Source organism: Lathyrus oleraceus, chromosome 6, assembly GCF_024323335.1.
Source record: "Lathyrus oleraceus cultivar Zhongwan6 chromosome 6, CAAS_Psat_ZW6_1.0, whole genome shotgun sequence".
Lineage (NCBI taxonomy): Eukaryota > Viridiplantae > Streptophyta > Magnoliopsida > Fabales > Fabaceae > Lathyrus > Lathyrus oleraceus.
This window is the reverse complement of record NC_066584.1, coordinates 285,764,035-285,836,123: the sequence shown is the minus strand read 5'-3', so window position 1 is coordinate 285,836,123 and position 72,089 is coordinate 285,764,035. Positions and strand designations below refer to the sequence as shown.

The window sequence follows — 72,089 nt, the reverse complement described above, 5'->3', positions numbered from 1 at the left end:
TTATAAGTTGTTTGAGGGAAGTCATGTCAATGATGTCATGACATCTTCCAGAAGGGAGCCTACATCTCAAGGGAGCTTGGTTGATCAACTAAAAGAAACCTGCAAGGAATTGGATAATGGGATAAGGGTGGCCAAGGCTAGAAAAGAAGCTTTAGAAGTTCTTATCTGTAGCCTGGAAAAGGAAGAAGTAGAGAAGGCTGGTAAGGATTCAAATGCAAGATCAAAATCCCAATCCAGTGGCAGCTCTGGAAGCTCTGAAGACTCTGAAGGTGAAGGTGAAGATACAAGTGAAGGTGAAGGTGATACTTCTTCTTCTGATTAATGGTTTCTGTCTGTGTTGAAGACTGGTAAGGTGAAGTCTGGGAGGTGTGGAAGTTGTTCTGCTGTTGCTGTATGGATGCTGAAGGTTTATTGTTTTTTTGAAAAATATGTATTTTGTGGCAGTCCTCATTGATGCCTGTTATGTAATATTTAGGGCTCTTAAAGAGCTCCTTGGATTTGTTCATTATCTCAGCTATCAGCTGTGTATAATGATGGTTTGTACTTCCTGAATATTATGTTTTAACATGCTTAATGTTATAACATTTGATCTAAAACTCTCTGCTAGGCTAATAGACATTTATTTTGTCTGATTGGTCACCTTGGTCAATTTTGACTAAAAAGGGGGAGAAGTGGATATATGGAAGTTGTTGTGGAAGTTGTGATATGTATGTGGCTGGACAGAAGGACAACTATTATTAGTGCACAGGAGGTGTTAAAACAGAATGCTATTATGTTTACAGATGTCAAAGAGGATGTCTGATATGGTGCACAGGTGTTGTTGTTGAAGCAGATGTCAGAATGACATTCTGGCTGGTACAGGTGCTGGAGTTACAGTAGCTGTTATGTTCATGAAGACTGTTTGGTATGTGCACATATTTAGGGGGAGAAGGAGTACCCTTGTGCATTTGTGTGTCTTACTAGTTGCATCCATAACTAGTAATTCTGTTTGTTGCACAGATTTAGGGGGAGGAGAAGTACCCTTGTGCATGTGTGTATTACTAGTAGCCATAACTAGTAATTGTTTTGCTTCTGCTGCTGTTTAAACTACTATTAAGTTGTTTAACTGCTGATAGTTTACCTTGTGAACAAAAATGACAGATATATGTTTTAGCCAAAATTTGCCAAAGGGGGAGTTTGTTGATTCTAAGTGTTGGCAGCAATTTTGGTAAAACAAAGAGTGTTCACAAGATGTTATGTGTGATGTCTTAACATGAGATATCCTATGTACCTGCTGGAGTTCAAGAACATGTGCATGCAGGATTGTTTCAGAATGCCACATACAATGCCATGGCTTCTGATATTGGATGTACCTGTTGGAGCTTAAATGAAAGACATGTTCATGCAGGATTGTTTCAGATGACATACACAAGGCCATGACATCTGATATGGCCGTACCTGCTGGAAGTTATAAAAGGAATTATTGGATTATGCAGGATTTTTCCAGGATGTCAGACCCGATGTCATGACATCCTGTACACAGAACATTCAGTATGAATGTTTGATGTTTTGTGATTGCACAATTAATGGAAATCTTTGTATGATTGAAGATATGATTAGCTGGCGCATTCAATCATGGATTACAACCAGATTTACTTATTTTCCAAGGAGATCTAACCAGCTGTTATAAAAAGATTTGATTGGAAAATAGATTTAGGGTTTTTAAGATGTCCAAGCCCAGCTGGATGCTTCTATAAAAAAGGACTTAGAAAACCTGTTTGTACACACAACCAATACTGAGCGAAATATAGAGAGAGAGCTAGGGTTTGTGTCTGTTTAGTCGTGAGATTTGTAGGTCATTCAAGTCATCCATTGATGATTGAATTGGACTGATTTGTGGTTGTAATTTGTCACTCTAAAGCTGTTAAGCAAGAGTGTGTGTCTTCTTGATCAAAGCTGTAAAGCAAGATCAAGAGTGTGTCTTCTTGATTGAAACTGTGAAGTAAAATCAAGAGTGTGTAATTGAAAAGTATTTTCTTTTCACAAGGGATTGTTGTTTAAAATCACTGGTGTGTGATTGCAGGGAAGTGAGTGGGTTCTCATATCTAAGAGTGTTTAGGTAGAAATTGCACGGGTAGAGATTAGGTGAGAAAGACTGTAACTTGTTGAAGTGTACGGAGAGTCTTTGAACTAATTCTATTTTAGTGAATTTCCTTCCTAGCTTGGTAGCCCCCATACGTAGGTGAGTTGCACCGAACTGGGTTAACAATTGCTTGTGTTATTTACTTTACCATTTTGTATTTTTTATCCATTGTATGTTAACAGATATTAGTGTCGTGACATTACCTTCAACATCTTATATCTAATACCAGAATTTCATGAGCATTTTGTAACACCCTTCTAAAATACCCCAATAATTTAAATTAAATATCAAAATACAATATCAGAGTAATTATGCCATTTAAGGGTGTCACACAATATTCCACACCATTCTACAATATAACGGTCATGCTCTTTTATTAATTCAAAACATAGACATTTGCATAAAACACAGCGGATATAAATTTCATCAATCATGTAAAACATTACATGTAAAATGGTTCTCAACCAACAATAAAACATTTAAAACAAGTTAAGACAACCCATCCCGATGTTACATCTATCAGAGCACGACCCACTAAGGAGACTACACTAGACTCCAAGCATTCGCTTCTACTCAACTCATTTCTCGTTACCTGTAAAATAGTTGTAAGGGTGAGTTCCTCAATCAATATAATAAGCATTATAGAATATAATGTCATGTTAAGCAATTCAACACATTAATCACCCTAATCGCAACATACAATCAGTAACAGCACATCAGCTCAATCTCATGCTCAACACCAACATAAAACACAAGTATAATCTCAAATCATACTCCATAACAACACAAACACACGTATAATATTGGAATACATCCATTCATATTATACGCCATACATATATTATGCAATGAGACTCCATGCATGCGGTACCGACTATTTGTGAACATATAGTTCAACCTCACCGTCCAAATCCAGGCACGGCTACCAAGCTCACTAGTCCCACTCATTTGAGACATAGTGACTCACTCACTAATTCCTCACCATGGGAATTAGCTACCACCCCAAATGGGCCATGCTATGCACGCTAATCACCTAGCATGCAAACATCAACAACAATCAAAATGATTTACTCACTAATTCCTCACCATGGGAATTAGCTACCACCCCAAATGGGCCACAATATGCATGCTAATCATCTAGCAATGCAACAATAACAACAACTCAGGAATAGACATATGCTCACACTCTAAGCCATAAAACAGTCTATTCACAATGCATACATAACTGATACATTCACAGCATCATGCATACCATCACACATCATCAACACATTTTATCACAAAAGCATATCATATCATGCCGCATAATCAAACACAGTATTAGCACACTCTACTAATACCTATACCACTCAAAACAACGGGAAATAATCCCCACTACGTCATACATCAGCTAAGTTACAGCACTCAGCCTAAACAACCAAAAACTGCACCACAACAGTTCAGGGAAACCACAAGTCTGCCCATACGCGTATTGCCTATGCCCATACGCGTATTGCCCATTCCTGACCAAATCCATACGCGTATTGCCCACGCCCATACGCGTATGCTACGCGTACCACATTCTCATACGCGTACCAACAGAGACAATTTCACGTTCAAAACCTCATCTCTTTCACTCATACGCGTAAGGCCTCATCCATACGCGTACCAGCCATATCATACGCGTATTGCCTAGTGCCATACGCGTATGGCCAGAAACCAGAATTTCCAGATCTGCAATGGCTTCTCCTGCTACGAGATCTATCCAATTCAACCTTCCACAGTCCAAATTTTACACACAATTCATTCATCTCGTCTAACACGAATCATACACTTTCGATTTCACAAATTTCTAACCTTTCTACCTCTAATTCCTACGAATTTCTTCAATTTTAATCCCAATTTCGTTCATCCCAAAAGTTCACAAATTCATCATACATCATTCAATCAGAGGCAAATCAATGGTTTCTCACTACCCATCACATATTATCCCATAATACCCATTAATCGATGATAAACCCCCTTACCTGAGTAAATCCGGCAATCTCTGAGCTCCAAGCTTTTCCTTCCTTCAACCTTCGTCCTCTGGCTCTTTGCCCTTTTTCCCTTTTCTGCCTCTTTTCCCTTTTCACGTGAAAATAACTCTTTTTACCAAATGGAACCTTTTTACTGATTTCTACTTTTATTCCAATAATAACAATAAAATAATCCAATAATAATAATCCCAATAATATTCCAATAATTATTATTCCAATAATAATAATAATTCCAATTATTTAATTAAATTAATAAATATATTATTAACTCAATTTAAATAATTATCTTATTTTATCGGGGTGTTACAACTCTCCCCCACTAAAAGAGTTTTCGTCCTCTAAAACATACCTCAAGTGAATAACTCAGGATAAGACTCCTTCATCTGGCTCTCAAGTTCCCAAGTCACATTGCCACCTGCTGGTCCTCCCCAAGCTACCTTCACCAAGGCAATCTCTTTACCCCGCAACTGCTTCAACTCTCGATCCTCGACCCTCATAGGTGATGTTTCAACAGTCAGGTTATCTCTCACCTGGACATCATCTACTTGGACTACATGCGACGGATCATGAATGTACCTCCTCAACTGAGATACATGAAAAACCTCATGCAAATTCGCAAGTGACGGCGGTAAAGCGATACGATAGGCTACCTCCCCTATCCTCTCCAAAATCTGATAAGGACCAATAAATCGAGGTGTCAACTTCTTCGACTTCAAGGCTCGACCAACTCCAGTTATCGGAGTAACACGAAGAAACACATGATCTCCCTCTTGGAACTCAAGTGACTTCCTCCTCTTGTCATGATAACTCTTCTGACGACTCTGAGCAATTCTCATCTTCTCCTAAATCATCTTAATCTTTTCCGTAGTTTGTTGAACAATTTCAGGTCCAACCACAACACTCTCACCGGACTCATACCAACATAAAGGTGTCCGACATCTCCTACCATACAAAGCTTCAAACGGTGCCATACCAATGCTCGAATGAAAACTATTGTTGTAGGTAAACTCAATCAAAGGCAAATAACAATCCCAAGCACCTCCCTTTTCCAAAACACAAGCCCTCAAAAGATCCTCTAGCGACTGAATCGTCCTCTCAGTCTGACCATCAGTCTGCGGATGATATGCAGAACTCAATCTCAACTTAGTTCCCAAAGCCCTCTGCAAACCTTCCCAGAACTTCGATGTAAATCTAGGATCTCTGTCCGAAACAATACTAGACGGAATGCCATGCAAACTTACAATCTTCTCAATATACAACTCGGCCAATCTCTCTAACGGATAATCCATTCTGATCGGAATGAAATGAGCCGATTTCGTCAATCTGTCAACAATCACCCAAATAGCTTCAAAATTCTTATTTGTCCTCGGCAAACCAGACACAAAATCCATACTGATACTATCCCACTTCCACTCTGGAATAGCCAACGGTTGCATTAGCCCAGACGGCTTCTGATGCTCAATCTTTGACTTCTGACAAGTCAAACAAGAATAAACAAAACTAGCAATTTCTCTTTTCATTCCCGGCCACCAAAATAACTTTTTCAAATCATGATACATCTTCGTAGCTCCAGGATGAATACTCAGGCCACTACGATGTCCTTCCTCCAGGATACTCTTCTTAAGTTCGGTAACATCCGGAATACATACCCGATTGCCAAATTTCAAAACACCACTCTCATCAACTCTGAATTCACCACCTTGACCTTGATTCACTAAAGTCAACTTATCAACCAAAAGCATATCGGATTTCTGACCCTCTCTAATCTCATCCAAAATATTACTCGTTAACTTCAACATTCCCAATTTAACACTATTGTGAGTACTCTCACACACCAAACTCAAGTCTCTAAACTGCTCAATCAAATCTAATTCCTTAACCATTAACATAGACATATGCAATGATTTCCGACTCAATGCATCCGCCACTACGTTTGCTTTACCCGGATGGTAATTCAAACCAAAATCATAATCCTTCAGAAACTCTAACCATCTCCTCTGTCTCATATTCAGCTCTTTCTGATCAAACAAATACTTTAAACTTTTATGGTCACTGAAAACCTCAAATCTTGACCCGTACAAGTAATGCCTCCACAACTTCAGAACAAAAACCACAGCTGCCAACTCTAAATCGTGTGTCGGATAGTTCCTCTCATGAACCCTCAGCTGTCTCGAAGCATAGGCTATAACCTGCTTATTCTGCATCAACACACCACCCAAACCCAACAATGAAGCATCACAGTAAACCTCAAATGCTTCCGACGAACTCGGTAATATCAGAATAGGAGCAGTAGTCAACCTTCTCTTTAGCTCTTGGAAACCTTCCTCACACTTTGAGTCCCAAACAAACGCTTGCCCCTTTCTAGTCAACATCGTCAACGGTAACGCCAACTTAGAAAATCCCTCAATGAACTTCCTATAATAACCTGCAAGTCCAAGAAAACTCCTTATCTCAGAAACTGACTTCGGAGCTTCCCACTTAGATACCGCTTCTATCTTAGAAGGATCAACAGCAACACCACCTCTTGAAATTACATGACCAAGAAAACTAACCTCCTCTAACCAAAATTCACACTTAGACAGTTTAGCAAATAACTTCTTTTCTCGTAGAACTCTTAAAACCATTCTCAAATGCTCAGCATGCTCTTCTTCAGATTTCGAATACACTAAAATATCGTCAATAAACACCACAAAAAACTGGTCTAGATACGGATGGAAAATCCTATTCATGTATTCCATAAATACTCCAGGCGCATTAGTCACGCCAAAAGGCATTACAGAATACTCATAATGTCCATACCTTGTTCTGAAAGCAGTCTTCTGAATATCCTCAGTTTTCACACGTATCTGATGATACCCAGATCTCAAATCTATCTTGCTGAACACACTCGCACCAACCAATTGATCCATCAAATCATCAATCCTCGGCAAAGGATACCGATTCTTGATAGTCACTTTATTCAATTGCCTGTAGTCCACACACAACCTCATAGTACCTTCTTTCTTCTTAACCAATAACACTGGTGCACCCCACGGTGACACACTCGGACGAATAAATTTCTTATCCAACAGATCTTCCAACTGACTCTTCAATTCAGTTAACTCAACAGCAGACATACGGTACAGAGCCATCGATATCGGCCTAGTACCAGGTACCAAATCGATCGAGAACTCAACTTCACGCTCTGGCGGTAATTCATTCACTTCTTCAGGAAACACATCAGGAAAGTCACACACCACGGCTAGATTACCAATCACCAGTTTATCTTTAGCTTCCAAAGTCGCTAACAGCATAAACAACTCTGCCCCATCTGCTACTTCCTCATTCACCTGCCTTGCAGATAGAAACAAACTCTTTCCTTCCTCAATCTCAGGAAAGATCACAGTCTTATCAAAACAGTTGATAGAAACTCGGTTACACACCAACCAGTTCATACCCAGAATAACATCAATCTGTACTAGTGGAAGACACACAAGGTCCATTCCAAAGTCTCTACCAAAAATACTCAAAGGACAATTCAAACAAACTGAAGTAGTAGTCACTGAACCCTTCGCAGGAGTATCAATCACCATACTACCCAGCATCTCAGATATCTCTAACTTAAGTTTCACAGCACAATCCAAAGATATAAAGGAATGAGTAGCACCTGTGTCAATAATAGCTACAAGAGGAAAGCCATTAATATAACACGTACCTCGGATCAAACGATCATCTGCAGAAGTCTCAGAACCCGATAAAGCAAAGACCTTGCCTCCCGACTGATTCTCCTTCTTCGGCTTAGGACACTGTGGGCTAATATGACCCAACTCTCCGCAGTTGAAACAAGTCACAGTCTTCAACCGGCAGTCTGCAGCCAAGTGACCACCTTTTCCACACTTGAAACACTTCTTCTCATTACTGGTACACTCATGGATACGATGTCCAGCCTGACCACATCTGCAACACTTAGCAGGGGCACTAGAGTCTCCCCCACTAGGCCTCTTCATCCCACTCTGCTTCTGAAAACCTTTGCCAGCTGCATACGGTTTTCCACGATCATTCTGATTCTTGCCTTTCCTATCAACCCTTTGCTGATAGCTCTCTGCTCTAGCCTTGGAATCCTGTTCAAAAATCCTGCAACAGTCAACCAAATCAGAAAACACTCTGATCCGCTGATATCCAATAGCCTGCTTGATTTCGGGACGTAACCCATTCTCAAACTTCACACACTTTGAAAATTCTCCAGTGGCCTCGTTATAGGGAGTATAATACTTTGACAGCTCTGTGAACTTAGCAGCATACTCAGTAACAGACCTGTTACCCTGTTTCAATTCCAAGAACTCTATCTCTTTCTTTCCTCTAACATCCTCTGGAAAGTACTTCCTCAGAAATCTCTCTCTGAACACAGCCCAAGTGATCTCAGCATTTCCAGCAGATTCCAACTCAGTGCGGGTAGCAACCCACCAATCATCAGCTTCCTCTGACAACATATGCGTACCGAACCTGACCTTCTGGTTGTCGGCACACTCCGTCACTCGGAAGATCCTCTCGATTTCCTTCAACCACTTCTGAGCGCCATCTGGATCGTATGCTCCCTTGAACATTGGAGGATTGTTCTTCTGGAACTCACTCAGTTGACGAGCAGTTCCCATTCCCACAACATTCGGATTTCCTCCAAGTACTCCAGCTAGCATACCCAGAGCCTCAGCAATTGCAGCATCATCTCTACCTCTTCCAGCCATCTCTATTCTGAAAACCCAACAACTAAAACAATAAGTACTGATAGGGTTACACAACACCTATCCCGTACAGGGGAAACAGAATAATTACGACCCGACTCGACCGACTATGCTCTGATACCACTAATGTAACACCCTTCTAAAATACCCCAATAATTTAAATTAAATATCAAAATACAATATCAGAGTAATTATGCCATTTAAGGGTGTCACACAATATTCCACACCATTCTACAATATAACGGTCATGCTCTTTTATTAATTCAAAACATAGACATTTGCATAAAACACAGCGGATATAAATTTCATCAATCATGTAAAACATTACATGTAAAATGGTTCTCAACCAACAATAAAACATTTAAAACAAGTTAAGACAACCCATCCCGATGTTACATCTATCAGAGCACGACCCACTAAGGAGACTACACTAGACTCCAAGCATTCGCTTCTACTCAACTCATTTCTCGTTACCTGTAAAATAGTTGTAAGGGTGAGTTCCTCAATCAATATAATAAGCATTATAGAATATAATGTCATGTTAAGCAATTCAACACATTAATCACCCTAATCGCAACATACAATCAGTAACAGCACATCAGCTCAATCTCATGCTCAACACCAACATAAAACACAAGTATAATCTCAAATCATACTCCATAACAACACAAACACACGTATAATATTGGAATACATCCATTCATATTATACGCCATACATATATTATGCAATGAGACTCCATGCATGCGGTACCGACTATTTGTGAACATATAATTCAACCTCACCGTCCAAATCCAGGCACGGCTACCAAGCTCACTAGTCCCACTCATTTGAGACATAGTGACTCACTCACTAATTCCTCACCATGGGAATTAGCTACCACCCCAAATGGGCCATGCTATGCACGCTAATCACCTAGCATGCAAACATCAACAACAATCAAAATGATTTACTCACTAATTCCTCACCATGGGAATTAGCTACCACCCCAAATGGGCCACAATATGCATGCTAATCATCTAGCAATGCAACAATAACAACAACTCAGGAATAGACATATGCTCACACTCTAAGCCATAAAACAGTCTATTCACAATGCATACATAACTGATACATTCACAGCATCATGCATACCATCAACATCATCAACACATTTTATCACAAAAGCATATCATATCATGCCGCATAATCAAACACAGTATTAGCACACTCTACTAATACCTATACCACTCAAAACAACGGGAAATAATCCCCACTACGTCATACATCAGCTAAGTTACAGCACTCAGCCTAAACAACCAAAAACTGCACCACAACAGTTCAGGGAAACCACAAGTCTGCCCATACGCGTATTGCCTATGCCCATACGCGTATTGCCCATTCCTGACCAAATCCATACGCGTATTGCCCACGCCCATACGCGTATGCTACGCGTACCACATTCTCATACGCGTACCAACAGAGACAATTTCACGTTCAAAACCTCATCTCTTTCACTCATACGCGTAAGGCCTCATCCATACGCGTACCAGCCATATCATACGCGTATTGCCTAGTGCCATACGCGTATGGCCAGAAACCAGAATTTCCAGATCTGCAATGGCTTCTCCTGCTACGAGATCTATCCAATTCAACCTTCCACAGTCCAAATTTTACACACAATTCATTCATCTCGTCTAACACGAATCATACACTTTGGATTTCACAAATTTCTAACCTTTCTACCTCTAATTCCTACGAATTTCTTCAATTTTAATCCCAATTTCGTTCATCCCAAAAGTTCACAAATTCATCATACATCATTCAATCAGAGGCAAATCAATGGTTTCTCACTACCCATCACATATTATCCCATAATACCCATTAATCGATGATAAACCCCCCTTACCTGAGTAAATCCGGCAATCTCTGAGCTCCAAGCTTTTCCTTCCTTCAACCTTCGTCCTCTGGCTCTTTGCCCTTTTTCCCTTTTCTGCCTCTTTTCCCTTTTCACGTGAAAATAACTCTTTTTACCAAATGGAACCTTTTTACTGATTTCTACTTTTATTCCAATAATAACAATAAAAATAATCCAATAATAATAATCCCAATAATATTCCAATAATTATTATTCCAATAATAATAATAATTCCAATTATTTAATTAAATTAATAAATATATTATTAACTCAATTTAAATAATTATCTTATTTTATCGGGGTGTTACACATTCCACACTAACAGAATTTTGCATTTAATAACTAACATTTGCATTTCATTTCGAATTTCATTTCAATTTGACTCTAATAGCTTTCTAATTTCTAACTAACTAAATGACATTTCAGCTATATTTGCATTTCATTTCCTAACTGAATATGAGATCCCAACTCTATAAGTCTCGATCACTCCTCAATCTCAGATTCATAAATCAATTTTTCATCACTCTCATATTTTCAAGCTTGATTCTCTCTCACGTTCCCTCATCGATCCCTCACCTAGAACTCCTTCGACATACTCATTAAAGCTTCACCTTGAAGCTTCATAAGAGTAGAGATAAACCTCATCCACTATTATCTTTTTCTCTCTCGAATCCACGATTCAGACACGCAAATTAGGAAGTTGTCAAAAGAAATGACGAAGAAGAAGATTCAATGGTTGAAACAGAAAGATTCAGAGGACCTACCTAGAATTCCGGTGACTTTTGCGTTTGCTCCACCGGTGAGTTCTTGTGTTCTTTCACCGACTTCTTTAATTCTTGTTACGGTGATGTAGAACTAGGAGATGAGGTTGAAATCCCTAACCCCCGAGGCTTTGAATCCTCGTGGATAGGGTTTAACTGATGAATTGAATGTTAGGGTTCTTGGAGATTTGGTTGTGGTTTTTGATTTAGACTCGGAATCTAGAGAAATGGTTAGCATATTCATAATGAGGAAAGGGAGACGAATCCGATTAGGGGTTCAATTTGCATTTTGGTGGCCACCGTCGCCGGAAGCGATTTCTGGCACGGTGGTCTTATGTTGAACGTCCTTGAGATGACGAATGTGTAAACTGGCGCGCTCATTTTAATTGAAATTTTAAATTCAATCTTGTCATGTCAATTTCCCTTATGCCAATTGATTCCACTGCTGACTCATTGTACCATGTGTGGATTTCCATTATTTTATTGACTAAGCTTCTGATGGGCCTTGTCACATTGGCCCCTGAACCAATTCCTGACCATCACGCTAAATCTAGTTCTGCACCCCCAATCTGCATTGAATTTTCATTGGCCTAACACCTAGGGCCCAAGCACATTCTGCTTTGCATACCTTGTATAGGGCCTGTACCCCCTATAACACCTCAAAATTTGCCCTCCTCTCTTGGGACTAGCTTAGCATATTGCATTTCATTTTCTAGGACATTAGGCATTGCATCTTTGCATATCATGTGGCAACATTGAGCAAGTCATCCTCCCAAGTCTTGATCAGAAGATAAAGAGGTTAAAAGATTCAAGCCTGAGGGTTTTCATGAGTTGATCACTAATCATTTGAGGGTTTGTGCTTCAAATTAGGGTTTCTTGGTGCCTTAAGGAGGTTGGATATTATCTTGGTTGAAATGGTACATCATCATCATCATGGTCTTATCATCACCAAGAGGTTCATTATGCTTGATCATGTTCCTTGGGATTAGGGTTTTGACCTCTGGTCAACCCTAATCATCTGAATTATGCCAATCAGGGCTTGTCAAGGAGATGAGGTCTTCATTGAGATAAGGATCATTCTATGGTTTTAAGGAGCTTGTGAAAGCTAGGGTTTCATGTTTGAGCCATTTCATCAGAAGATTGAGGCTCAAATTCATCTGTGCATGGCCAAGTCATTCATCAGTCAACAAAAGTCAACCACAAGTCAACTGACGGATTTGGAAGTGGAGAGGGTTAGAAACACTTCATTCATGGTCAAACAAGTCTCATTTGACATTTCAAACATCAACATTGAAGAAAATAAAGTCGGGACAAAACTTTCCAAAAATAGAAAGTGACTTGTAATTCAAAATTGCCAAAAATGGAAAGGTCTTCTCCTCAAGTTTACATCATCAAGCAAGCTTCCAATGAAATTTTGTCCAACATGAAAGTTTAAGATTTTGCTCTCACCTTTTCAAAAAGTCCAAGAACATGAATTTATCATGTGTGGTTGGCAAGATATGGTCAAATCTTGGTCAAGCAAATTTGAACTTTACAAGGGCATAACTTTTGAACCAAAAGGCCAAATGGAGTGGGATTTTTTGCAACATTCTTGTTTTGTCATGTACTATCCAATTCAAGCATCATAGGCCATGCATTTTGATCACAAAAATATTTGAATTTCCATTTGAATTTTGGAGGGAAAATGGCAATTTGAAAAATATGCTTTGTTTTCACTTTCTAACAATTACTTTTGCCTCCAAATACCATTTCATGTGGATTTCAAACCAGAATATGCACTGTTCCATTGGTCATTGTATGTATAGAGGTGAATTGGACAATTTGGCATAACACCTTCATTTCATTAATACCATTGCATTTGCTTAATAATGATTAGTGTGCATCATTAACAAACCATATATAAACCTAATCATAACTGTTTTCTTCATTAGCATAACAGAATTCTGAAATCTAGATCTAGATCCAAAAACTTCACATTTTTTCCCTCTCAACTTTTCTGCAATTTTCTTCACGAACCGTGCCTTGTTCTTGATCCATCATTGATTCACAAGTTTAATTGAAGACTTTGGAAGCAAGATCCATGAACTGTCGTGCAAATTGAGGACTGTTGAAGCAAGCATTCATCAATGGCATCTGAGGATTTGAGCTGTATCAAGCACAATTGAGCATTGAATCTTCATCCATTCATTCACATGAGCATTGGAGAGCACCTGTTTTGACCTTACCAAGCCTGAAACAACCGATTCCACTTCTGTACATCATTGAAGGTCAGTTTTCGAATGTTCTAATTCATGAAATAATTAGGTGCTTTTGGTAGATCTTTGGATGTAGAGTACATTGAGCTTTGAATCATCGAATTTCATCAAGAAATGAGGAAGTTATGTTAGATCTAAGATTGGTGCATGAAAATGTTTTGCTTCGAATCTTTGAACCTAGGACGAATTAGATCGAATTAGCTATGGCGTGATGATGTATGTTGAAGGACGATTCCAATGGTATGCGTATGATAAATTTCTGTGCATGTTGGATCTTGATGTTGATGAACACGAAGAACATTGCATGAATGTTAAGGTTTCTGTCCAGAAACCGTGTTTGATCCTCTCACCGCGTACTTTGCATGCGTTTGTGTGTTCTTCTTCATGCGTTGGTCCAGGTGTCGGCTTCTGATCGGCCAGCGTTTCAATTAAATGAAACGCGGCGTTTAACCTGGCGCCTCAATTCAAAATCGCCTTCACTTCGATTCCAGGCGGAGGCATTTCCATTTGGTCCTTTTGCATTTTATGTCATATGTTCCATGCCATTCATGTACCATGGTTTCGTGTTTTTTTTTATTTTTCATTCATCTCAAAAAATCATAACTCATTGAATATTGATCCAATTGGCCTGGGATTTTTTGCATGATGTTCCTCATGATGTCTGGTATTTTATGGTGATTTTTCCAGAAATTGTGCACGCATGGATTTTTATTTTGCTTAGGGAATGTTCATACATGTGTTATCTTGTACCTCCTTTTCCATTTTGATTATGAAATGATGAGTTTTGATCCAATGATTGTGAAATTTTGCATGCTTAAAATAGACACTTTAATGGACATTTTGGTATAGAGTTTGCGTTTTTCTCATTTCTGGTTGATGAGTTATGATCTGTTTAATTTAGGTGTGACAATGTGTGTCACACCATTGCTTGCTTGACTTGTGGAATTTCTTTGCCATGCCAATCCAATGCCAAATGATGTGAATTTTTGCATGATGCTACTTATGGATGTTAGGATTGATCATGAATTTTTGTAGAATTTTAGATGCATTTTTGATTTGTTTGGGATTTTCTTTGCTGGCTTGTCATTTGTGCACCTTTTGATGAGTCATGAACTTAGATGATTTGTGAAATGCTGGATGTTTATCATATGAACTTGAAATTTTGCACATTGATTCTAGACACTTTGAAGTTTATTGTGGCTTTGTTTGGATGCATTTATCATGTTTAGATTCTGTTTTAGGCTTGTGTGAAGTTGATGTATGAAATTGTGCCTCATTTGAGCTTGTTTGTGTATACCTTGCCTTATGGAATTTATTTGCCATGTTTCCACTTGTCCAAATGCCTTGATTTTTGGTATGATGATCATTTTATGAGTGCTGTTTAGCCATGATTTTTCTTGGAATTTATTGAGTCATTTTGGAGTTGATGTGGATTGGTTCATTCTGTTTGCTTCAATGAGCTTTCAACTTGCATGCCTTGCCTTAGATGCTTTGTGAAATGAAATTGGTTGATGATATTGACATGGGACCAATTGGATGATGTTCTAATTTGATTGAAATTGATTTATTCCAATTTCCATGTTCTGTTTTGAATTATTTCTCCCTCTTTGACCCTAGGCCTTGTCCTAGTGGTTTGCTTCTCATGTTTGGGCTTTGTTTTCAGGACAAGAAGCATATGGCCTTGAGGAGTTTGATTCATTTGCTTATTTGGATTGATATTTGATTGATGTTGATTAACATTGAGTTGTTTTGTAGGTGGATTAGCTCCTTTGAGTTGAGGTTGTGCCTTGCATCTTGATGCATAACTTGCTTGTCTGTTTGCTTGTGTACAGTTAACTGTTGACCATTAGTTTGTCTGTTTGACTTTTTGAGTTGTATACTGACTGAGTTAGGTTGTTTTCAGGTACATTAGTTGCTATAGTTCTTTTGAACTTGCTTTTGCTGTTGCTTGGTTGCTTAACCAATTGAGGTATAACTCACTGACTTCATGTAGTCTGGAAGACCTGTCCTGTTACTTGGGCAGACACCTATCTGAAGTCCTCCTTAAGAGGCAATGCTTGTGATTGTTTATCTTTGTGCCAAGCAGGAAAAGACCTTTGATAAGGCAATTGGTAGATAAAAGAGATGTGCAATCCATCTCCTGCTATTCAGTTGAGTCATCCCTTTGCTCACACAACTGGTGTTGATGCATTGTGGATATTAACCCAAGATCTCTGTTGAGTCAGTCATAAGTGTAGAAGGGTTCCCACTTTCTGAACCCACACTTTCATTTGTCTGAAGCTCTCCCTGGCCAGGGATAAGAGCTGTGAGGTCTTACCCTCACTTCCCATTTCATCTGCTTCACCCTAACTCTCAATGTTAGGGTTAAGAGCTAACATCACCCTGATACAGTGGCTTGTTTGTCGAGGTCGACATGACCCCTCGACTAAAGCCTAGCCATGTGTGAGCCCACTTTGCTTGTATATAGTGTGTGCTAATTGTGTGTATGTTTGCTTTGTTTTGCTTGTATGCTTTGCTTTGCCTGTTTAGGATAGCTTGCTGCCTGTGCAAGTTAGATAGAAAACTCAACCTAGGACCATTGTGGAATACATGATAACTATTAGGCTCGAGTCAGTCTCCCTTCTAGTTTGTCATTTCCCAGTCTCTGGTTAGGAGAAAGTTTCTCCCCTGTTCATCCGAACTACATTGCCCTGATCCTCATACCAGATGAGGTACGTAGGCAGGAGGTCGTACGAGATCTCTCCGGGCACCCTTTTCTTTTTTTTTAGTGTGTTGTGCTTGGCAGCTATCAGGCTCGAGTTCCCGACTCCCTGTTAGTCTGTGTGTTCACCCTTTTTTTTGCGTGTGTTTGCTTGACAGTTGCTAGGCCCGAGTGCCAGACTCCTTAGTAACTTGTTGTTTGTTATCCTTCTTGTGTGTGTTAGGAGACGGATGTAAGCCCAGCGATTGGCATTCCGTATCCTATTGTTGTGTGCTTGGAGTCCGACATAAGTCCAGCGATTGGCAGTTTGTTTCCAGTGTGTGTTTGTTGGTTCGGAGTCCGATGTAAGTCCAGCGATTGGCATTCGGTTTCCATGTTTGCTTATTTGTGTGTGTTTTGTTTGGCGTGCGTGAGCCGAACTACGGTAGCTCTGATTCTCATTCCAGATGAGATACGTAGGCATAGGGTGCGATATCCTAGCGAGCCCTTTCCTCTCTTCTCCCACCTGTGTTGTTTCCGGTGTGTGTGTGCATTGTTTGTGAGCAATTTTAGCAACCTTATCCTGTCTTTCTGAGCGTGGATCCCGTCGAGTACGACGGATGCGTAGGGGTGCTAATACCTTCCCCTTGCGTAACCGACTCCCGATCCCATCTCTCTTTGGTCGCGAGACCATGTCTTTTCCAGGTTTACTTCGAGCGTTTCCTTTCCCTCTGTTGGGATAAATAACGCACGGTGGCGGCTCTGTTTGTTTTTGTTTTAGCCCGCTGGTTGTTTTTCGCGGATGCGACAGCTGGCGACTCTGCTGGGGATTAGAAGTTGACCTATTGCTGGTCCATCTTCTCTAAGCGAGTCTCTCCTAGCTTTCTAGGATAGTTTAGGTTGCTTGTGTTGCTCTATTTATTGCATTTATTATTATTCTGTTGTGTATATATTTGCATAAATGTTTGCATGCATCATACTATCATTGTGCTGTCTCCTGTACAGGTGGTTCCTATGATTTGGGGTGGGTGTTCTGAGTGGGGCTAAAACCCAGGCCCGAGTATACATCTAGGATTAGTGTGGTCTCACGTTCCTCATTTGCTTTATCAGCATATTGTTGCAACGTGACATACCACAAGCCGGACGAGGTTCATCTGAGAGAGCTTTTCCTTTGTGGGGTATCCACTTTGGTTGAGTCACCTCGTTTGAGCTATTGACTTCGGTGACCGATCTTTCCCGGATCTTTGGTTTAGATGATCCTAAGAGAGTTACAACGGCACACCCGAAAGGGCAAACCCGTTGAGTATCTTTGCCCGATTGTCGAGACCATTATCCGCCTTAGGATGACCTGATTAGAATTCACCTGTGAGGGGAGGGTTGATTCTTACAGATGCATGTTCTGATGGTGACTTTGATGGTGACTAATGGTTCCGTTGATCAGAGTCCTATTTATAAGTCGGATTTATGGACATTTATTTCCGAGACGCCGGAGTGCTGTCCGTATTATTTATCAGTGGGGATCCGTTTATTTCAGGATTCCCCGGGCCGATTCAGAGGTTGTTATGGTTATCTGCTCAGAGATTGTCTGGTGATGATGGTGATGTACCTTTCAATTCCGTTTATTTCGGAACCCTTGAGTTGGACTTATGGTTAATCAGTACTTCAGATGATGGTGATCAATTCATAGATCAGGCTTCAGTGCAACAGTTGATCAGATGACTTGGAGGATGGCACAATGCATTGCATTCATTCATCAGCATCATTAACATTTTGCATTTACCTGCATCTAACACATGTTTATCCATATGCAGGGACATTTTTGATTGAGATCCTGATTGAGAGATTTCTTTGCCCAGACATGAGGACCGGTTTGAAGGACGATGTTGTCTACAGTTTCTTCAACCCAGAGATTGATGTGTTGAGAGATATGATAGCATTGATTACACCCGACCATGTGGGGATGTTCCGTGAGGCATACGGTGGTATTCTGAAGTTGGTCTTCAGGCTCACAGACAGTGACAGGAGTGCCATTCATACTCTCCTCCAGTTCTATGACCCGGGCTTGAGATGTTTTGTCTTCCCGGATTACTTGTTGGGACCCTTGATGGAAGATTATGCTAGCATCCTGGGTATTCAGATCCGAGATCAGATTCCTTTCTGTGCCACTAGGGTGGAGCCTGACATCGTTGAGATTTCTCGTGCTCTTTATTTGAGCCCGGAGGTGACCAAGGGGGGTTTGAAGGAAAAGGGAAAATTACCCGGTTTTCATTTGAGTTTCTTGGAGGCTAAGGCCAAGGAACAAGCTGCTGTGGGTAATTGGAAGACTGTCTGTGCCTTGATTGCTGTGAGCATTTATGGGACCATCCTGTTTCCTAATCAGAAGGACTTTGTAGACATTTATGCCATCAGGTTATTTATACCGAGGAATCCTGTTCCTACTCTGGTTGGAGATGTTTATTACTCGGTCCATAATCGGAACGAGAAGCGGCGTGGGGGACTGATCAGATGTTGCGCTCAACTGTTGCACAAATGGTTTATGGGGTATTTGCCTTCCAGAGGTGCCTGTGCTTTTGTTCTTCATGACCATACTGTGAATTGGGCGACCAAGTTGATGGGTTTGCGAGCCAAGGACATAGCTTGGACTCACAACGGTATGGCTGGACGAGATTTCATATACAGTTGTGGGAGTTTTCCCAATGTGCCTCTCATAGGAGTTCAGGGTTGCATTAATCACAACCCGACGCTTCTTAGGAGACAGATGGGGTTTGCTATGGAGGTTCCTCCTCTCGAGCGCGAGATTCAGGAGTCTTTTTATTTCCCGACTGAGGGTAATCTGACACGGTTGAGGCAAGTGTCTGGGGCATGGCGCAACATTAAGAGAAAAGGCAAGGTTCCTTTTGGCAAGGTTAACAGCAGGTCTTTTCCTCCATTTGATGATTGGCTTAGGAAGAGGATTGAGCTCACCCATCTACCATTTCCTGGAGGTGATCCTTGGTGTTCTATGATTGAGGGGCCGCGTTCTTCTGTCAGTATGGAAGAGTTCCTCGAGATGAAGAAATCCAGAGATCAGCTGCAGGCGGAGAAGACTGAATTAGAGATGAGTGTTGCTCGGGTTCAGATGGCTAATCAAGAGATCAGAGTGAGGATGGAAGATCAGGATAAGCGACATGCCTTGGAAGTAAAGCGCTTTGAGATGGATACCGCTTATTATGGCAAGGTTAGCCAAGCTTTAGAGTCGTCCACAAGGGAGCATGACATCACCAAGGAGAGGTTATCCAGAGCTTCGAAGGTCATTGAAGATGAGAAGAAGAGGCAAATCCTTGTGAGAGATCAGAGGGAAGATAGAGTCAGAATCCTCGTCGCCGAGTGGGAAGCAAAGTTGAAGACCAAGGAAGCGGAGAACGTGAAGATCGTTGCTGAAAGAGATCATTACATTGCTGAGAGAAATCATTACTTCAGACGGATGAAGATTCACCAGAAGGAGGTGGGGAGATTGCAGCAGGAGAACACTGAGCTCAGGTTCGCTGCAGAGTTTGCGAAGATGGTTGATGATGTCGGGCCTTCTGTGGGACCTTCGTCAGGCTAGACCTTTTTCATTTGTGTGGATTACCGTCAGGCCTGTTGACGAAATTCACTTGCTTGTATTTCCTTTTGATTCTGGAGGATTGTATTTGACTCGTATCAACTTGATGTATGACTCTTGCACGTGTAGTGCACTTTTGATATGTAATGGTTATTTTCATTCAGTGATCGGTCTTCAAGCTTTATTTGCTTTCCTGTATGTACTCACACAGCACACACATGGTTGGGTGGTACTTTGCTAAATCATATATCTCTGATCTGTATGGCAAAATCAACAGATGTGATGTCAGAATATTGTCATCGGATTATTATCTGTCTCGATGAAACCAGGATCGAAAGACAGAACGTTCCTCATATGGATAGACATTGCATTCATGCATGAACCATAATAACTTGTCTTCTGTTTTGCAGGTGTCAGTTTCTAACCTATTTGATTGACACAGGAATGATGAATCCGCCCAACGCCGATATTCTCGAACTGAAAGAGATGATAAGGGAGTTGTCCAATGTTGTACGAGGGCTCGCCTTGGGGCAGAAGGCAATCTCCGAGAAGGTGGAGAGGATTGAAAACTGGCTGAGAACGGAGAAAACTCAGGGAAAGGCTCCGTCATCCGTAGTAAAGAAACCCCCTGGCAGTGGTCAACTCAGGGTGGAGGTTGAATCAGGTGGTGTGCAGGCAAAAAAAGAACGCGGTAAGGATCGTTACCACCCTTATGCTGCCACTGTAACCATTCCTGTTGGTAATTCACCTGCACCCCAGCGGCAACAGTCACCTCAACAGAGAACACAAAGAGCTGGGGACCAGGTGAGAAGGAGGATGACGGATCGTCAGTTCGATAGGCTACCCATGACTTATGCCTTTCTGTTTAAGAGGTTGGAGGAGCTTGGGTTGGTTCAGCCGAGGACATTGATTCCAGTGAGACCGGATCAGAGGCTTGCAAGTTATGATGAGAACATCAGTTGCGAGTTCCATGCTGGGGCACCCGGACATCACATTGAGGGGTGTAAGGCTTTTAAGCATGTCGTTCAAGATTTGGTGGATTCTAAAGCCATCAATTTTGCACCGACGACAGATGTCAACACTAACCCCATATCAAGGCATGGTCCTGTAAAAGTGAAAATGATGTTGAAGGACAAGAGAGGGATAAAGGTGACTGAGGAGGATCAGTTAAAAATTCCAATGTCTGTGGTTCAAAGACCTCTGATGAAGAATGGAGATTTCCCTGGTTGTGATAATTGTTGTGCGGCTGTCGCCACAAACGGGTGTGTAATGATGAGGGGAACGACTCAGAGAATGATGGAGGTGGAAATGGATGGTGAAAAATTTGAAACACCATGTCAGGCAGTTGAAACCGTCAAGGTGGAGAATTCCATTATTGCTGAGAAAGAGAGAAAATCGTCCATTTCTTCTTACAAACAGGCCGTGGAAGTGGTGAGAAATGGAGGGATCCCAGGCTGGGGAAAGATCATAGACATTATGGTGAAGGCGGATATGTTCGGAGTTGGCTATCAGCCGGATCAAGGGTCGTCTAGACAAAACAGAGGACGTCGTCCACCGTTCACATTTGTCAGTGCCGGAGTGCTGGATCCAGGTCACGCCTATACAGTGGGTGAAGAGATTGACAGTGACCGCGAGCTGGAGTCGTGGATAAAATCGTGCGTACCAGGGAGCTGGAAGGCCTCAAAGATCATCACTGTCACTCATCCTGAAGAGTAATGTTTCTGTTTTCAGTTTTATTTGCATGGAAGCCATACGTTTTGCCCGAAGCGTAATGGTCCATTGTAAGGGCCACCTCATGTTTCATTTTGCAACATTTTGCATCATTAATGAATGGATGTTTTTGTAGTTAAAAGCGGTGTTCCCTGTTTTTCATTTATTTTTGCAGTTTAAAAAACAAATAAAAATGGCAATGTTTGTTTTCATTTTCTTTCCTTGTGTTTTGTCTCGTTCCAACTTCGAAAAATAATTCTCCGGATCTCATTGATAACAATCCTGTTACACCCTCATATGACTTCGACAATCCGATCTATCATGCCGAAGAAGAAGGCGAAGAAGATTGTGATTTGCTGGAATTAACCAGGTTATTGAAACAAGAGGAGAAAGGGATTCAGCCGCATGAAGAGCAAGTTGGGATTGTTAATCCAGGTACCACCGAGGTCGGAGAGGAAGTGAAAGTTGGTTCCGCCCTGGAGGCGAGTGTCAAGAGCGAAGGTGATGCCATTCGGTCTCAAGAACGTCGGTGCTACTTATCAGAGAGCTATGGTCATTTTGTTTCATGATATGATTCATCATGAAATTGAATGCTATGTTGATGACATGATAGCAAAGTCCCAAACAGAAGAGGGGCATCTGGTAGATCTGGCCAAGCTGAGCGACCGGTTGAGACAATTCAAACTGAGGTTGAATTCAAATAAGTGCACTTTCAGAGTGCGGTCCGGTAAGATGTTGGGGTTCATTGTAAGAGAGGAATCGAGGTTGATCCTGTTTAAAAAAAAAAAAGAAGAAAAAAAAAGAAAGAAAAACAAGAAATGCCTGAACCGAGAACAGAAAAAGAGGTTCGTGGTCTATTAGGTAGATTGAACTACAGGTCATGGTTCACATCTCATCTAACAGCCACGTGTGAACCCATACTCAAGCTGTTGAAAAAAAAAGATCAAACGGTCAGGTGAAATAATGATTGCCAAGGGGCATTGAAAAAAAAACATAAAAGAATAAGTTGCAGGAACCTCTGATTCTGATGCCTCCTGTGGAAGGAGCAACTATCAATTCTGTACTTGACAGCCCTCGAGGAGTCTATGAGGTGTGTACTGGGGCAGCATGACGAGTCTGGTCGAAAAGAGCATGCAATTTACCTTAGCAAAGAGTTTACCGACTGTGAAACAATATATTCACTGCTCGAGAAAACTTGCTGTACTTTGGCATAGGCTGCTCGCCGACCGAGACAGTATATGCTGGTTTGTACCACTTTGTGGATTTCTGAGATGGATCCGATCAGGTAGACTTTTGAAGAGCCAGCATTGACCGGACGGGTTGCGAGATGGCAAATGATTTTGCCTGAATATAATATTCAGCACACCTCTTAGAAGGCGATGAAGGGGAGTGTATTGTCTGATTACCTCGCCTAACAACCCGTGGAGGATTATCAACCAAGGAAGTTTGAGTTCCCTGATGAGGACATCTCGAGGTGCTCAAATCGAAAGATTGTGAGGAACCGATCCCGGAGGAGGGGCCTGACCCCGAATCCGAACGAATTCTGATGTCTGATGGGGTTAATGTGAAGGAGTTAGTGCTGCTTTGGTTACGACAAAGGGATCCCACCTTCCTTTTGTTGCCCGGATAATATTTGAATGCACCGACGGTGTGATTGAGTATGAAGCTGGTATCCTGGGTATCGAACCTTGGTGCGTGCATCTACTGGGGCAAAAGCCTTTCTAGCTGTGTATGGGATGGAAGTCGTGCTACCGGTTGAGGTTCAAATTCCCTCTTTAAGAGTCCTGATGGACGTGAAGTTGCAAGAGGCGGAATGGGTAAGGACCCAGTATGAGGAATTAAGTCTGATTGAGGAAAAGAGGCTGGCGGCCATCTGTCATGGACAGTTATACCAGCAAAGAATGAAGCGTGCTTTTGACCGAAAGGTGCGACCTCGTGTGTATCACGTAGGTGATATGGTGCTGAAAAGGATCCTTCCTCCTCAAAACGATCGTAGGGGCAAATGGACACCCAATTATGAAGGTCCATTCGTGGTCAAGAAGGTTTTCTCTAGCGGAGCCTTATTGTTAACGACCATGGATGGCGAGGATTTTCTATCCCCTGTGAATGCGGACGCAGTTAAAAAATACTTTGTATAAAGAGACCCGCTGGACGAAAAGAACGAAATAGTTCAGGCAAAAATGGGCATCCCGGCGAACCGAAAAAAAAATGAAAAAGGTTCGGGCAAAAATTAGGGATAAAAATGAAAAAATTGTACACCCGGCAAGTCGAAAACCTGAAAAGGCGACTTCGGCAAAAAGGGTATCCCGGTGGACTGAAAACCCGAAAGGGCGGTCCAGGCAAAAGAGGGATTGAAACGAACAACTGCGTCTGGCATGATCGTTTATTTTGGATATGACACGGATAATCCCCGGTAGGGAGCAGTCGGAAACGTCTTGTTCAGAAGGCAGAAAGCAAGGAGGGTCTGAGGACATACGGGGTGTAACCGAGTTGGAACTCGATGAGATCACGGGTTTCACATTGCCATTAGGATAGATTTTTCCTTTTGTGCGCAATTACCTCTTTTCAGGAATTGCTTCCTTTGTATTGCTCAATTTGAGCCACATTTTTTAACCAATAAAATGCATATTCAGTGAAATAATTTTGTTTTTGTTTTCATTACCGCTTTGATTGCAAAAACATCCAGTTATTTTGATAAAGAATCTTTGCATTTTAAGACATACAGGTCCCTTCCAATGCATGCTTATAAGATTAAAAACTTGAAATCTTATTCGGAAGGTTGAGTGACCCAAGTGTTGGAATCTTGACACGCCTGGGGCACGTTTTTATCTAACGATCTCTTTCGCAGGTGCTGTTAGATATCTTTCACTCACTTGCAGGTTGTGGTGTTGAAGCTTTTGACAAACAATCCCCGTGGAGTCCAATCAGGGACGAATGGATGGAGGAACGGTGAAAGGACGACGAAAGAAGGAGGACGATCCTGGATATTAATCAAGAAGACTCTTCAAAGTCTGAAGATTAAAAAGTCTGTATGAATCCCAGGATTTCGCTCTTCGTAGAGGGCGGAACAGTCGAGAATACAAGGTGATGAATCAGAAGAGGCCAGACGAGTCTGGGAGTTCTCAAAATCGGAAAGCTGACATTAGGATTTGGATGTTGAATGTCGTGGTTCGACGAGTCGACGGGTGTTCTATACCAAACTTTCCTCATCTCCCCAAGCAGAGTCGGGATGACTAATTCCCCAGCAGATTCAAGGTCTGTGTCTTCCCTAGCATGGTTGGGATGGTTATATCCCTAGCGTGATTCGAGAATCGGTGTTTCCTCAGCAGCCAGGCCCGAAGGTTGCCGTTCCCCAGCGGAGGTATCTATTGGTAGTGGTCTCTCCAAGCAGAGTCGGGATTGTTATATCCCCGACAAGTCAGAGACCGTTGTTTCCCCACAGAGTGCGTTGGTGGTTCTTTCCCCAACAAGGTCCCCAAGCGGATCGGGTTCAGTGGAATTTATCCCCAACAAGGGTTGCCTTTTCCCAGCAGCATTACTATTCCCCAGCAGGGGGGAGATCGGAGTGTTGTCAAGTTCCTCAGCAGAGTGCCTCGAGCTCCCCAGAAGAGTCCCTTAAGGGGGATACCTTTTATGCATGCATCATTTAGGAGATCATAGCATATTGCATAATAAATGGCGTAGCATTTCCATAATTATGGAGCATTGCGCTAAAAATCATCATGCATCATCATTGCAAGTATCAGCTAGTCTCAAGCCGAGGTTACCGTTTGAGATTTGGTTTCGCCAGTGGGTGAAGGTGCTACTCAAGCCGTGGTTACCGTTTGAGATGTGGTTTCGCTGGTTGGAAGATCAACATCAGCATTGCAAGCATAAGTTAACCCCAAGCCGTGGTTACCATCCAAGAATGGGTTTTGCCGGTCAGTGAAGATGATACTCTGAGGAGTTTGGCATTGTGACGTTGGGTCAACGGTATTCCCCAGTAGCGCGATACTGGAGGAAGATTTCTGTCGTACGAGACGGAAGTTTGAAGATGTTACTCTGAGGAGTTTAGCATCGTAATTTTGAATCAACAGTATTCCCCCAGTAGTACAATTGTCGCACCTCGAAAAAAATGGGGATACGACTTCAAAGCGAAGCGCAATCGCACGCTCGCAATGATGGACTGAACAGAGTCGCCACCGAACTTTATTTATTCCTAAAAAGGAAAGGGGAAATATCGATAAAACCCAAGACAAAAGAAAGGATAAGATATGGTCATCGCAACCAATATCAGGGTTCGGGAGTCGATTACGCAAGGGGAAGGTATTAGCACCCCTCACGTCCGTTGTACTCAACGGGAACCATTAGGTCAGTTGTGTGCGTTAATGTTAGTTTGGAATGTTAGGCTTTTCAGTTTATTAGGTGGGAAAGAAAGAATAGAAGAGGGGATAAAGTTTTTTGGATTTTTTAACGAAGGACTAAACCTAAGTTTTTTATTAGTGGGCCTGACAAGATTTACAAATCTTGCTCCTACGTATCTCAAAAGAGAAATCAAGGCTTACGTAGTTCTGGGTAGAAAAATGTTTGTTTATTGGTCGATTTTTAGCGAAAGCTATACTGTATTAATCGACGAAAACATTGTTTTACCCAAAACAGATGAGGAGTGGACGCATACCACACATCGAACGGATTTATAAATCTACATTCGGAAAAGCGTCATTTATCTCTACTCAACAATCGTGGCCGAAACATTGTTTTGTATCTCTTAAGACAATATATCTTTCATTTATGAAAAAGGTTTTTGATTAATCGCACGGCGGCGAGAAAGAGTTTGATTGGTTGGATGTATTTTGAGTGATGGCGAGAACTTGGATGAGCGAGATATACATCTCGAATCCTAGCCTCAGGAGTGCACGGTATACACCATGTTCCATTTCCATCTTTATTGAAAGAGTTTAAGATAGGAATTAAGTATTTTGGAATTTGATTGAGAAAGGGTTTGAAGAAACCGCATTGACAATTTTAGACGATGGCGAGAGTTAAGATTGGCGAGGCATACATCTCGAATCTTAATCTCAGGAGTGCATGGTATACACCATGTTCCATTTCCACCTTTATTGAAAGAGTCTTAAATAAGATTTAAGTATCTTAGATTTGATTGAGAAAAAGGTTTGACGAAACCACATTGACAATTTTAGACGATGGCGAGAGTTAAGATTGGCGAGGCATACGTCTCGAATCTTAACCTCAGGAGTGCATGGTATACACCATGTTCCATTTCCACCTTTATGGAAAAAGTGTTTAAGTAAGAATTAGGTGTTTTGAGTTTTGTTGTAAAAATGACTTGACCTAGATCAAGTATTGATGGACGTTTGAGAAATTTGAATGAGTGTTTGAGAGAAAACAAAGTGGATAAATTTGGATGATGGCGAGAGCTAGGATTGGCGAGATATACATCTCGAATCCTAGTCTCAGGAGTGCGCGGTATACACCACGTTCCACTTCCATCTTATTGAAAAAAGTCTTGACTATGAATTAATATTTTTTTTTGAGTTTTTATTATGAGAAATGGCTTGACGTTGGATCAAGCATTTGATGAAGTTTTTTTTGAAAGAAATGGAATAGAATGGAGAGAGAAATGAATTGATTTGTTTGTTGAGAAAATACTCGACGTTGGATCGAGTCATATTTTTTGTATTTTTGAAATTGTTGATTTTATTCTTGTGTTAGTAGCTAACTACACAGTCAAACAATAAAGAAATAAAACAGTACAAGATTATTACACATCGGGGGAGTGGGGTACATTTTGTCAAATGGGGATTCAAAATATTGGAATAATTAAATCGGGCCCAAACAACAAATAATGCAAAAGTATGAGTGTAAGTGCAAGAGAACCGGCTCATTGTAAGAAAGCCCAAGAGTAAGCTATGTGAGGTTGACGGCGATGCTTAAAAAGCAATCGACTTACAAGGGTGTGAAAAAGGGCTCGATATTAAATCGAGAAAATATGATTTTTATAAGTTAAAAAAAAAAAATGGTTTCGAATGCATGATGCAATTAAAAGAAAAAAACAAATCATATTATTAAACAATAAATAAAAAAAGAAATATGAATAATAAAGCATAAATATAAAAGAAAGAAAAACTACACCTAGGAGTATCGAACCCACTACACTAAAGATCTAAAAGCCACTCCCATCCACCAGATCACTTACTAGCTAACTAATACTTTAATACTAACTTAAATATATAAACTAAAATAAATTAAAAAGGATTAAAATAAAAAATAATAAAAACTAAATAATAAAAAAGGGTATAATAACCTAATTAATTCCAACCACTTGTCTGTTGGATTTCCGAAGGGGAATAAGTTGGAAATGGTAAAAAAGAATCAACTTTAATAGCCAATATTAATATCTACTGGAAAACCAACAGTCACTTAAAATGGAATTAAAAAAATTTTTAAACCACGCTTAAAGTAAAAAAGAAAATGAACCAACTCTCAGAACTCTTCCTCTCTCAATCTCTCCGTCTCGTCCAATCTCAACGATGCTCTCTCAAACTCTCACGCCCTCTTCTCTCGACCCACAATCTCACTCACAATCGCGTCTCTCTTAAACATTTACCTCTCTCAGTCGCTCTCAAAATCGCTCATCACCAACCTTCACTCTTCTCACAAGCGCGCTCACTCAAACCCTCAATATCCTTCCGTTTCCACCTCGCGTTTCTCTCCACAACTCTCGAATCGTACAAGAAAACAAAGGCTGAAGTAAAAGGGAGCTCACCTCCGGCGGTGAAGACGGTAGTGACGGCTCAAACTTCACTATTTCGCCTCTCTATCAGGTATGTATCGATTTTTGGATTTAGGGTTCTTTTAAAAGTTCTCGCCGCTAACTTTTTCGTCTCCCCCACTAATTCGCTTTGCTTTCCTATTTATCTCTTCTGATTAGGGTTTCAGATTGGTGTATAAAGGTTCAATGGAGAAAGCTTTCAGAAGCGCTTTTTTGCTCAGAAACGAGTTTAGCCTGTTTTGATGCTACAATTCTAAAATGGTAATCTGTACTTAGCTTTCTTCTTTGCTTTTGTCCCAATTCCAAATTGGGAATTTCCTTGAAATCTTAACGCTTTGACTGATTACTCTGGGTTTTGTTACTGCAGTGAAAAATTATTGAAGACTCAAGAGTGGTTTGGTTCCGGTGTTGATCACAACTTCCAATTTGCAATAAATTTGATAACATTCTTGTGCTGGGAATTGTAATATGATTGCAGTACAAGCGGTTGCTTTGAGCAGATGCACATGTGACAGTATCAGTTCTGATTGAGAGCTTCATTTTCTTCAATGTCTTTGAATTTTTTTTCATGCTCTTAGAATTCCTAAAGCCCCATCAATGGTTCTTTTGTCTCTACTTCTTCCGCGTATCTCCTGGCTTTCAGAATTTCCGTTGTTACGTGAATTATTAACCAATTTTCTAAAATTTCAGGTTTGCAGTGCATGAAGGTTCGTTGTCATTTTAGACGGAATCAGTCCATCCAGAGAATTCTGGCTCAAATTCAATGCAGCCTGAGTACTACTTCTCTTAATAAACACAGGTCTCTCAGGCCTTGAGCTTTCTTTAGTAACTTCAACTTCCTTCGATGGTGCCCGACCAGGAAGTGAAAGAGAGTCCACAATTAGTAGCCACGCATCAAAATGCTTTGCAAGTGCCATGGACAGAGTCTCCTGATATATTGGATGGACTGCAACTCCACAGAATTGACCACTGGCATTAACAGAAAAAGGAAGATTGGATGGACTCCTGCTTAGGTATAGCTATTTCTTTGTCATGTACCAAGGCAACAATGTATTCCTGGTTTTTTGTGCTACAGCGATCCTCCTTACACTTTTATGTGATTTTTCTTTTTATTTCTACTAATAAATCTTTGAATTTCATTTGAAATTTGGTTTTGGGTACTGATGCTGATGATGGAGCTGGAAGCATTCCAACAGAACTTTGAGGAAGACCGGCAATCCTTGTTGGATAGATGATGGTTTGAAGAACGGTGCATCCGCTTTGATCCACAATGATTTCCACCGTTGAATGAAAAGTTGGCAGAACTATTCCGACATTGCAGGGCCGCAAGGGCATTATCCCGTTCCAACAGAGCATTATCCCTCTGGGCGAGCGCTTCATCCCTCTGCCTAAGGGCAACGTCTTGAGCAGCCAAGGCTTCATTCTTTTCAGATATAGCAGCCTCTAGTTCAATTTCCAGAATGGTAGCCTGTCTCTCAGCCATAATGGATCTAATTTTTTTCACAACTAGGGCATTTTGTTCCTTTATTTGATGTTGTGGCTTTTGCAAGGGAATTAGTGCAGGGCTACAGTTGTTCAGTTTTTGCATGGCAAGTTTAATTGCTTGGTGCACTGCTGCAGTTTGTGGATTTTTGCAGGGTAAGTTTAATTGCTTGGTGCACTGCTGCAGTTTGTGGATTTTTGCAGGGTGCTTGGAATGCAGGTTGTTGTCATAGCCTGCTCATGGTTTTTGATTGCTGCAACTTGGTGTATGATATGCATTGTAGAACTAGAATTGTTGCTTGCTACATTTGGAATGCCATGGTTTAGGCTTGTGATGTTGTTGTTCAAACCTCTGAAATATCAGAGTTCAGGCGAGTAAGAGTAACCCTTTAAACGGTAGAATGCAAGTAACTGAGCCTTAGCTATTAAAAGCTCCAACCGATCAAAACCTCCCGTTGGAAACTTGGATAAATCTTTCAAATATTGCATAAGCTTCTCAGGTAAGAAAAACTAACACTTGAAGATTCATCAACTCTGTTTATGAAACTTGGCTCTTGTTGAATCCCACAGTTTTCAATAGTCTGGTGTACATTGCAAGCTTGCTTTCATAAGTTAAACTTTGAGTTTCTTCAACTGTTTCAGATAGCATTGTAGCAGAAACTCTAATTTGAAGTTCGGGCTGCGGCGGTTAGAAGAAATGCAGAATTGTCATGGCTTTGAGATGCAGGGAACAACATTTGGAGGAGGTTCCACATCGTGATTAGCAAATAGTTTGCCGGCTTTAGCAGATTATTGGGTTTAACACCGCGAATGTAGTGTGGCTTTGTGGAATTAAGAATTTCAAGTAGCGCTTGTAGTAGAATTTGTGATGTATTTTCCTTTTAGAAATAACAACGGGAACTTTCTTAGGTTGAACTGCTGGATTATTTTGAGAACTTTGACTATGTTTAATCTCTTCTCCATTTGAAGTTTTATGTTTCATTGATTTCTCACGTACTTCTAATAACCTTCCTCGATGTCTCTTTCCTTTATTATGATTTTCCACACTCTTGGGATTCAAAATAAGATCACAAACTTCACAGTAAAAAAGCGGTGGTAAGCAATTCTTATTGGCATTTGAAGTCTTGTTCTGCCAAACACTGGATGGAAAACTTCCACTCTGTCTCTACCTCTCAAAGCAAAACCCAAATTATTGTAAACTTCCAAACTGGGGTCACATGTAACAACTTGTTTGTAGTGTAAAATTGCCACGTCCAACCGACCTTGCTCACAGGGTATGCTGGCCAAAATCCTGCTTGTTTTATGGATAAATAATATAGTAAATGAAAACCTCCATTAAAAGGTTTATGGATTAATTGTGGGTTTAAGGAATTTGGATAATTGATTATAAAAATGGATATGGATTTTAGAGATAACCTGAGACTAACCAAAATCTCAATTTAAAATCAAAAGAAAACCAACAAAACCAATTAAAACCAAATCAATCTATAATTTGTTAAAATTACTTTGATATCAACTCTAACATTTATGTGGAAATAAAAAATCAATTAGAGTTTGAATCATTAGTAAAAAAAACAATTAAGATTAATTCGAAATTTGGAATTAGATTTACTTTGAAATTAAATTGAAATTAAAAATTAAAAAAAAGTCAAATAACTAAAATCCATTTTGTAATCACAAAGCACCATGATCAAAAGGCTAGATAACCAATGTTTATCACAAAATATGGATTTGGGAATGAATGTATGCAAATGAACTTTAGGCCAAACGCCTAAGTGAAAAAGAAAAATGAAAGAAATTCAGGACCAAAATCGGGGTATGACAGTTGCCCCTATTTAAGTATCTTCTACTAGAGAATATGAAGCAGGGCACTCTTCATATGATCATAGTGGGAGATGGTTAAATACTAAGAAGACCCGGATTTTGATCCTGAATCCCTATGACATGATGTGATATGATATGATATGCATGGATGCATGATTCTTTTTTTTAATTTTCTTCCCTGCTAGGGATATGGTAGACCCTTGACAGGGGATGCTACTAGACAGACCAATATGTGGGGAATATTGATGGTTCACAGGGAGACAGACAAATAGGGTAAAAAACAACTTGCTGGGGAAACAGTCCTGCTGGAGAATCAGACACACACTGGGGAGTATTCAAAGTGAGGTTTGATGAATAACACTTAGAATACAAGGGATTTTGGTAGTAAGTTCACATATGACTTACTAAACCCGAATAAAGGAAAAGATGCTACAACAGGTTCATATATGACCTGACAACGCTGGGGAATAATCATGGGGAAAAACTCTTCAGAACAGGTTCATGTATGACCTGACACCGGAATAAAGCTCAATAACAGGTTCATACATGACCTGAATAGTATTGAACAACCATAAAAAAAAAATCTTCAGAGCAGGTTCATGGGACCTGACACCGGAATAAAGCTCAACAACAGGTTCATACATGACCTGAATAGTATTGAACAAACATAGGAAAAAAATCTTTAGAGCAGGTTCAAGTATGACCTGACACTGGAATAAGGCTCAACAACAGGTTCATACATGACCTACATAGTATTGAACAAATATAGGGAAAAAATCTTCAGAGCAGGTTCAAGTATGACCTGACACCGGAATAAAGCTCAACAACAGGTTCATACATGACCTGAATAGTATTGAACAAAAATTGGAAAAACTCTTCAGAGCAAGTTCAAGTATGACCTGACCCCGGAATAAAAGCTCAACAACAGGTTCATACATGACCTGAATAGTATTGAACAAAAATTGGAAAAACTCTTCAGAGCAGGTTCAAGTATGACCGGACCCCGGAATAAAAGCTCAACAACAGGTTCATACATGACCTGAATAGTATTGAACAAAACTTGGAAAAACTCTTCAGAGCAGGTTCAAGTATGACCTGACCCCGGAATAAAAGCTCAACAACAGGTTCATACATGACCTGAATAGTATTGAACAAAAATTAGAAAAACTATTCAGAGCAGGTTCAAGTATGACCTGACCCCGGAATAAAAGCTCAACAACAGGTTCATACATGACCTGAATAGTATTGAACAAAAATCAGAAAAACTCTTCAGAGCAGGTTCATGTATGACCTGACACCGGAATAAAGCTCAACAACAGGTTCATACATGACCTGAATGGTATTGAACAAAAATTGGATTTGAAAATGACTGCGAAAACCGGACGTGGGTTTAAGGGCACCAAATACAAACTGGAATCAAAGGTCAAAGGATCATAGGATCGACAACAAGACCTGAGTCAATGCAAAATGAGCACGAAGTACATTTCGGCTATGCATGATTTGCATTTCCTTTTATGCATGATATATGAATGATCATGATTATGAGAATGCTGACACTTGGCAGACTGGGTGTTTGTAGAGACAGAGATTCTGATTCATCAACACCAATAACTCATACTCGTGCAATTAACAGGCGCATCCAGGGGAGAAACTATCATGATTGACAGTTATAAATAACCAAAGGTCCATCCTTCTAGAGGATTCATAAGTTGTATTCCATGGGGACTTTTGTTGGTGATCCTGGGGCATTTATGCAAACTTTGAGCCTTTCGGGGAAACAAATGATTTTCCTTCGATTTTCACATGTATCAAAGTAAATTCGTTCTAAGTTTCAAATTCTTTTTCCAAGTTTCAAAATTTCATTATTAACAAATAAATGACATTTTGCATAACAAAGAAAGCATAGATGAACACAAATTAACAATGATTGGGAAAACTTGTATTTTATTCAAGAATGGTAGCACACAAATGGCGTAGCTCCATAGAGTGTTACATTTTTTGAAAATGGCAATAAGGAAAGGTTTACATTGAATTCAGTGACCACTAACATCCCTACTAGATATGACTTCCCAAAACCATGCTTCTGAGGGGAGTGACTGGATTAATCTTCCACCTCAAGTTCTTCGGTGTTAATCAGTAACAACTGATGCAGTTTATGCCTTTATGCCCCTAACTTTTGCCTGGATCGCCCTTTCGGGTTTTCAATCCACCGGGACGCTCTTTTTTGCCTAAGTCGCCTTTTCAGGTTTTCAACTTAGCGAGCTACCAATTTTTATTCATCCCTAACTTTTGCCTGGACCGCCCTTTCGGGTTTTCAGTCCACCGGGATACCCTTTTTTGCCTAAATCGCCCTTTCAGGTTTTCGATTTAGCGGGTTTTTGTTAGGCATAGTATTTTTTAACTGCATCAGAGTTCACGGGGTGTGAGAGTTCCTCATCGTCCATAGTTGTGAGAATCAAGGCACCTCCGGAGAAAACTTTCTTTACAACATATGGGCCTTCATAATTGGGAGTCCACTTCCCACGTGAATCCTTGTGTATTGGCAAGATCTTCTTAAGTACGAGGTCTCCTTCTCTGAATTCCCGAACACGTACTTTCTTGTCAAAAGCTCTTTTAAGCCGTTTCTGGTATAATTGTCCATGGCACAAAGAAGTCAATCGCTTCTCATCTATGAGGTTCAACTGATCAAATCTATTTTGAATCCACTCAGCCTCTTCTAGCTTGGTTTCCATCAAGATTCTCATTGAAGGTATCTCTACCTCAATTGGGAGAACTGCTTCCATCCCATATACCAAAGAGAATGGGGTTGCCCCTGTTGAAGTGCGGACGGAAGTCCGATATCCATGCAATGCAAAGGGTAGCATCTCGTGCCAATCCTTATAGGTTTTTACCATTTTCTGCAGGATCTTCTTGATGTTTTTGTTAGCGGCTTCAACAGCGCCATTCATCTTTGGACGATATGGTGAAGAGTTATGGTGCTCAATCTTGAAGCTCTCGCATAATTCCTTCATGGTCTTATTGTTCAGATTCGTCCCATTATCTGCGATGATCCGGCTTGGAATTCCATAACGGCAAATGATCTCTTTCTTGAGAAACCGTGCAACCACTTGTTTTGTCACATTAGCATAAGAGGCGGCTTCCACCCATTTGGTAAAGTAATCAATGGCAACCAGGATGAAGCGGTGACCATTGGAAGCTTTAGGCTCGATGGCGCCAATCATGTCGATGCCCCACATTGAGAAAGGCCAAGGTGACGTCAAAACATTTAGCAGGGTCGGAGGCACGTGTACCTTGTCGGCATAGATTTGGCATTTATGACATTTTCTAGCATAATTGAAACAGTCGGATTCCATGGTCAACCAGTAATAACCAGCTCTCAAAATCTTCTTGGCCATGGCATGCCCATTGGCGTGAGTTCCAAAGGATCCTTCATGAATCTCCTTGATCAACAGGTCTGCTTCACGTCCATCCACGCATCTGAGCAGAATCATGTCGTGATTTCTCTTGTACAACACACCATTGCTTAAGAAGAATTTAGATGCTAACTTCCTCAATGTTTTCTTGTCAAGGGTTGTGGCATCTGTTGGATATTCTTGATTTTGCAAAAAGCACTTGATGTCGTGAAACCAGGGTTTACCATCGGCTTCCTCTTCAACTGACTGGCAGTAGGCAGGCTCAACTTTCCGCTCGATTTGAATGAGAGGTGCTTCATTATGGAATCTGACCTGGTACATTGAAGCCAACATAGCCAAAGCGTCAGCAATTTGATTCTCAGTTCTCGGGATATGACGGAAAGTGATTTCGTCAAAGTATTTTATTAATTCCATGACATAGGCACGATATGGGATCAACTTGGTGTCACGGGTTTCCCATTCGCCTTTGACTTGGTATATCACCAAGGCTGAATCTCCACATACTTCAAGGATTTTGATTCGGAGATCAATGGCTGCTTCAATGCCTAGGATGCACGCCTCATATTCTGCTATATTGTTCGTGCAATCAAAACACAACCTTGCTGTGAAGGGAGTGTATCCACCATTTGGATTCAACAGGACAGCTCCTACGCCATGCCCCATGTAGTTGGAGGAACCATCAAACATGAGCTTCCACCGAGATCCGGGTTCAGGTCCTTCATCAAGTCCTGGGATTTCACAGTCTTTCACTACCATAATGTCTTCATCCGGGAAGTCAAACTTCAACGACTGGTAATCTTCAACGGGCTGGTTTGCCAGGTAATCAGACAACACACTCCCTTTAATGGCTTTCTGAGATACATATTGGATGTCATACTCAGATAGTAACATCTGCCAACGGGCGAGTCTTCCAGTCAAAGCAGGCTTTTCAAAGATGTACTTTATTGGATCCATTTTGGAGATCAACAAAGTAGTGTGGCAAATCATGTATTGTCTTAGACGACGAGCGGCCCATGCTAAAGCACAATAGGTTTTCTCCAAGAGTGAATATCGGGTTTCACAATCGGTAAATCTCTTACTTAGATAGTAGATAGCATGTTCCTTTCGACCAGTTTCGTCATGTTGTCCCAACACACATCCCATTGACTTTTCAAGCACAGTTAAGTACATAAAGAGTGGTCTCCCCTGAACAGGTGGAATTAGAATAGGGGGCTCTTGCAGGTATTGTCCGATTCTCTCAAAAGCCATTTGGCAGTCAGAATTCCATTCAACTGCTTGATCTTTTCGAAGCAATTTGAAGATAGGCTCACATGTGGCAGTCATGTGAGATATAAACCTAGAGATGTAGTTCAAACGTCCCAGGAATCCTCTAACTTCTTTCTCTGTACGCGGAGAAGGCATTTCTTGTATTGCTCTAACCTTGTCTGGATCTACCTCAATTCCTCGTTGACTAACAATGAAACCAAGCAACTTTCCAGATCGGACACCAAAGGTGCATTTAGCAGGATTTAGACGTAGTCGAAATTTCCGAAGACGCTCAAATAGCTTTTGCAAGTGGTCTATGTGATCCTCCTCACTTTGAGATTTTGCAATCATATCATCCACATAAACCTCAATTTCCTTATGCATCATATCATGGAAAAGAGTGACCATTGCTCTTTGGTAAGTTGCCCCAGCATTTTTGAGACCGAATGGCATTACCTTGTAGCAAAATGTTCCCCAAGGGGTGATGAATGTGGTCTTTTCCATGTCTTCTGGATCCATCTTAATTTGATTGTAACCCGAGAATCCATCCATAAAGGAGAAGACTTCAAACTTAGCAGTGTTGTCTACCAGAGTGTCAATATATGGCAGGGGGAAGTCGTCCTTTGGACTAGCTTTGTTTAAATCCCTATAATCAACACACATCCTGACCTTGCCATCCTTTTTGGGTACTGGCACAATGTTGGCTACCCATTGAGGGTACTTTGCAACTGCTAGAAAACCGGCATCAAATTGACGTTTCACCTCGTCACAAATCTTTAGAGCCATGTCGGGTCTTGCTCTTCGGAGCTTCTGCTTCACTGGCGGACAATCTGGCTGTAATGGTAACTTGTGGACAACAATGTCAGTATCTAAACCTGGCATATCCTGATATGACCAAGCAAATACATCTACATATTCATGTAGCAATTTGATCAATCTTTCTTTGATGCTTGCCTCAAGTGTAGTCCCGACTTTGACCTCTTTCTTATCTTCTTCAGTGCCAAGGTTGATTGTTTCCACTGGTTCTTGATGTGGCTGAAGGGCCTTCGACTCGTGCTCGAGCATCCTTTCCAGTTCTTCAGGGAAGTCACAATCTTCATCACTCTCCTCTTCCGCTTGGTAGATGGGGAGTTCAAAATTATAGGAAGTAGCGGGGTCATCGAATTCAACTGGTTTATTGATTATTCTGCATGTTTTTTAATGATGGGCTTTTTAGAAAAAAATGGAAATAAAATGCAAAAAGAAGTAAAAATTTTTTTTGTAGTTTTTGAAAGGATTGCCATTTTAAGAAAAACAACAGATAAATGAACGACAAGAATTTGAACAAAATGCTCTTTATTTGTCATAATGATTTTTTTGAAATTCAAAAGGGGCCCTACAAATGATCCATTAGCCTTGGGCAGAGCTAAGGATTTTCAAAAAACACAAAGGAAAACAACAATTACTTTGACACAGGAAAAACTTCTGGAATCTCAACCGCTTCCTAGTTTGTCAGGGCTGCTTCACACCGGTATATCAGATTCGATGTTTCTCCATCTTCAGTGCCATCTTCCACTGCACCAACTTGTTCCCCATGGATAAATCCTTTGCTCAGGAAAACTTCTTGTATGCTCCGCACACGGTCCTTTGCAGGGACCAGGGCTCCTCCATTAGCAGAAGGCTTGTACCCCAAACCAAAACGGTCATTCTTTTCATTGACGTTGATAACTTGCCCCCAACCTGCAGGGCCTCCACTTTCAACTGCTGATTTTGCACTCTTCAAAGAGGCGAATGACAAACTAACTTTCTCAACAGGATCCTTAACCTCTTCAAGTGTGGCATTGGATATTTCTAGGGCTTGAAAGGAGGTTTCTAAGGCATCCTCATCAGCCTCAATATAACGGAAAGAGGAGAGTTGACTGATGATAAAGTCCTCTTCGCCTGAGACAATAACGAGCTTATTATCGACAACGAACTTCATCTTTTGATGCAAAGTAGAAGTTACTGCCCCGGCAGCATGTATCCATGGGCGTCCCAAAAGGCAGCTATAAGCTGGATTTATGTCCATGACTTGGAAATTGATGGGGAATACATGCGGTCCAATCTGTATCGGTAACTCTACCTCCCCAACTACTGTCCTTCGAGAACCATCAAAAGCTTTCACCACAAGCGCACTAGGTTTCAACTCCGAACCTTGGTAAGACAATTTAGCAAGTGCCCTCTTTGGTAGAACATTGAGGGATGATCCAGTGTCAACTAAAACTCTGGCTAGAGCATCTTCTTGGCACTTTATGGATACATGCAAGGCGCAGTTGTGATTCTTCCCCTCTTTGGGCAGCTCTTCATTACTGAAGCTTAGAGTGTTGCAGGCTGTGATATTGGCGACCACTCCATCGAATTGGCCAACCGTTATATCCTGGGTAACATGAGCCTGAGCAAGCACTTTTAGTAGAGCCTCCCTATGAGCTTCGGAATTCAGAAGCAAGGACAAGATAGATATCTTTGATGGTGTTTGATGTAATTGATCAACTATCTTGTAGTCAGATTTCTTTATTATCCTTAGGAACTCACTTGCTTCATCTGTTTGTACAGCCGGCTGTGCCCCTCCACGTTCTGGGGTAGGATTTACATTTGCAGTTCCCCTTGCTGGCTCTTGAGGGTTCACATCAAAATTGGGAGTATAAATCCGACCACTGCGGGTCATTCTGCTTGTTCCTGCGATATTGGTGATGTCAGTGTCAATATTCTCCATCACTTCCTTACTTTCAGCAATTCCGGGTTTTCCATCTACCAACCCATCCACCACTGTTATGTCGTACTTCCAGGGTACCGCCTTGGTACTTTCAAAAGGAAATGGGGTAGGCATGCATACCACCACAGGTGACGGGTGAATAACGTCTCTCCTGTGATAAGTCACCTCAAACGGCTCTGGTATGTTAAAGACAGGTTCAATGACCGAAATTTCCTCATTAATTGTTGGACCAGAAATTTGCAAAACGCCTTGATCCATCAAGTTCTGAATATCCTTTTGTACTACTTTACATCCCTTCGGCTGAATGGCACATTCTTCACAGCTATCGTGACAGGTATCAATCAATCTAGCCCTCACCAATCCTGCATGAAGTACTAGCAACGGGGTTTTAACATCCTCCACATTATTGATTACACACACATCAGAAGCATCTTCGACGGCATTGACATCACCATGTGCTGGCAAAGGGTTGTTCTTGACATTGGGTCCGACGTCTCGAAAGGACAGAATCTTCTTTTCAACCAGGTCTCGCACAATATGCTTTAAAGCATAACATCCTTCTAAGTCATGTCCAGGGGCACCCCCATGGAAAGGACAATGAGCATCTGGATTGTACCATGGTGGTAAAGGATTTGGTGGAGGACCCAAAGATCTGGGCGTCACTAACCCTTTTTGTAGCAATGACGGGTACAATTCAGTGTATGTCATAGGGATTGAAGCAAACGGAACTCTACTTCTTGGCACCCTATTTTGATTTTGAGGATTTTGCGGACGAGGAGCCTGTGCCCTCGGCTGTTGATAAGCAGGTGGCGCGGGCGCTTGCTGATATATCGGCGCTTGTTGAGTAGGAACAGGTTGATAAACTGAAGCTTGTGGTTGGTTAAAATTTGGTGTGACAGCTGCCACATACGGTTGTTGGACATATTGTACTGGATAAATTGGTTGTTGTTGAGAAAATTGGTGTTGTTGAGTAAATTGGTGTTGTTTCTTCCATGACTGACTCCTTCTTTGACTGGTTGATACTGCATTCGTATCCCCCTCCTTCTTTCTTTGAAACCCTCCAGGAAACTTTTTGGCATTACTACCAGATGTTTCAGAGGTAGTCGTCATCTTTCCATTCTTTAATCCAAGTTCGACCTTTATGCCTACAGCGACCAGGTCAGAGAAACTTGCAGACACACTACTTACCATTCTTTCATAAAACACAGGTTTAACTGTATCCATGAACCAATCCGCTAATTCCTTCTCAGCCAAAGGTGGTTCGACTTGCGAGGCCACTTCCCTCCATCGTTGCGCATACTCCTTAAAAGACTCCTTGTCTTTCTGGGACATGCTGAGCAGTTGTCTCCTATCTGGGGCCATATCCATGTTATACTTGTAGTGTTGGATGAAGGCATCAGATAAGTCCTGGAAGCAACGAATCCTACTCTGATCCAGGCTTAGGTACCACTTGGAGGGAGCACCCCTCAAGCTGTCTTGGAAGCAATGTATCATGAGTTTGTCATCCTCTACATGCGCAGCCATTTTTCGATAGTACATAATAAGGTGACTCTTAGGACACGAGTGGCCCTCATACTTATTGAAATCTGGGGTCTTGAACTTCGCAGGAATCACAAGACCCGACACCAAGCACATCTCCTTAGCTGTAGCACCAAAAACTTGGTCGCCCTCCATAGCCCTCAATCTCTTCTCAAGCAGCTGGTAGTTCTCCTTCATCCCTCTTAGGTCCTCCTGCCTTTCCTCATCTTCATCTGAAAAGTCTGGGGCGTGTTGTTGGTCCTCAAAGTAGGGTTGCACGTGTGCACGAACGAGAGGAGGTGCGAACGTGTGAACCACTGGATGATTTTCATTGATGGTCGGTAGAGGAGCTGTCTGCTGAGCAGGTGGTGCAAAACCAGGGGCGCCTTCAACTGTAGGCGTGAAACCGGGAGGTAAACCATAGGTTGGCCAGGTTGTTGGTACCGCCCTCGCAGGTTGGGGTTCAATCGATGGACCTGCGATTTCAGAAACAATCGTTGTTTGGGTGTCTAACTTTGCCCTGATGACCTGTAATATCTCCATGACCTGCCCCATGTTTCCACGCAGGTCTTCGAGCTCTGAGCTCACTCGCTCCAATTCATGCTCTTGATCTGCCATCCTTTGACGAGCTCGGGCACGAGTATTATATTGGTGTTGAAAATTCAGCGTGAAACTGGAGGAAGAAAGGACAGAATGAGACTCTGTTTTGGAAAATGCATGAATGTATGTATGAATGCATTTTGTTTGCAAAACTCTTGGTTAGTTTCAATCATTCATTTCAAAAATGTCACAACACTTGTTTGCAAATATTCAAAATAATAAGGAAATGAAACACAATAAAATGAATCTCAAAAGCAATTTTTCATTAATCTCATATTCAAGTTCAAATACAAGCAACGTGCTCATGGTTTATGGGCTTTCCGGACCGTAGCAAGGTCGGTAGTTAACCCTTCTAACATTGCCTTACAAAACTTAATGAAATTAAAGACTTGATGCGGGGTGTTCTCTGGACACATGCACCAATCTGCCTCTTGCAGCTTCTCAGGTAGCTCACGCATGATGGAACTCGCAAATCCGGACAGCTTCAAAAATTTGCCTTTCCACTCAGTGTAGAGCCCTTGGAGATCTTGGATAATGCGCACGTCTTCAGCCTTTGTCACCTCTATGTCCCTATAGAGGTTTCTCCAATATCTGCATTCATTCAGCAACACCATATAGGCAGCATCCTGATCCCCACCTTCAAGTGCTTGGATTCTAGCATCGGCTCGATCCAAATGATGCTTCAACCGTGTGCAAACTCTTTCTGACTCTTCGGTCTTCAGCTTCTCACGTTCTAGAGCATCCTGATACTTCTGAATGGTATTCTCCAGCTCACGAGTACGAATCTCGGAAATCAACCGTGCTTCCCTTTTCATCTCAAGGGTCAGTTCCAGAGTCTTGTTGAGTTTTTGAATCCGGAGTAAAGCTCTATCCAACTCCTCTTCCTTTGATTTGAACACAGATTTAGTGCTATAGAGTGCTTGTCCAAACTTTTCTCTCCTCGCTTCAGACTCTCTAGCTCTTTTGTTGGAGACTTCAAGCTCTTTGTCCTTCTTTTGTTGATCGTCCTTCAAGTTCCCATTCTCTATCGAGACTCGGCCAAGCTTGATTCTCAAATCAGCATTTTCCAACTCCAACTCCTTGATACGGGCATTGAGCTCCTCCACATCTTCAGGTAATATGGGCTCTGGCTCAGGAACCAATGGATAGATAGAAGGATCAAATGGATAAGGGAGTTTAATCATCTGAACCCTTTCTCTAACCCAACAAGTGTAAGGCTCTCGGGCAATGACATTTCTCTTACCCAACTCCTTACCTTTCCTGATAACTGCTTGCCAAGACCTCTTGATCTTTTTCACCATTGGATGATCCGCTTCAACACCATGTAAGATGAAAGGCTCTAGAGCTTTAGCTTCTGGAGGGCCATTCATAGGGTACCCATGCTGCCGTAGAGATAGCACGGGGTTATAGTTGATGCAACCCTTGGTTCCTATCAAAGGCACATTGGGGAAGTCTCCAATGCTGACAATCACATTCTCGGTTTCCCAATCTCTGATATACCACTTAACATGACTGGAAGTGAGGGAAGCTAACTTTTGGAAGGGCTTGAGTTCCTTTGAGACAAAAGGACCTTCTTCGGGCATGTGGGATCTAAACCAGGCGTGCAACAACTGCGCGCAACATAAGACAATTCCTCCCTTCCTCTCATGACGATCATGGAGAGTGTAGTAGAGATCTGCCAAGAGGAACGGTACAGGGTTACCAGAGAGGAAAATTCTCACCGCCAGGTGGTCCACGAAATGGTCAATATTTGGGAAGAGGACTATCCCATATATCAACACGGCTAACACAGCATAGAAGGATTCCCAATCTCCTTCTTTTTCCATCTTCTTGGCCTGATCTTCTAAGAACTTCCTAGAAAAACCACTGAAAGGTCCTTTCACATCCCAATTATCCACGACTTCAGAAACTTTCAGACCCAAAGCTGAAGCTATTCTCTTGGGAGGAATATCTTCATCAAGCTTAGGAAATGGATTGTGATCCTTCAAATTCCGGCCTATGATCCTCTCAACCTCCTCCAAAGTAGGAGCCAATTGGAAGTCAGAAAATGTGAAATAACGTAGAGATGGATCATAGAACTGAGCAATAGTCACTGCGGTCATCATGTCCATCTTCTCATTTAGGATGTCAAGAATTCTTCCATAGTTTTGTACGAAGCTATTGAGTTTGAGTGGTGTTATTTTGGCACTCAACTTCTGTAGGCTGGTAAGGTCCACGTTCTTGTATTTGAACTGAAAAGTACCCCTTCTTTCAGGATTCATCTTGCTAACAAGTCTTGGATTCCTGAAATAATGCGAAACAACTAAGAGTTTTGCTTTTTTATGCATATGCAATGAATGAATGGATGCAATGCTTTTTTTTTTGTCTTTTTTATTTTTGGATAGGTTCAAAGGTCCGAGGTATGGATAAATTTGATTGCTTTCCAAAACGGGGTTCTCACCGGGTATGATCTAGGGCTTTGTTACAAAGGATCCCCAGAGTCATTGATTCACAAGACTGTTTGACGCTTACGGGAAATACTTCCCGGTCGTCAACTCCATCAAGGGAATCTATTCTGGGTGAGGTTCTCGTACCGACTCTTACGAAGTATACACCTCGCGAGTCCGTACTACGCAACCATCGACTGGGTTCTAGACAGGGTACTCAGAGTCATGGATTCGAAAGACTGTTTGACGCTTACGGAAAATACTTTCCGGTCATCAACTCCATCTAGGGAATCTATTCTGAGCGAGGTTCTCGTATCGATTCTTACGAAGTATACACCTCGGGAATCCATACTACGCAACCATCATTTCTAGTTGGCCAAATGTTTAATGTTCTAAAAGGTCCTTAGAGTCATGGACCCCTTTGAAACATCGTCGCTTACGAGGTATACACCTCGGGCGACAATATTTGCAAAAGGATCTACTCTAAGTGAGGTTCTCGTACCGACTCTTACGAAGTATACACCTCGGGAGTCCGTACTACTCAACCATCGTCCTATCTTATGTTTTTTCACTCTAGACTCGGGTGTAGAGTCTTTCCCACATGGTTTGCAATCAAATACCCAAGTACCAACAATCGCAATAGAACCAATATACAACATATATCAATATAACAATAAAGATATTAAAAGCAATAAATAAGGGAAAAGCCATAAAATTAAACAAACAAAGGCACACAAACGTCCTAACTAGGCTTGACTTGCTTAGGGATTTGGAGATCCCCAGCAGAGTCGCCATCTGTCGCACCTCGAAAAAAATGGGGATACGACTTCAAAGCGAAGCGCAATCGCACGCTCGCAATGATGGACTGAACAGAGTCGCCACCGAACTTTATTTATTCCTAAAAAGGAAAGGGGAAATATCGATAAAACCCAAGACAAAAGAAAGGATAAGATATGGTCATCGCAACCAATATCAGGGTTCGGGAGTCGATTACGCAAGGGGAAGGTATTAGCACCCCTCACGTCCGTTGTACTCAACGGGAACCATTAGGTCAGTTGTGTGCGTTAATGTTAGTTTGGAATGTTAGGCTTTTCAGTTTATTAGGTGGGAAAGAAAGAATAGAAGAGGGGATAAAGTTTTTTGGATTTTTTAACGAAGGACTAAACCTAAGTTTTTTATTAGTGGGCCTGACAAGATTTACAAATCCTGCTCCTACGTATCTCAAAAGAGAAATCAAGGCTTACGTAGTTCTGGGTAGAAAAATGTTTGTTTATTGGTCGATTTTTAGCGAAAGCTATACTGTATTAATCGACGAAAACATTGTTTTACCCAAAACAGATGAGGAGTGGACGCATACCACACATCGAACGGATTTATAAATCTACATTCGGAAAAGCGTCATTTATCTCTACTCAACAATCGTGGCCGAAACATTGTTTTGTATCTCTTAAGACAATATATCTTTCATTTATGAAAAAGGTTTTTGATTAATCGCACGGCGGCGAGAAAGAGTTTGATTGGTTGGATGTATTTTGAGTGATGGCGAGAACTTGGATGAGCGAGATATACATCTCGAATCCTAGCCTCAGGAGTGCACGGTATACACCATGTTCCATTTCCATCTTTATTGAAAGAGTTTAAGATAGGAATTAAGTATTTTGGAATTTGATTGAGAAAGGGTTTGAAGAAACCGCATTGACAATTTTAGACGATGGCGAGAGTTAAAATTGGCGAGGCATACGTCTCGAATCTTAACCTCAGGAGTGCATGGTATACACCATGTTCCATTTCCACCTTTATTGAAAGAGTCTTAAATAAGATTTAAGTATCTTAGATTTGATTGAGAAAAAGGTTTGACGAAACCACATTGACAATTTTAGACGATGGCGAGAGTTAAGATTGGCGAGGCATACGTCTCGAATCTTAACCTCAGGAGTGCATGGTATACACCATGTTCCATTTCCACCTTTATGGAAAAAGTGTTTAAGTAAGAATTAGGTGTTTTGAGTTTTGTTGTGAAAATGACTTGACCTAGATCAAGTATTGATGGACGTTTGAGAAATTTGAATGAGTGTTTGAGAGAAAACAAAGTGGATAAATTTGGATGATGGCGAGAGCTAGGATTGGCGAGATATACATCTCGAATCCTAGTCTCAGGAGTGCGCGGTATACACCACGTTCCACTTCCATCTTATTGAAAAAAGTCTTGACTATGAATTAATATTTTTTTTTTGAGTTTTTATTATGAGAAATGGCTTGACGTTGGATCAAGCATTTGATGAAGTTTTTTTTGAAAGAAATGGAATAGAATGGAGAGAGAAATGAATTGATTTGTTTGTTGAGAAAATACTCGACGTTGGATCGAGTCATATTTTTTGTATTTTTGAAATTGTTGATTTTATTCTTGTGTTAGTAGCTAACTACACAGTCAAACAATAAAGAAATAAAACAGTACAAGATTATTACACATCGGGGGAGTGGGGTACATTTTGTCAAATGGGGATTCAAAATATTGGAATAATTAAATCGGGCCCAAACAATAAATAATGCAAAAGTATGAGTGTAAGTGCAAGAGAACCGGCTCATTGTAAGAAAGCCCAAGAGTAAGCAATGTGAGGTTGACGGCGATGCTTAAAAAGCAATCGACTTACAAGGGTGTGAAAAAGGGCTCGATATTAAATCGAGAAAATATGATTTTTATAAGTTAAAAAAAAAAAAAAATGGTTTCGAATGCATGATGCAATTAAAAGAAAAAAACAAATCATATTATTAAACAATAAATAAAAAAAGAAATATGAATAATAAAGCATAAATATAAAAGAAAGAAAAACTACACCTAGGAGTATCGAACCCACTACACTAAAGATCTAAAAGCCACTCCCCTCCACCAGATCACTTACTAGCTAACTGATATTTTAATACTAACTTAAATATATAAACTAAAATAAATTAAAAAGGATTAAAATAAAAAATAATAAAAACTAAATAATAAAAAAGGGTATAATAACCTAATTAATTCCAACCACTTGTCTGTTGGATTTCCGAAGGGGAATAAGTTGGAAATGGTAAAAAAGAATCAACTTTAATAGCCAATATTAATATCTACTGGAAAACCAACAGTCACTTAAAATGGAATTAAAAAAAGTTTTAAACCACGCTTAAAGTAAAAAAGAAAATGAACCAACTCTCAGAACTCTTCCTCTCTCAATCTCTCCGTCTCGTCCAATCTCAACGATGCTCTCTCAAACTCTCACGCCCTCTTCTCTCGACCCACAATCTCACTCACAATCGCGTCTCTCTTAAACATTTACCTCTCTCAGTCGCTCTCAAAATCGCTCATCACCAACCTTCACTCTTCTCACAAGCGCGCTCACTCAAACCCTCAATATCCTTCCGTTTCCACCTCGCGTTTCTCTCCACAACTCTCGAATCGTACAAGAAAACAAAGGCTGAAGTGAAAGGGAGCTCACCTCCGGCGGTGAAGACGGTAGTGACGGCTCAAACTTCACTATTTCGCCTCTCTATCAGGTATGTATCGATTTTTGGATTTAGGGTTCTTTTAAAAGTTCTCGCCGCTAACTTTTTCGTCTCCCCCACTAATTCGCTTTGCTTTCCTATTTATCTCTTCTGATTAGGGTTTTAGATTGGTGTATAAAGGTTCAATGGAGAAAGCTTTCAGAAGCGCTTTTTTGCTCAGAAACGAGTTTAGCCTGTTTTGATGCTACAATTCTAAAATGGTAATCTGTACTTAGCTTTCTTCTTTGCTTTTGTCCCAATTCCAAATTGGGAATTTCCTTGAAATCTTAACGCTTTGACTGATTACTCTGGGTTTTGTTACTGCAGTGAAAAATTATTGAAGACTCAAGAGTGGTTTGGTTCCGGTGTTGATCACAGCTTCCAATTTGCAATAAATTTGATAACATTCTTGTGCTGGGAATTGTAATATGATTGCAGTACAAGCGGTTGCTTTGAGCAGATGCACATGTGACAGTATCAGTTCTGATTGAGAGCTTCATTTTCTTCAATGTCTTTGAATTTTTTTTCATGCTCTTAGAATTCCTAAAGCCCCATCAATGGTTCTTTTGTCTCTACTTCTTCCGCGTATCTCCTGGCTTTCAGAATTTCCGTTGTTACGTGAATTATTAACCAATTTTCTAAAATTTCAGGTTTGCAGTGCATGAAGGTTCGTTGTCATTTTAGACGGAATCAGTCCATCCAGAGAATTCTGGCTCAAATTCAATGCAGCCTGAGTACTACTTCTCTTAATAAACACAGGTCTCTCAGGCCTTGAGCTTTCTTTAGTAACTTCAACTTCCTTCGATGGTGCCCGACCAGGAAGTGAAAGAGAGTCCACAATTAGTAGCCACGCATCAAAATGCTTTGCAAGTGCCATGGACAGAGTCTCCTGATATATTGGATGGACTGCAACTCCACAGAATTGACCACTGGCATTAACAGAAAAAGGAAGATTGGATGGACTCCTGCTTAGGTATAGCTATTTCTTTGTCATGTACCAAGGCAACAATGTATTCCTGGTTTTTTGTGCTACAGCGATCCTCCTTACACTTTTATGTGATTTTTCTTTTTATTTCTACTAATAAATCTTTGAATTTCATTTGAAATTTGGTTTTGGGTACTGATGCTGATGATGGAGCTGGAAGCATTCCAACAGTACTTTGCGGAAGACCGGCAGTCCTTGTTGGATAGATGATGGTTTGAAGAACGGTGCATCCGCTTTGATCCACAATGATTTCCACCGTTGAATGAAAAGTTGGCAGAACTATTCCGACATTGCAGGGCCGCAAGGGCATTATCCCGTTCCAACAGAGCATTATCCCTCTGGGCGAGCGCTTCATCCCTCTGCCTAAGGGCAACGTCTCGAGCAGCCAAGGCTTCATTCTTTTCAGATATAGCAGCCTCTAGTTCAATTTCCAGAATGGTAGCCTGTCTCTCAGCCATAACGGATCTAATTTTTTTCACAACTAGGGCATTTTGTTCCTTTATTTGATGTTGTGGCTTTTGCAAGGGAATTAGTGCAGGGCTACAGTTGTTCAGTTTTTGCATGGCAAGTTTAATTACTTGGTGCACTGCTGCAGTTTGTGGATTTTTGCAGGGTAAGTTTAATTGCTTGGTGCACTGCTGCAGTTTGTGGATTTTTGCAGGGTGCTTGGAATGCAGGTTGTTGTCATAGCCTGCTCATGGTTTTTGATTGCTGCAACTTGGTGTATGATATGCATTGTAGAACTAGAATTGTTGCTTGCTACATTTGGAATGCCATGGTTTAGGCTTGTGATGTTGTTGTTCAAACCTCTGAAATATCAGAGTTCAGGCGAGTAAGAGTAACCCTTTAAACGGTAGAATGCAAGTAACTGAGCCTTAGCTATTAAAAGCTCCAACCGATCAAAACCTCCCGTTGGAAACTTGGATAAATCTTTCAAATATTGCATAAGCTTCTCAGGTAAGAAAAACTAACACTTGAAGATTCATCAACTCTGTTTATGAAACTTGGCTCTTGTTGAATCCCACAGTTTTCAATAGTCTGGTGTACATTGCAAGCTTGCTTTCATAAGTTAAACTTTGAGTTTCTTCAACTGTTTCAGATAGCATTGTAGCAGAAACTCTAATTTGAAGTTCGGGCTGCGGCGGTTAGAAGAAATGCAGAATTGTCATGGCTTTGAGATGCAGGGAACAACATTTGGAGGAGGTTCCACATCGTGATTAGCAAATAGTTTGCCGGCTTTAGCAGATTATTGGGTTTAACACCGCGAATGTAGTGTGGCTTTGTGGAATTAAGAATTTCAAGTAGCGCTTGTAGTAGAATTTGTGATGTATTTTCCTTTTAGAAATAACAACGGGAACTTTCTTAGGTTGAACTGCTGGATTATTTTGAGAACTTTGACTATGTTTAATCTCTTCTCCATTTGAAGTTTTATGTTTCATTGATTTCTCACGTACTTCTAATAACCTTCCTCGATGTCTCTTTCCTTTATTATGATTTTCCACACTCTTGGGATTCAAAATAAGATCACAAACTTCACAGTAAAAAAGCGGTGGTAAGCAATTCTTATTGGCATTTGAAGTCTTGTTCTGCCAAACACTGGATGGAAAACTTCCACTCTGTCTCTACCTCTCAAAGCAAAACCCAAATTATTGTAAACTTCCAAACTGGGGTCACATGTAACAACTTGTTTGTAGTGTAAAATTGCCACGTCCAACCGACCTTGCTCACAGGGTATGCTGGCCAAAATCCTGCTTGTTTTATGGATAAATAATATAGTAAATGAAAACCTCCATTAAAAGGTTTATGGATTAATTGTGGGTTTAAGGAATTTGGATAATTGATTATAAAAATGGATATGGATTTTAGAGATAACCTGAGACTAACCAAAATCTCAATTTAAAATCAAAAGAAAACCAACAAAACCAATTAAAACCAAATCAATCTATAATTTGTTAAAATTACTTTGATATCAACTCTAACATTTATGTGGAAATAAAAAATCAATTAGAGTTTGAATCATTAGTAAAAAAAACAATTAAGATTAATTCGAAATTTGGAATTAGATTTACTTTGAAATTAAATTGAAATTAAAAATTAAAAAAAAGTCAAATAACTAAAATCCATTTTGTAATCACAAAGCACCATGATCAAAAGGCTAGATAACCAATGTTTATCACAAAATATGGATTTGGGAATGAATGTATGCAAATGAACTTTAGGCCAAACGCCTAAGTGAAAAAGAAAAATGAAAGAAATTCAGGACCAAAATCGGGGTATGACAACAATATTGGAGGTAGGGTTTCTGTCGGGCGGAGATGGGAATGTTAATCCAAGGAGTTTCGGGGTTCAAAAAGGAAAGGAAAACAAGAGAAAGAATAATCCCCAGCTAAACGCAAAGTGTTCGTTGGCTAGGGTTGAATAGAGAATAACCGGTTCGTGGCTTGTTATCCCCAGCATGGGTCATTGGCACATGTGCCGTCTCATGTATCTGTTCCTTTCTGCCGATGCTGACAGGCATGACCAGTTTCCCGGTATCCAGACCGAAGCGGTATCTAGACCGAGGTGGGTATTCAGACCAGTTTCCGATTTCCAGATCGAAGAAGCTTCCGAAGTCCAGATCGGTGCAGCTTGCGGCAGTCAGGCCAGTTTCCCGGTATCCAGACCGAAGCGGTATCTAGACCGAGGTGGTGTTCAGACCAAAGTGGCGTTCAGGCCAGTTTTTACGTTCAGGCTAGTCTCCCGGTGTTCAGACCAACGTTAATGCTCTCATATTCCGAGGATCAGTATTCAAACTGATGAGTGGTGTTCAGGCCATGGTTATCTATGTTTTACCATTTGTCCAGACAATATTTCTGTGCGGTATTCAGGCCGACTTTCTCCGTACCAGACGGGTTTTTCTTTCGAGATTGTTTCTTCGCCGATTCTGACAGGCATTGTTAATTATTTTCCCATCAAAGTGCAAATTGTTCGTCTGTTCTTGGTATTCAATCACTCTTCACCCTGATCATCTGAAAGCCGAGGCTATTCATATCGACAGGTTCACAGTGGATTGAATAGGGGCAGCTGTAACACCTCAAAATTTGCCCTCCTCTCTTGGGACTAGCTTAGCATATTGCATTTAATTTTTTAGGACATTAGGCATTGCATCTTTGCATATCATGTGGCAACATTGAGCAAGTCATCCTCCCAAGTCTTGATCAGAAGATAAAGAGGTTAAAAGATTCAAGCCTGAGGGTTTTCATGAGTTGATCACTAATCATCTGAGGGTTTGTGCTTCAAATTAGGGTTTCTTGGTGCCTTAAGGAGGTTGGATATTATCTTGGTTGAAATGGTACATCATCATCATCATGGTCTTATCATCACCAAGAGGTTCATTATGCTTGATCATGTTCCTTGGGATTAGGGTTTTGACCTCTGGTCAACCCTAATCATCTGAATTGTGCCAATCAGGGCTTGTCAAGAAGATGAGGTCTTCATTGAGATAAGGATCATTCTATGGTTTTAAGGAGCTTGTGCAAGCTAGGGTTTCATGTTTGAGCCATTTCATCAGAAGATTGAGGCTCAAATTCATCTGTGCATGGCCAAGTCATTCATCGGTCAACAAAAGTCAACCACAAGTCAACTGATGGATTTGGAAGTGGAGAGGGTTAGAAACACTTCATTCATGGTCAAACAAGTCTCATTTGACATTTCAAACATCAACATTGAAGAAAATAAAGTCAGGACAAAACTTTCCAAAAATAGAAAGTGACTTGTAATTCAAAATTGCCAAAAATGGAAAGGTCTTCTCCTCAAGTTTACATCATCAAGAAATCTTCAAATAAAATTTTGTCCAACATGAAAGTTGAAGATCTTGCTCTCACCGTTTCAAAAAGTCCAAGAACATGAATTTCTTATGTGTGGTTGGCAAGATATGGTCAAATCTTGGTCAAGCAAATTTGAACTTTATAAGGGCATAACTTTTGAACCAAAAGGCCAAATGGAGTGGGATTTTTTGCAACATTCTTGTTTTGTCATGTAATATCCAATTCTAGCATCATAGGCCATGCATTTTGATCACAAAAATATTTGAATTTCCATTTGAATTTTGGAGGGAAAATGGCAATTTGAAAAATATGCTTTGTTTTCACTTTCTAACAATTACTTTTGCCTCCAAATACCATTTCATGTGGATTTCAAACCAGAATATGCACTGTTCTATTGGTCATTGTATGTATAGAGGTGAATTGGACAATTTGGCATAACACCTTCATTTCACTAATACCATTGCATTTGCTTAATCATGATTAGTGTGCATCATTAACAAACCATATATAAACCTAATCATAACTGTTTTCTTCATTAGCATAACAGAATTCTGAAATCTAGATCTAGATCCAAAAACTTCACATTTTTTCCCTCTCAACTTTTCTGCAATTTTCTTCACGAACCGTGCCTTGTTCTTGATCCATCATTGATTCACAAGTGTAATTGAAGACTTTGGAAGCAAGATCCATGAACTGTCATGCAAATTGAGGACTGTTGAAGCAAGCATTCATCAATGGCATCTGAGGATTTGAGCTGTATCAAGCACAATTGATCATTGAATCTTCATCCATTCATTCACATGAGCATTGGAGAGCACCTGTTTTGACCTTACCAAGCCTGAAACAACTGATTCCACTTCTGTACATCATTGAAGGTCAGTTTTTGAATGTTCTAATTCATGAAATAATTAGGTGCTTTTGGTAGATCTTTGGATGTAGAGTACATTGAGCTTTGAATCATCGAATTTCATCAAGAAATGAGGAAGTTATGTTAGATCTAAGATTGGTGCATGAAAATGTTTTGCTTCGAATCTTTGAACCTAGGACGAATTAGATCGAATTAGCTATGGCGTGATGATGTATGTTGAAGGACGATTCCAATGGTATGCGTATGATAAATTTCTGTGCATGTTGGATCTTGATGTTGATGAACACGAAGAACATTGCATGAATGTTAGGGTTTCTGTCCAGAAACCGTGTTTGATCCTCTCACCGCGTAATTTGCATGCGTTTGTGTGTTCTTCTTCATGCGTTGGTCCAGGTGTCGGCTTCTGATCGGCCAACGTTTCAATTAAATGAAACGCGGCGTTTAACCTGGCGCCTCAATTCAAAATCGCCTTCACTTCGATTCCAGGCGGAGGCATTTCCATTTGGTCCTTTTGCATTTTATGTCATATGTTCCATGCCATTCATGTACCATGGTTTCATGTTTTTTTTTTTTTTCATTCATCTCAAAAAATCATAACTCATTGAATATTGATCCAATTGGCCTGGGATTTTTTGCATGATGTTCCTCATGATGTCTGGTATTTTATGGTGATTTTTCCAGAAATTGTGCACGCATGGATTTTTATTTTGCTTAGGGAATGTTCATACATGTGTTATCTTGTACCTCCTTTGCCATTTTGATTGTGAAATGATAAGTTTTGATCCAATGATTGTGAAATTTTGCATGCTTAAAATAGACACTTTAATGGACATTTTGGTATAGAGTTTGCATTTTTCTCATTTCTGGTTGATGAGTTATGATCTGTTTAATGTAGGTGTGACAATGTGTGTCACACCATTGCTTGCTTGACTTGTGGAATTTCTTTTCCATGCCAATCCAATGCCAAATGATGTGAATTTTTGCATGATGCTACTTCTGGATGTTAGGATTGATCATGAATTTTTGTAGAATTTGAGATGCATTTTTGATTTGTTTGGGATTTTCTTTGCTGGCTTGTCATTTGTGGACCTTTTGATGAGTCATGAACTTAGATGATTTGTTAAATGCTGGATGTTTATCATATGAACTTGAAATTTTGCACATTGATTCTAGACACTTTGAAGTTTATTGTGGCTTTGGTTGGATGCATTTATCATGTTTAGATTCTGTTTTAGGCTTGTGTGAAGTTGATGTATGAAATTGTGCCTCATTTGAGCTTGTTTGTGTATACCTTGCCTTATGGAATTTACTTGCCATGTTTCCACTTGTCCAAATGCCTTGATTTTTGGTATGATGATCATTTTATGAGTGCTGTTTAGCCATGATTTTTCTTGGAATTTATTGAGTCATTTTGGAGTTGATGTGGATTGGTTCATTCTGTTTGCTTCAATGAGCTTTCAACTTGCATGCCTTGCCTTAGATGCTTTGTGAAATGAAATTGGTTGATGATATTGACATGGGACCAATTGGATGATGTTCTAATTTGATTGAACTTGATTTATTCCAATTTTCATGTTCTGTTTTGAATTATTTCTTCCTCTTTGACCCTAGGCCTTGTCCTAGTGGTTTGCTTCTCATGTTTGGGCTTTATTTTCAGGACAAGAAGCATATGGCCTTGAGGAGTTTGATTCATTTGCTTATTTGGATTGATATTTGATTGATGTTGATTAACATTGAGTTGTTTTGTAGGTGGATTAGCTCCTTTGAGTTAAGCTTGTGCCTTGTATCTTGATGCATAGCTTGCTTGTCTGTTTGCTTGTGTACAGTTAACTGTTGACCATTAGTTTGTCTGTTTGACTTTTTGAGTTGTATACTGACTGAGTTAGGTTGTTTTCAGGTACATTAGTTGCTATAGTTCTTTTGAACTTGCTTTTGCTGTTGCTTGGTTGCTTAACCAATTGAGGTATAACTCACTGACTTCATGTAGTCTGGAAGACCTGTCCTGTTACTTGGGCAGGCACCTATCTGAAGTCCTCCTTAAGAGGCAATGCTTGTGATTGTTTATCTTTGTGCCAAGCAGGAAAAGACCTTTGATAAGGCAATTGGTAGATAAAAGAGATGTGCAATCCATCTCCTGCTATTCAGTTGAGTCATCCCTTTGCTCACACAACTGGTGTTGATGCATTGTGGATATTAACCCAAGATCTCTGTTGAGTCAGTCATAAGTGTAGAAGGGTTCCCACTTTCTGAACCCACACTTTCATTTGTCTGAAGCTCTCCCTGGCCAGGGATAAGAGCTGTGAGGTCTTACCCTCACTTCCCATTTCATCTGCTTCACCTTAACTCTCAATGTTAGGGTTAAGAGCTAACATCACCCTGATACAGTGGCTTGTTTGTCGAGGTCGACATGACCCCTCGACTAAAGCCTAGCCATGTGTGAGCCCACTTTGCTTGTATATAGTGTGTGCTAATTGTGTGTATGTTTGCTTTGTTTTGCTTGTATGCTTTGCTTTGCCTGTTTAGGATAGCTTGCTGCCTGTGCAAGTTAGATAGAAAACTCAACCTAGGACCATTGTGGAATACATGATAACTATTAGGCTCAAGTCAGTCTCCCTTCTAGTTTGTCATTTCCCAGTCTCTGGTTAGGAGAAAGTTTCTCCCCTGTTCAGCCGAACTACGTTGCCCTGATCCTCATACCAGATGAGGTACGTAGGCAGGAGGTCGTACGAGATCTCTCCGGGCACCCTTTTCTTTTTTTAGTGTGTTGTGCTTGGCAGCTATCAGGCTCGAGTTCCCGACTCCCTGTTAGTCTGTGTGTTCACCCTTTTTCTTTTTTGCGTGTGTTTGCTTGACAGTTGCTAGGCCCGAGTGCCAGACTCCTTAGTAACTTGTTGTTTGTTATCCTTCTTGTGTGTGTTAGGAGACGGATGTAAGCCCAGCGATTGGCATTCTGTATCCTATTGTTGTGTGCTTGGAGTCCGACATAAGTCCAGCGATTGGCAGTTGGTTTCCAGTGTGTGTTTGTTGGTTCAGAGTCCGATGTAAGTCCAGCGATTGGCATTCGGTTTCCATGTTTGCTTGTTTGTATGTGTTTTGTTTGGCGTGCGTGAGCCGAACTACGGTAGCTCTGATTCTCATTCCAGATGAGATACGTAGGCATAGGATGCGATATTCTAGCGAGCCCTTTCCTCTCTTCTCCCACCTGTGTTGTTTCCGGTGTGTGTGTGCATTGTTTGTGAGCAGTTTTAGCAACCTTATCCTGTCTTTCTGAGCGTGGATCCCGTCGAGTACGACGGATGCGTAGGGGTGCTAATACCTTCCCCTTGCGTAACCGACTCCCGATCCCATCTCTCTTTGGTCGCGAGACCATGTCTTTTCCAGGTTTACTTCGAGCGTTTCCTTTCCCTCTGTTGGGATAAATAACGCACGGTGGCGGCTCTGTTTGTTTTTGTTTTAGCCCGCCGGTTGTTTTTCGCGGATGCGACACCCCCATGTTTAAGCCCATTTTTATTAATGTTGTTGTTAATTGTTTTTTAGCTTTTAATTAGGCCAATTAGGGGATTTTAATTAGGATTAACTTGATTAGAATTTTAGAATTCAATTAGTTAAGATTTTAATTGTGTTTGAATTATTTGTTTAGTTTGAAAATTAGGTAATTAGGATAATTGATCTTAATTAGATTTTAACTTTAGAACTAACTTTCTAATTAAACATCCATATGAATTGACTCTTTTAACCCTAAGGTTTAGTCATAGAAATTCATGATCCCTTAGAGTAAGGTTTGATTTAGATTAATTGATCTTTTAATCATTGTTTTTCATGTGATATTTGGTGTTTGATGTTTAGTTTGATCCTAACATTTGCATGATCCATTAGCTTAGGGTTTGTGAATATCATTTGACCTTTAGATTAGGTTGTAGATAATTGACCATTAATTCAATCCCTTCCATTTAAGTTGATCAAAATAAATTTTGATGAACTAAATCCTTTGATTTGTGTATAACCCCTCAGTCTATTCAAGTGATCTAAAGCCCTTTGATCACTTGATAGGACTAGTTCCTGCAATGCTGTAGATCTCAAGGCCTCAAGTTCAAACTTTCAATCAAGGCATCCCAGACAAATCAAGTAGTGGATTATACAAGACACATTAAAGGTGTTTTTGTAAGAGTTTATCAATCATGATTCAAGTTGTATGTCATGAGCCTTAAGTAACAAAGAATGATGAAAGTGGATAATTCCTATCCTTGTCTAGGGTATCCTTGGGTATGAGACGAATAACTCAGTTGCTCAAGGTATTCACCTTTGTTCATAGACTTTAGTGTAATTTGAATTAAATGATAGATAAAGTCTTCATCATCACAAGGAGCAACAAGGATTCTTCTTCAGCAACTTGAAAGTTATGATGAGAATCGCATGTCATGAGCCTTAAGTAGTAAAGAATGAATGAGAGTGGAGAATTCTATTAACTCATTCTAAATATCTTTGGGTACGGAACGAATGACCTAGTTGCTCATCGTATTCACCTTTACTTATAAACTTTCGTATGGTTCATATCAAATGACTGCCAAGTTTTCTTCATCTTGCATTATCATATATCATTTCTCTCGCCTCAGTATCTTGATGTCTTTGTTCCATTCGCAGTGGGATGAACTACGAAAGCTCTGACTTTCTCATTGCACGGTGAAAATACGTAGGCACAAGGATTCAGATTCTCCGCGAGCTACCCTATTTATTAATCCTACCTTATTTATTAATCCTACCCCATTCAACGATTCTTAGTTATTCATCAATCAATGCCATATTTTTGAGATCTAATATATTTCCCTTTGATTCCATGCACATCCTTTTGTGACGATTTAATTGGAGTCCACCTTGTGAACCAAAAGATGTTTTCCTTGATGTCAAACACTTTATTCCTTCTTTTTTGGCAAATACACTTGTTTACTCTTTGGTTCAGAGTTTATTCCTTCATGGATCCAATGTACCATTCTTTGGTTTCAAATTGGTTGTTCCCTATAATGATATATTATTCCTTGTACCAAACAACGCTTTCTTGTGGGTCCCATACAAATCCTTTAAGGACGAAATAGTCGGAGTCAACCTTGTGAACCACAATTGATGGGTGTCTATCTGAGATCAAACATGAGTTAGAATGAAGAGCAATGTGTAATCGGAGATTTTTTAAGGAAAAAACTTCATCCCCTAGCAGTCTCCCCTTCAACTAGTGTAAATGTGATTGGAAGATGTTGTTATTGCCATCTTGTTCCATTGCCATCAGTAGCGTTCCGTTATATTTCCCGTACAACCATGTACCATCAATTTGTATAATAGGTTTACAGAAAGCAAAACCTTTGATGCATGGTAGTCAGTAACAGATACTCAAAGAAACAAAATCTCTCTACTGATCATGGGTGATGAACATCGAGGAACAATCGATAATATTGCGACATTTGTAAGTTATTACTTATTCTCTATTGTTTATTACTTATTCTTACTTATTTATTATTTCCTAACAAAATGTCTATTGTTTATTACTTATTTTTACTTATTTCTTAATTATCTTTTGTTAGGACCCAAAGAGATTTCGATGTCGTGTACATGAATATGTACCACACGACCCTTTGATAAAACCGTATCTACGAGCATGTGGTTTTTGTAATCTACTCAACATAGTCTCATACTCAGTTGATTACAAATTTATTCTTGATTTGGTAGAAAGATAGAGACCTGAGACCCACACAATTCACCTTCCTTTGGATGAGTGTACCGTCACACTTGAGGTCATTTGCATGTTGTTAGGTTTACCTATCAATTGTAAGACCATAAATGGTAGAGTTAACCAAGGTAACTCTATATGCGATGAATGATTGGGGGCCCCTTTGTGTGAAGACACTACTACGGGATAGACTTCAGGTCAACTTAGGGGTCAAGGTATTAATTTAAAATATCTTAAACAATATTATTCAAGTATAACATTAAACGAAGAATCTACTAAGTATGAAAAGATAATTAAAGCTCATTGTTATATTATGGTTTTATTTGGTAATTTTTTATTTACTGAAAGTACTGGTAATGCGGTAAATATTATGTATTTGTCAATATTACGAAACATAAATAAAGTAGGTAAACATAATTGGGGTTTAGCTGTTTTGTCCCATCTATATAGTTCGTTGTGTAAAAATGGCCAAAAAAAAAATACTTGTACATTTTATTCTTACGTCTATTTGCTACAAGCATGGGATTGGTCAAGAATGTCGTCAATCACTCCAGTCAACGAGAAGCCATTCACATTCCCCTATGCAACAAAGTAAGTTTATCTTAAATCTTATAATTTGTTAGACTTTATACTATAATTGACTGTAACTAATATATTTTCAATCTTTTCGATATAGGTGGTCAGTTAAGGGGATGAACTACAATAGATGTCCCAAACACGTTGTAGTAGTCTATCACAATCTTTTAGACCACATTGGACCAGACGATGTATTATTACTAAACAACTCTACTTTTGATTTTAAAAAATTATCCAATTACATATCTTCTAATCATGTCGAATTCTTATACATTTTATCTGGAGGTTGTATCTGGTATTGACCATCAGGTTAACCATGATGATGTTGCAGTTTAGATAGCAAAAACACCAATAATTCGGTTCACTATCATGGAGATGAACTAGAGTGACAGTGTGAAACTACAGTTCGACATGCAACAACAAATTCCAGAACATACGACGTGTTTGGGAGATTGACATCAACAAAGACCCAATCAACGACCGCAAACCACCTAACCATAATGACCCAAATACGACAACATGAGCGCCAAACTCAATTACGGCAGCGCCGTTGGCGACAACCTCTAGCTATTGAGGAGAAATGATGACAAATTTATCAAATACCGTTTGACCTTCCACCGAACCTTCACACTAACCACCATTGCATTATGTCAGCACTCAAAGACCCCAAACACCTCAGAGAAATCGTGGGAGACCTCGAAGACAGACTAACGCACCGGGATGTGGAACAGGGGGCGATTCAATCGGGCATATCATTAATGTTCTTGTCAATTGTTATGTATTTTAGTTTATATCATAATATTAATAATTATTTTTCATTTACCTATTTATTTTATTTATTTCAATTTTATATAAGTATAACATATAAAATTAATACAAAAAAAATATTCAAAACATGCACCGCATGCAATGGCGCATACACTTAATGTCATAAAGTATGCGTCAATTGCATTGCCTTCATCTGCATGCATGCGCCATTGCTATTGACATCTAAGTTCAATGTCAACATGTATGCGCCAGTCCAACTGACACATGCTTTAGAGGGGGTGCATGGAAATTGGTTATATTGGTATATAACTTGAAATAGTGGTTATTTTGAAAATTTAATTGAAAAACATGGTTATTTTTTAAAAAAAAAATTCAATGTGTGAAAATATTTCTTTTATTTATATCAAATTATTAAGTTAAAACATTTAATTATCACATTCAAAGTTGAATCAAAAATAAAATAAATAATTAATGTAAATGGATTCTAACCTAACATAGAAACATTTTTTATTTTATTTTATACCATGAATCAAAATATTTGAATTTTATGGTTTTTAATTAAAACAATTTCCAAAAATAAAATAAAGCATAAAAAAATAAAAAATAATTAATAAAATAACATAATAGAAAAATGAAAATTATAATTAAAATTAAAAAATTAAAATTAGCCCTTTTGACTTTTTAACTTTTTAACTTTTTTTCTAATAATCACAATGTATTTTTTAGACCTTTTTTTTTTACATTTTTCGAATAAAAAGTGAAAAAAAATGAAAATTAATTATTTTATAAAGAATACATATTAATAAAATGAAAATTAATAATAAATACTTTTATTTTTATTATTTTTTGCTTAATAATAACAACGATAACTATAATAGATAAAAATATAATAATGTTAATGGTAAAAACTTGAATAAATCTAGTAATAACAAAAATAATTCTAATATAATTCTATTGTTAGTGAAAAAAGATGTTAATAATTAAATAATGCTAATAAAATAATCTTAATAATAATAATAATAATAATAATACAATTCTAAAAAGAAAGATGCAAAAAGTATAGAAAAATAAAAAAAGGAGAAAAATACTAGAGATGTGAAACTCGAACTTAAGACCTCGTCCTTGTAACTCGTTACACATACTCTTCTACCAATCGTGCTATCTCATTCATTCAAAATAAAGTGATACTAGAAAATATATGAAGGGTGAGCAAAATTTGGGTACGACAAGTTGCTCTTCCCTTCCATGTGCACTATCTACAAGAAGGCTTCTAAAAATGCAAGCCATCTTTTTAGTGATTGTCCCTTTGCTTCCAAACTCTGATCATGGCTTCATAACATCTTCAATTAGGCTATTGACTTCACCTATTTCATTTCTTCCTTGAATATTTGCAAGAAGACTTGGAGTCATCAATGTGCTTTGGTGATTGCTGCAACTATTTTGTCCACTTACAAGGCGATCTGGAACTGCAAGAACCAAGCTAGGTTCAACAACAAGTATTTGTCTCATAATGTTATTATTAAAAATATAATTTCTTCAGTCTCAATCACAAGAAATCTTTCTACTATGTCAGTTGGTCCTTTGATGATGGGTTTCATTATCCTCAAATTCTTTCATGTGCAATCTCACCCTCCTAAAGTTCCTCAAATTTGGGAGGTGATTTGGTGCCCCATATTATCAATTGGATTAAATAAAATACAAATGACTCCTCTTAAGGAAATCCTTGTTCTTCCTCTTGTGTTGATATTTTCAGAGACAATGTAGGTGATTGCATTGGCTGCTTTGCTGTAAATATAGGTGTTAATAACTCTCTTTTTTCCACGCTCATGGGCATCGTTATGGACATTGAGCAAGTTTGTGCTAGAAATTGGAACCACCTTTGGATTGAAACTGACTCTAAAGTGGTTGTCTCGGCTTTCAACAATCACACCATTGGCCCTTCGAGGATTCTTAATAGGTGATTAAATAGACAGGATGCAACTAAAAATATGCACTTTGTGATCAATCACATATTTCTAGAAGGGAACATGTGTGTTGACTCTCTTGCAAATATGGGGTTGTCTACTGGCGACTTTACTTGGTAGAACACGACTCCTAAGCCTATAAGGAAAGATCTTGTGCAAAATAAGTTAAGGATGCCTAACTTTCGTTTCTCTTAGTCTTGTATACTCCTCCTTTGAGCTTCATTATGAGTCTGGTCCTCCCCCCTTGGTCCTGTTTTCTTTTCTACTATATGAGATTATAAATAAAAAACATTAACTCACCTGGAAAAAAAAAAGAATATTGATTTATTAGTGTTGAATGTTAAATATATCTTTTAATGTTGAATTGATCTGAAAATATTATTGTGTTCAATGAATGACAAGAAAATATCAACCACAATAGCTTCCCATAACATATATAGAAAAATATGAGCCAATACTCCATTCTTTCACAAGTCTTATGATTATTTTTATTTTCCTTAAATTGATGTTTTCTTTTAAAATATTGTAATATTTATTATTCTTTCCATTAATTTATATTTATTTATTCTATTTTAATTTATGTACTTATTATTAATAAGTTATTTTAGTAAATGATATTCATTTTATTATTAAATCAAGAGTTAATAGGTATTTACCCCCTGTCATTTATGGGTTTTCTGGTTTTCCCCCTGTAGTTTTTTATTAAAAAATTACAACCTTGCCACATGAAGATTCTCTTGACTAAAACCTTTTAGTGGCCAGATTCACTTGAGGAGCTGATGTGGCAAGTGGGTGTTGACCGAATCTAAAAATTCATTACCACATGTACCAAATCTTTGACACCTCACGTAACCACTAATAATTTGGAATTCTACCCTTGCTTTTCGTCCTTCGCATTTACCCTAAATTAGAAGACACCATTGAAGTGTTGAAGAGTCTGTAGTGAAAATGATATTGAAGAGGTGACGATGGGGTTTGTGTTTTGGAAACAAAGCTTCATTTGTAGGTAAATTTTCTCAATAAAGTTTCTCATTTTTGTAGTTGATCATGTTCAGTGTGGTTTTCCATCACGGTGGAAAGTTCGTTAGGGAGAAAACAATGTTTTACAGGGGTGGGGCTCAAAGCACTATCCATGAATAAATTTTGAAAAATGGGGTTTATTTGAGGTGATGAATATCTTTCTTGACTTGGGTTATAAAAGAAACAAGTTCAGGGTATGGAGCAAACTTGAAGGTATAAGTGATTGTTATTTTGAAATTAACAATGACCATCGTGCTATTGATATTGCTACTTATGCAGTTGGAAACTCCATTGAAGGTCATTTATATGTTGAACACAATTTGAAGGACATCAAGGTCAAAGTGGTTAAGCCTCAATGCGTTGATGTTACTGCTAGGAATGAATCAAAGGATGAAGATGCAGATGAAAGTGATGGTTATGTAAGAAATGTTAGGTTTGATGATAGTGAGGATGATAAAACAACTGGATTGAATGATGGATTTGAAGTTGTTGAAGTCGACATGCCCAAAGAAGGTTCAAATGGAGTTAATATAAATAAAAAGTCATATAAGATTAAGATGTGCGGAAGTAAGTCAACTATGAAGAAAATGACAGTGAAGGTGAAAGTGATGTCACCTTCTAAGAAATCAAAAGATGTTGCTGAAGAAAAAGATCATAAACCCAAGGATGATGGATAAGACCAATATGTTAGTGATGAATTAGGTAACTCAGACCCAGATGCTTCTGAAGATGAGAAGTTACCTAAATATGAAAATTTTAGGAAGGAGCAACTTGGGAAAGACTATGAATTCAAGCTGGGAATGAAATTTAATTCATTAACTAATTTCAAAGATGCCATAATTGAATGATCATTATTAAATGGAAGGGAAATTACATTTGTGAAGAATGAAAGTAACATGGTAAGGGTAAAATGTAAGGAAAATATGGTTTTTTGGCTCTATGCTTTAAAGTTGGTGGGTCTCAAACTTTTCAGATAAAAACACGGATGGGAACCCACACTTGCGCTCGGGTTTTGAACAATAGAAGTGCCAAATCCAAGTGGGTTGCAAAAGATGTGGTTAATAAGATGCAAATATGTGAGAAGGTTAGAATTGCTGACATTATGATAGATATGAGGAAGAATTACTCAGTTGGGATAACACCAGGTAGGGCATGAAAGGCAAAGGAAATAGCAAATGGAATAGTTGAAGGAGATGTTGCTACACAATATGCCATGATTTGGAGGTATGTAGCTGAGTTAAGTGTGCAGGGAATACTGCAAAGATTAATGTGGACAAACCAAATCCTTCAATTCAACTTAGGTTTGGTTCTTTCTAGTTTTGCTTTGATGGCTACAAACAAGGTTTCACAAAGGCTTGTAGACCATTTGTAGGTGTTGGTAGTTGTCATTTGAAGGCTACATATGGTGGACAGTTATTAATAGATGTAGGAAGAGACCCAAATGACCAATACCTTCCATTGGCCTTTGGATTTGTTGAGATAGAAACCAAAGACAATTGGAGATAGTTTTTACAACTGCTAATGGAGGACATATGGCAAGAAAGAAGATACGTCTTCATATATGGCCAACATAAGGTATGTCTTTTATTTGTTAGTATGTTTTAACTGATATGGTGTTAGTGTGATTTAGCTTATGTGGTTTAACAATTACAGGGATTGGTAAGTGTGTTTGAAGAGATGTTTGAAAGGATAAAACATAGGTTATGCTTGAGACACCTTTATGCTAACTTCAAAAAGAAATTTGCTGGAGTTACTTTAATCAAATATTTGATGATGGGTGCAGACAAAGCCACATATTACCAAGGATGACATGAAAAAATGCAGGAACTGAAGATGCTTGACACAAATGCATGGGAATGGTTGATGAAAGTTCCAATTAAGACTTGGTGTAAGCATGCTTTCAACTTTTATTCTAAGTGTGATGTATTAATGAACAACATTTCTGAATCATTTAATGCCACAATATTGGTTGCAAGGGATAAACATATTCTAACCATGTGTGAATGAACTAGAAGTTACCTAATGAATATGATGTCAAACTCTACAGAGAAGTTGTACATATGGGAACATATGATTATGCCAATACCTAGGAAAAGGCTAGATAAAAAGGTTTATACAAGTGGTCAATGGATCCCAACATGGTCTATGAATGATGAATGAGAGGTAAAACATGTATACAATACTCAATAGTTTATTGTTGATCTAGGTAAGAGAACTTGCACATGTAGGTTTTGGGAATTGGTTGGCATTCCTTGCAGACATGCTTGTTTAGTAATAACTTATAGAAAACAAAAACCAGAGGACTTTATAGATGAATGTTATTCAAGGAAAATTTATGCAATTTGTTATAGTTTTTCTATAAGTCCTATAAATGAAAAAGACACGTGGCCTGAAGTTGATGCAGATGAATTACACCTTCCTGTCTACAAGAAAGGTCCTAGGAGACCAAAATAACTTAGATTTAGGGAGTTAGGTGAAGGTGGGTCAAGAATGAGGAGAGTTGGAGTGACTTATAGATGCCCTAAATGCGATAAAATGGGCTATATCTCAAGAAAATTCAAGGAAGCAGTTCATAATCCAGAGGCTTTGAAAAGAAATGTAAGAATTCCTTATTGTAATGTACTTAGTTTTCTTGTCTAATTAGTTGATGTTAATCTTGTCATAATTCTCATTTGTAGAGAAAGACACCTAGACACTATGCAAAGAAAACAATAGTCACTACTGGTACGTTGAAGTACCCCTTGCAAATGTAACCCTTGCAATAAGTGGAACTGATGAAACTGCCGATGATGGAGATGACATATTGACATAAGAAACTACTACCTTGTTATGTTGTGATTAGTATAATGTGTTTAATTTAGGGGTGGCAAAACGGGCTCGGCCCGCGGGGCATGCCCGTTTTGCCCGCACTTTTGTGCGGGGCGGGCCAAGGATTTAGGCCCTCACCCTCAAATGTGTCTGCCCCGCCCCGCCCCGTTTTTTTCGCGGGCTTTTGCGGGCATGTGTATTTACATAAATTTTTGCATTTTTAGGCTTAAAAAATGCAGTGCCCGCGGACTTTCTCCGCCCCGCCCTCACGTTTTTGCGGGGCGAGTCTAAGTTTTAGGTCCACATCCTCAACTATGACCGCCCCGCCCCGTCCCGTTTTTTTGTGGGCTTTTGCGGGGCGGGCCTAAACGGGGCGGGCATGCCCTTTTGCCACCCCTAGTTTAATTAGTATGACAGTTGGTATAATATGGATAATTAGCTTTTGTTAAATTAATATGACAATTGCACAACAAGTGCTATTATGTAATGATATTTTGAATGACTACTCTGCCTTATTATATAATGACAATTGCATAATAGGTGTTATCATGTAATGATATTTTATACCAAACTGATATTGACAAGTAATACTGCAATTGAACCAAACTGATATTGAGAAGTAATATTGCAATCAAACTAATATTTGTATCAAACTCATTTTGAAAACTCATATATTGAATCAAACTAATATTGTACCAAACTCATATTGAATAAAACAAATATTGAATCGAACTCATTTTGAAAACTGAGATATTGAATCAAACTGATATTGTATCAAACTCATATTGAATAAAACTCATTTTGAAAACTCATATATTGAATCAAACTGATATTGTATCAAACCGATATTGAATAAATCAGACATTGAATCAAACTCATATTGAAACAAACTCATCTATTCATTCATTAAAATCTCAAACTGATTCATTGGAACAACTGATACATTGGAACAATTACTTCAAATTAAATACAAGTACAACAACATATACAATGAAAGGTCATACTGTAATGAAACAACTACAACATATTAAATACAATGGCAAATAACACCCATGACACTATTAGTGCAACAAATAACCAATAACTCTCCTTTCATGTTGCAGATTTTTCTTGGTTTTTTCAAGCTTCTTTGAGCAAGATTCCTTGACATACTCCTTCCCAAACTCCTTTGCGAATTATTTGCCAAATTCCTTTGCGAATTTCTTTCCAAACTCTCTCAAGTAACCAATCATGTCTCCCCCTTTATTCTAATCACCTGCAAACTATTGTCAACTGTCTTAATTCCAGATTTCAACTCAATTTCATCAAGCTCATCATCCCAAATAAATAAGTCGCAGCTAGTCCTTACCTGCATTTAATAATCAAAGAAAACATTAATTTAGGGAAGAACGAAAAATAAGAAACATTGTTACATGATTTTCATACCTTTTTCCAATTCCTGCATCTCCAAAATTTCCTCTTCGGATTTTCCGGCGTATTTGAGACCCAAATCTTCATGACCTGATTGCAATCACATCTAGGCGTTTGTCTTCCATTCGAAGTACCAATTGAGGATGATTTGATGCATGCCATTTACAAGCCCTGATACGCGTGAACGACGAAGGTAGAAGATGAATTGGGTGAATTAGGGTTGCGAAAAGGATTAGTGTAGAAGAAGAATTACATGAACTACGGTCACATGATGTGTCAAAGATTTGGTACATGTGGCAATGAATTTTTAGATTCAGTCAACACCCACTTGCCACATAAGTTCCTCAAGTGAATCTGAGAATTAAAAGGTTTAAGTCAAGGGAATCTTCATGTGGCAAGGTTGTAATTTAAAATAAAAAATTATAGGGAAAAAAATTAGAAGACTCTTAAGTGGCAGGGGATAAATACCTATTAATCCTTAAATCAATGTAATTAATCATTATTTAAAAAAATGAGTAAAATTTAAATAGAGCATCTAATTTGAGTGACGAGAGAGTATTAAATTTGATTTGATTTAGGCGGACTTAATGTACTCAAGGTCAATCAATTGGATTATGTCATTTATGCTTCTGGATGTCAATTTACATCTGTTTGCGGGATCCAGTGGGGATTATTTGTGCAGAGCACCGAAGTCAGAGATTTTTTCTCTCCTGGGTACGAAGATAGAGGGAAAAAAATTCCTGATGACACTTTGAGGTGAAAATCAGAGAAGTACTCTCCACCCCGCAGATTCTCCGACCCGACCATATTATTTAACTTTTATATATATTATATAAATATATAATTATATAATTTTGCATGTTTTTTTATAAAAAATAATAATTAATATATTTAGAAATGAAGAGCTGGTGAATATTTTATTTTTTTTATCTATTTGTATAATGTATTATTTCACTATCGAAGTACTAAACTCCAAAAAAGTGCACCAATTACATTCAGTGAACGTCTCATCTTTTTTTTTTTTCTCAATTCTCTTTCTCCTTCATATCTCATCTTTTTTGTTCTCATCATCATCACAACAACCTCTCTCTTTTGTTCATTATGGTTTTGGTAATTAGTATTCATCTTCATTATACTTCACCTAGTAATCTATTTTTCATTCAATTAGGGAATTAATTGTTATGTTTTCCTAAATACAAACATTTTTGCATTTTCTTTTGTTATTGATGAAAAATGTGTTTTTTTTAAAAGATGCAAAAAATATATGTTTTTTTAAAAGGAAAAAATAACGAAATATTAATGTCATAGTTTTGATTAAAAAATATAATTTTTTTGTTAAGATTCGATCTTCATGAATCTCTTATTCTCTATGGCAATGAGAATGATGGAAAATATTCTCCCGTAACAAGAATCACGACAAAAATAAAAAAAATATTAGGGGAAGAAAAAAAACTCATGTTAATTGTTATATTTAATGTTAATTGTTAATAAATTGAATTATGAACAACTCATGTTATTGTAAGAAAAAAAACTTTATGTTGATTGATAAATATATGTGCTTCACTATATCTCTTAAATTTATTAGAAAAATAAAATTCAGTAAAAAATAACACACATGTATCTTTCTTTTACTAATTTCATGAAATTAATTTTGTATCAAATTCAAACACTTTTTGTTTTCTTTTCAAATTTTTGTATTGAAAATTAATGATCATTTTTTATTTCAATGATGTGTAATTTAGATTTTTTATTTTTAAAGATCCACAAAGAATTTATTTTATCATTTTTCCAATTTTTTATATTAAAAGTTAATAATATATCTATTTTATAATGACGTGTAACATGTATTTTTTATCTTTAATATATATATATATATATATATATATATATATATATATATATATATATATATATATATATATATATATATATATATATATATATATATATATATATATATATATGATTTGTCACTTTTCATATGTAAAATATCATTCAAAAATAAATACATCATCAATATATTATCAATTTTAATTGCAACAATGTTATAGTGAATCAAAATTATTTAAATTTAAAATAATATTATTAGTTTTAGTAACGAGGTCAAATACAAGATTAAAACTATAATAAAGTTTATTTATTAACAATAATAATAATTAGAGGTCATAGAACAAATTGGTCAATAATAAAACTATTTTCATTCAATAAATAATAATTTATAATAATATATTGATAACTACTTTGCAAAATCACTTATTGTGTTTAAGTAGTTTTAGATAACAAGGGGATAACTTTTGCTGATAAAAAAAGTTATCACTAATATTATTATTAGTTGGGATAAAAAAAATTTATGAAGATAAATATTACAGGGATAACATATATTTAACCATTAAAAATATTATCGAAATATTATGTATTTTATGAGAACAATTTATATAAAAATTTATTCAAACGCAAATCTTCATATTTTTTCCTCTTTTTACAAATGCTTATGAAGTATATATATTTTAAAAATATATATTTAAATGAGATAATTTTAAATTGATTGAAACTTGGTATATTTGTTCACATGATAAAAATTATAATAAAATTATGTATGCAAAAAATAAGAAATAATAATAAAAAACAATTTATTTAAACTCAATTCTCAAAAAAAAAATCCCTTTCCTATTTTTCCTTTTTATAATAACTTCTATTTTTCATGTCTTGACATTTTTTTCACACACACATATATATATATATATATATATATATATATATATATATATATATATATATATATATATATATATATATATATATATATCTAAAATTTTCTTTATTCATTGTATTGAAAAGTTTATAAATCCATTAATATAGTATTTTTTAGATAACTTACCTTAAATGTTTTGGCAATAAAAGGAATAAGTTGAAAAAGTGATATTGTAAAAAAAATTAGTGAAATTTTGATGAGTATAACTACTATTATTTTCTCAATTCTTATCCATATTATACCTCTTATCACAATATACCTTATAGTATAGATGATTTTGTCTGTTCTTATCTATTTATCTATCGTTTTTATCCTAATGTGTTTTATATGAATTCAATTGTACACTATATATAATTATATATAATTGCTTCTTTCTCTACTTTTTAACTATTATACAATCATTTTTAATTTATATTTTCAAAATTAAACTCATTATAAAGCCAAGTAAAACTCATTTCAATTTTGATAAAAGATGTATAATTTGAAAGCTCAGAAGTTTTTTCATATCTTCTGCAATTCTTACCACTCCTCTTCCAAGGTAATATTTCTTTTTCTCTTTTGTTATTTATTTGAAAAACTAGCATAAAAGAATAAGATTGTCGGATCGATTTATTTAACTTCTTATTTTTAGGAGAAAGAACTGAGAATTTGGATTAGTCACGATTAACTCACTGTTCTATCTAATTTGTTTAGAAAAAATAAAAGTAAAGTGATGAATTAATATATTAGATCTATTAATCATAATAAAATTTTATTTTTACTATTTAATTTATAAATCATCATTAATTTTTAAATTTATTTTTATATTTGATTAATATCGTGAAAAATATCAGTCAAACTTTTATTTAATTAGAGTAGAAAGAAAAAACCCATTTGCTTTAATGGTTTTAGCTTCATGTTTCTAATATTTTGTGAAAAGGTGAATTTATTTTTTTATTTTTTTTATTTTTTCTTTGACATATTAATTTAATTTGTGTAGGTTGGGCCAAAATTCAAAGAGGGAGCATCATTGTTTTCATGCTTATCTGATATCATTACTTTGTTTAACTTTGGTACATCCAAAAAAAGCTATCTGAAATCAGCTTTTGCTAGATTCAAATATCAACAAATTTGCTGGGAAGATAGTATATTAAAGAAACATGTTGATGTTAATAACATGAATTTATTGAAAAATGAAATTGAAGATTTTAAAGAAGAAAATGTTGATGAGCAATATTCTCCACTTAAGCTCATTGATGATTCTTGCTTTATTTCTTTTGAGTTGAATCATTTTTTTGAATCATGTCTTCCAAAGTTATTACAAGGGTGTAAAAAGGTCTTACTTTATAGGTACTTTATTTTTATATTTTTGTACATTGAATAATAGTGTTTCTTTTTTTTTTTGCAATGAAATTTTATTAATTTAAAAATTATTTGCTTGAATATTTGGCAGTACTTTGAAACATGGAATATCACTTCGTACAATGATTCGCAACACTGCTCAACTTAATACCCCTGCTTTGCTGGTATGTTAACTATTTATAGGATAATTGTATTATCATTTTTTTCAACTCAATATGATATAGTATGATAAGTTAATTTTATAATTTATTATATTTTATTTATTTTGTTATAATTCAACTCGATTTAATAAAAAAATATTTGTTTATATTAAAAAAAGTAAATTCAATAAAAATATTTTAGTATTAAATTAAAAAAAATATTATTAAAATATTATTTTATTGAGTTAATATATATATATATATAGTTATTTATTTAAAATATATTTATTTATTTACATAATTATTTTAATTTTTTAAAAATTTAAATACAGTATATCACTATTAAAAGAGACTAGATTTAATTATTTATTTAGAAAAAAATTAGAAGAAAATACATATATACCAAAACTTGATATTGATATAATCAACATCCCTTTTATATATAGATTAATATAATAAAGTGTTTAAAAAAGGGTTGTTGTATCACAATTCTTAATATCTCTAATAATTATGATGATACTATTTCAATAAAAAATTTAACTAAAGTTTTATTGAAGAAAAAACAAAAAACAGGAGGGACATAAACCTTATAAAAATAAAAAAATAGATCTTTATATTATGTAATTTTTTTATTATTAAACTGATAATATATAATCGACATCACATC

The 72,089-nt window shown here is 38.3% G+C and overlaps 2 protein-coding genes across 2 annotated transcripts in view; one reads left to right on the top strand and one right to left on the bottom strand.

Annotated features, from left to right (window-relative positions):
- Nucleotides 1-34,212: 34,212 nt before the first annotated feature.
- Nucleotides 34,213-43,587, bottom strand: LOC127095210 (uncharacterized; the record flags this gene model as incomplete). The annotated part of the gene is made up of 9 exons (XM_051033929.1): nt 43,480-43,587; nt 42,570-43,404; nt 41,747-42,452; nt 40,721-41,399; nt 39,047-39,682; nt 35,910-37,404; nt 35,190-35,834; nt 34,724-35,087; nt 34,213-34,615 (listed from the first exon to the last, which is right to left on the bottom strand). Coding segments are annotated over exons 1-9 (5,871 nt in total), but the record flags the coding sequence as incomplete, so codon positions are not given.
- A 26,763-nt stretch (nt 43,588-70,350) lies between these two features.
- LOC127093429 (uncharacterized) overlaps nt 70,351-72,089 on the top strand; it is a 3,199-nt gene continuing 1,460 nt past the window's right edge. The window contains exons 1-3 of the mRNA XM_051032352.1: nt 70,351-70,479; nt 70,921-71,270; nt 71,374-71,446. Of these exons, the coding sequence (XP_050888309.1) occupies nt 70,414-70,479; nt 70,921-71,270; nt 71,374-71,446 (489 nt within the window). The 5' untranslated portion in view covers nt 70,351-70,413. The remainder of the gene's footprint in view (nt 70,480-70,920; nt 71,271-71,373; nt 71,447-72,089) is intronic.